This window comes from Paramormyrops kingsleyae, chromosome 23 (genome assembly GCF_048594095.1).
Source record: "Paramormyrops kingsleyae isolate MSU_618 chromosome 23, PKINGS_0.4, whole genome shotgun sequence".
In the NCBI taxonomy this organism is placed as follows: Eukaryota; Metazoa; Chordata; class Actinopteri; order Osteoglossiformes; family Mormyridae; genus Paramormyrops; species Paramormyrops kingsleyae.
Window position 1 is genome coordinate 817,200 of NC_132819.1, and position 72,089 is coordinate 889,288.

At 45.3% G+C, this 72,089-nt stretch overlaps 1 protein-coding gene and 1 long non-coding RNA gene across 3 annotated transcripts in view; one reads left to right on the forward strand and one right to left on the reverse strand.

Moving 5' to 3' along the window:
- The first annotated feature begins 30,260 nt into the window (after positions 1 to 30,260).
- LOC140581881 (uncharacterized) lies at positions 30,261 to 38,031 on the forward strand. The gene is made up of 2 exons (XR_011984930.1): positions 30,261 to 30,473; positions 36,596 to 38,031. It is a non-coding gene; the product is annotated as an uncharacterized lncRNA (long non-coding RNA).
- A 9,994-nt stretch (positions 38,032 to 48,025) lies between these two features.
- The window catches only part of cnot3b (CCR4-NOT transcription complex, subunit 3b), a 26,252-nt gene continuing 2,188 nt past the window's right edge, over positions 48,026 to 72,089 (reverse strand). Inside the window, exons 1-17 of one of the 2 annotated variants that reach the window (XM_072705429.1) lie at positions 71,601 to 71,803; positions 70,998 to 71,065; positions 70,467 to 70,541; positions 70,230 to 70,319; positions 66,449 to 66,577; positions 66,138 to 66,233; positions 65,832 to 66,051; positions 56,309 to 56,442; positions 55,553 to 55,609; positions 54,367 to 55,300; positions 54,098 to 54,200; positions 53,828 to 53,969; positions 50,483 to 50,582; positions 50,148 to 50,346; positions 49,867 to 49,999; positions 49,648 to 49,773; positions 48,026 to 49,395 (exon numbers count right to left, since the gene is read on the reverse strand). In XM_072705429.1, the coding sequence (XP_072561530.1) occupies positions 49,297 to 49,395; positions 49,648 to 49,773; positions 49,867 to 49,999; positions 50,148 to 50,346; positions 50,483 to 50,582; positions 53,828 to 53,969; positions 54,098 to 54,200; positions 54,367 to 55,300; positions 55,553 to 55,609; positions 56,309 to 56,442; positions 65,832 to 66,051; positions 66,138 to 66,233; positions 66,449 to 66,577; positions 70,230 to 70,319; positions 70,467 to 70,541; positions 70,998 to 71,065; positions 71,601 to 71,628 (2,733 nt within the window). In that variant the 5' untranslated portion in view covers positions 71,629 to 71,803 and the 3' untranslated portion in view covers positions 48,026 to 49,296. Of the gene's footprint in view, positions 49,396 to 49,647; positions 49,774 to 49,866; positions 50,000 to 50,147; positions 50,347 to 50,482; positions 50,583 to 53,827; positions 53,970 to 54,097; positions 54,201 to 54,366; positions 55,301 to 55,552; positions 55,610 to 56,308; positions 56,443 to 65,831; positions 66,052 to 66,137; positions 66,234 to 66,448; positions 66,578 to 70,229; positions 70,320 to 70,466; positions 70,542 to 70,997; positions 71,066 to 71,600; positions 71,804 to 72,089 lie in introns of those variants that run through there. The other variant, XM_023806380.2, reaches the window with a different exon arrangement.

Consider the following 72,089-nt stretch of genomic DNA (forward strand, 5'->3'; position numbering starts at 1 on the left):
CTACACCGCCCACCTTGGTGTCATCTGCAAATTTAACCAGTTTACTGTATGTATTTGTGTCAATATCATTAATGTAAATTAGGAACAATAGTGGTCATAAAATTGAACCCTGCGGTACCCCACTATGAACGGAGGCCCACTGTGACATTGTGCCTCTAATAACTACTTGCTGCTTCCTGTCAGTTAGCCAGTTTTCGATCCAAGCTGCCACAGTTCCTAAAATCCCTGCAGCTTTAAGCTTTAGCAAGAGCCGTTTGTGGGGGACAACATCAAAGGCCTTCTGGAAATCTAAGTAAATCACATCATAGGCCTTTTTGTGATCAATTTCACCTGTAGCTTCCTCAAAGAACTCAAGTAGATTCGTTAAGCAGGATCTACCTCTCCTAAATCCATGTTGGCTATCCTTTATAATGTTATTTGCATCTAGGTAATCTACCATTTTCACTTGAATTATAGCTTCCATTATTTTTCCAGTAATGCTAGTTAAACTGATTGGCCTATAGTTTGCTGGATTACTTCTATCCCCTTTTTGGTTGGCTAATAATATCCCTCATCTCTTTTAAGACTATAGGTAAGATACCATCAGGGCCCTGCGATTTTTTTATTTTGAGTTTAGCTAGGCTTAGTATCACATCAACCTCAGTTATACATATATTGGTCATAGACGATGCTGTATTCGTATTAATTGGTGGTAAGTTACTTGTGTTCTCTACTGTGAAAACCCGTGAAAAATAATCATTAAACTCATTTACTATATCAATTTCGTTTTCAATTTTAAGGCCCTTACTATCCTGCAAATTAGTGATTTCAGCTTTTAGAGCTCTCTTGGAGTTAAAATATTGGAAGAAACCTTTACTGTCATCTTTAGCCTCCAATACAATTTTTCTTTCTACATCCCTCTTGGATAGCCTAATGTTATTTTTTAACTCTGCCTGTAGACTTAGATACTCCTGCTTAATTTTGAAATCATTAGTTATTTTCCAATTGTGGAACAGAGCCCTTTTCCTCCTGACTTTATTCTTAATTTCCTTAGTAAACCACCTTGGTTGTCGTTTCCTAGATTTAGTTTTGCTGGAAACAGGTATGAAGTCCTCTTGCACTTGCAACAATGTGCTTTTGAAAAATTCCCATGCCTCTTCAACTGTTTTGCTATTTAACTCTGTCCAGTTTACAGTTTCTAATTTCCATCTCATACCATTAAAGTTAGCCTTCCTAACATTGTATACTTTTAATTTCGACTTTGCTCTTCGGACACTAAAATTAACCTCGAATTTAACCATATTATGATCACTACCGTACAATGGGTCCAAAACCTCTAATTTTCCAATCCTATCCTGGTTATTAGAGAAAAGAAGATCAAGAAGGGCTTCTACCCTGGTAGGAGTATTAACAAACTGAGTAAAAAAACAATCCTGTACTAATTCCACCACCTCAAGTTCATTTACAGAAGAGCCAGAGACTGTGTCCCACTGTATCCCAGGTAAATTAAAATCACCCATAACCACCACATCATTTTTATTACTCATCTTTAGCATCAAGTTTTATCCATACAGCTTCTGAATTTTTATTTTTATCAGTGAGTTCCCTTGCCTGCAAGTTTTCTTTTACGTATACTGCAACACCACCTCCCTTCTTGCCTATCCGGTCTCTACGGAACAACGTATAACCATCCATATTATATTCATCACCATCATTGTAACTCATCCATGTTTCAGTTATTCCTATAATGTCATAATTGTCTGATGAAATTAAAGCCTCTAAGTCATTAATTTTGTTTCTAATACTCCTACCATTCAAATACAGACCACTAATGGTAGGCCTTTCACAGTGTCTACTTTTAATATTTATTTGGGCTTTCCGTCTCTCCCCACATAAATTCTTAACTGACCTCTCTGCCCCCCCAGTCCCTAGTTTAAACATTCCTCAACTATTCTGCACATACGCCTCCCCAATACACTGGTTCCCCTATGGTTCAGATGCAACCCGTCCGGCTTAAACAGGTCCCACCTGTTCCAGAAGGTCTTCCAGTGCCCCATAAACCTGAACCCCTCTTTCCTACACCACCATTTTAGCCATGCATTTAATCTCCTTATCTCAGCTAACTTAGCCTGACTTGCACGTGGCACGGGAAGTATTCCAGAGAATACCACCGTGGATGTTCTGCTTCTAAGCTTATCCGCGACTTCTATAAATTTATCTTGCAGAACAGCCCTCCTGCCCTTTCCTATGTCATTGGTGCCAACATGCACCACGACCACTGGATCCACCCCGGCTGGGGCCAAAAGCCTGTCCACAACATCTGGAAGGTCCCCTACCTGGGCACCAGGCAGGCAAGACACCGTACGGGACCCTCTATCACGGGTGCACACATTACTATCTACACCTCTTATAATTGAATCCCCTACTACAACAACCTCCCTCCTACTGGGGTTAGGCAGCTCCTTGGTGCCCAAGGGCCCACCTGCCTCCCCAGTCTCTTCCGGCTCTAAAGCTGGAAGCACCTGAAAGCGGTTAGACACCGTTACTTCAGGTGATGCCGCCTCTGTGAATTGTGTATGCCCTTTTCTACGTCTACGACCTACGTTCACCCAGCTCGCTCGACCTACCTGTTCATCATTCTCCCCCCTCCCCGCTTGTGACGTACACACAGTCTCCCTAGAAGGCGTATTAACTCTCTCCTTTAACTCATTGTTATGTTGGATGAGAGCCAGTCGCTCCTCTAGGTCACGAACCTGGACCATGAGAGAGTCAACTAACCTACATCGTTCGCAGACGAAGTCCGACTGGACGCAAGCATCCAGAAGGGCAAACATCTTGCAAACACAACACTGAGCTGGCCCCATAATTACCTAACTCACTATGTCCCTGTCCTTTACTCCCAGCCCAGTATATTAATATAGAGTATTTAAACTTTTAGTTAATCTAATTAACGTATAGTTAAAACAAAGTGCCGAGTACACTAAAACACTAAATTAACACTTGCGTTAAATCAGTACTTTATTATAAATTATCCGGCAGCGTCAGCGATAACAACCTTTAAATTAAACTTTTAAAATAACCAAATTAACAATTACTTATCCGAGACTAACTTCCTGCTGAACCACGTTTAGCTAAACTAAAGCGAAGTTGCTCTAGGGAGGCCAAAAAAACACAAAAAAAACCCTCTCAAAGCAGGCTACTGTCGGAGTGGGAAAAAAAGTGGAAAATGTCCTACCAGCCCTGACCGGCGACCGAGCAAAGCTCAGGAGCAACTGTCCTTTTAGAGTTAATGTTACCGATGTTCGATAATATTACCCGCGGGTGGTTTGATGCGAAGGACGCAGACAGAAACGCTGCTCGCGCCCGCAGCTGTCGGTAACACTCACGCTGTCAATTAACAAGGACAGACAAGTACACATGTAAAAATAAAAGTTAAAAACGAAACAACAACAGCCACCCACATAACCGTGCTGGCACACAAACACTCAAATATACTTTACAGATAATTTAAATCAAATCAACCGCTTCAACAGGCGCACAACACAACACAAGTGCACACAGCGACTACACCACTCCTGCACAGTACAGCAATCCCAGCAGTCTCTACAGCAATCCCAGCAGCCTCAGCTCAGACGGCGGAACCAAGCACAGGGGAACCAACCAACACAACACCTGATAGAGAACAGGACATGCAGACAGACAAATCAGAAAGGGAGACACCGGGGGAACACCAACGGGAGGAATGAAAGGGCAAGGAGTGAACATGGGAGGCACAGAGAGATGAGGAGCAGAGACAGGAGGGATGAAGGAAGGAAGCAGATGCCAGAGGGACAGTCAGAGGAGGCGAGGAGGATGTCGGAGGGGGCACCAGGGGAGGCGAGAAGGAAGTCAGAGGGGACCTTGGCAAAGACAAGGAGGGAGGGGAAGCCACAGCAGGTGATGGCGCAGCCACAGCAGGCGAAGGCGCCATCCACCAATGAGCCATAGTGGGGGGACCCACAGGGGACTGACGAGGAATCGGAGGTGGGGCCGAAGGCGGCCGACCAGTCCACGAAGAGGGACCCACAGGCGACCACTGAGCAGCAGCCGGAGGACCCACAGGCGCCCCTGCAGCCACAGCCAAGGTGACCGAAGGCGAGCCAGGGGGTAGGGCGGGTGGGGACCTTTCCAGGACACCGACAGGTGGGGACCTGGCCAGGATCGACCCTGCTGGGGCGATGGCGGAGGAGTCCATTGGGGCTATTAGGGAGGTCCCCAAGGGGTCCCACTCAAGATCCTCCTCTCCCTCCATCAAGGGAGGAGGAGTGGTGATCTGATAGTCCGGGATCTCCTCAGGGATTGGATCTGGAGGCGGAGGGACTGGCGCTGGAGCCTCTATGGGTGGATCTGGCCCATTAGGCGCAGGTGGAGCAGGAGGCACAGCCTCAGGCGAAGCCGGGCGGAGCAGCAGGCACGGGCAGCACACCAACCACTGGGACTTAAACTGGGAAGGTCAGGCACGAGCAGAACAGGCAGGTCAGAAACATAGGAGGGCGGAGCATTGACCGACGGCGCAGCAGGGACCTCAGGCGACGGTGTATGAACCGCTTGCTCAGGACCAGCAGGAGGCGCTGCAGGAACCTTGGCCGCAGCAGAAGCTTCACTGGGCATCGCATCAGCTGCCGAGACTGGAGCCTCTGTTGGCAGCGCATCAGCTGCTGGGACCGGAGCCAGATGAACCGATGTACAAGCCGGAACAGGCAGTGTGGGATTCTCTGGGGCCTGGTAAGGAACCTGAGCGGGTACCTCAAGCACAGGAACATCAGGGGCCAGTGAGACTGGAACAGCAGGTGCTGGTGGGGACAGGAACATTAGATGCCGGTGTGTGAACCGCGGGGGTCTGAACATCCACCGCTCGTGCTGAAACCTCGGGCGTAGTAGAGGGGACTGCCGCCTTAGGAGCCAGTATTGCCCCTTTTATGACCTTGGGGATCCGGGGAATGGCATCCATTACTGACCTGGCCCCATTAAGGGCCAGGCAAGTTCCTGAAAAGGGGTGTGCTGCTATCGGTGGCAGTTTAGTAGAGGCAATGCAGGCTTGGGGTACCTGCATGCATGATGTGGCAGTGATGTCAGGAGTGAAACCCGCCCAAGTTCAGGTTCGAGAGGGGTTCCTCCCGATACATGGTGGGGAGAGAAGCTGTGGCAAGAGAAGTGGCTCCCAGGAAGATCGCCGGTGTTTCTTCTGGGTTCCTCTCTTTTTGCTTCCTCTTTTTTCTCCGGCTGGTAGCTGTCAGCACTTCCAGAACCTCTGCACAATACAGCACGACCAGCTGGGTTCTCCTCTCAGTAACACGCTGCACCAGCCATCGGAGATTTTCGTGCACCTTGCCTATGAAGGGCGCATTCCCGTACGGAGTTCTCTCTTGAAAGAGAGTCCCACTCCGGCTGGCTAGCTCCAGCCTCACGGGGTCCTCCCGGACCTCGGGCTGGCTTAGCCAGTACACCACCTCCTGCAATAAACCGATGTGTTGCCGCACAGCTTGCGGAGGTTCGTCGTCATGGAGGTCTGTCATTCTGTTATGGCGAGTGTAGGCGAGCAGGCAAGCAAGCAATGGAAGCCGTAAATGTGGGGAAACAGGGTTTATTTACCGGACAAAGACTTCACTCACAGGCAACATTAATGACAGACCTGGGGATATGGACTCAGACGTGGACTTAAATACACAGGATCACTACATAAGAACATAAGAAATTTACAAACGAGAGGAGGCCATTCGGCCCATCAAGCTCGTTTGGGGAGAACTTAGCTAATAGCTCAGAGTTGTTAAAATCTTATCTAGCTCTGATTTAAAGGAACCCATGGTTTTAGCTTCCACTACAATAGCAGGAAGACTATTCCATACTCTGACTACACGCTGTGTAAAGAAGTGCTTCCTCAAATTTGTTTTAAAATGTTCTCCCGCTAATTTCCACTTATGGCCACGAGTTCTAGTATTTAGACTAATATTGAAATAGTCATTTGGCTGAACGGCATCCAGACCCGTTAGAATCTTATAGACCTGAATCATATCCCCCCTTAGTCTCCTTTGCTCAAGGCTGAACAGATTCAGTTCCGCTAACCTCTCCTCGTAAGACATTCCTCTAAGACCAGGAATCATTCTCGTAGCTCTTCGTTGCACCTTTTCTAAGGCAGCAATGTCCTTCTTGAGGTATGGTGACCAAACCTGCACACAGTATTCTAACCCCAGGGGGGACCAAATCAACTCCATGGTCAAAACAACCCCATCACAGACTGTAAACTAGCATCCTGTGGCCCACCCGGATCATTCACTGGGGCCCTCACTGCCTGTGGCAAATGGTGAATGTTAGAATGCTGTCCAGCCGTGGCCTGAGTGGTCCTTCGTACGACACCCCCACCCGGCACCCCCCTAGAAGTACTACCTAAAGCTGGAGGAGGAACTCCATCCCCTCCTAATAACCTACCAGTCACAGAGGGCCCTGCAACACCTACCCCTACCGACTCCACTGGTGCTCCCGGGGCCTCAACCACCCGCAGACACCAGTCCCCCATCTCAACTTCCCTCTCCGAGGGGGAAAAAGTCACTTCCCCACATTCCTTCCGCCCAAGCAGAAAGGGATGCGTCCTTCGCATCAAACCACCCGCGGGTAATATTATCGAACAGCGGTAACATTAACTCTAAAAGGACAGTTGCTCCTGAGCTTTGCTCGGTCGCCGGTCGGGGCTGGGAGGACATTTTCCCCCCACTATGGCTCCTGCCCAAACATCAGGAAATGAGGGGCCTCTCCGGTCGCCTGATGAGTGGTGTTATAACAAAAGAGCAACTGAGGCAAATAGGACACCCAATCCCTCTTCTGAGAAGGTGGCAGAGCACGTAACAAGTTGTGCAGGGTGCGGTTAAACCGCTCACACTGACTATTTCCCCCTGGATGGTATGGAGTTGTCTGTGACTTCTCCACCTGATACAACTGGCACAACTGCTGAATTCCACTTTCAAAGCTCCGGCCTTGGTCGGAATGCAACCGACTCGGAACCCCGAACTTGTAAAACCATTCGTTCACTAGTACCTGGGCCACCGTAGAGGCACACTGGTCCCTAGTGGGCACGGCCTGCGTAAATTTACTAAACACGTCGGTCATCACGAGAACACTCTCATACCCACCCTTAGAGGGCTCCAAAGATGTAAAATCCATGGCTAAGATTTTATTAGGCCGCGACGCCACCAAGTGGCCCATAAAACTCTGCGCACCCAGTTGCGTGTCCTTGGCCACCTGACACCGTTCACACTCCTGACACCAACGGGTCACCTCGGAGAACATGCCCGGCCAATAGCAACACTGCCATATCAACTCAAGAGTGCGCTCAATACCCTGATGGCAGTGTGCCTGATGCAACTGGACAAAGACCTGCCAACGCAACACTGTTGGCACTACGAGCTGAAAGACTGGCTCCGTTCCAGCCAGGCGCAACACCCGAAGATGTAACACCCCGTCCCTCATCACCAACCGCTCCCACTGACGCAGTCGCGCAAGGGCAGGCTTGGTGAGCTGCCGGCGCTCCTCCAAACAGGGGCGTTTCTGCCGCGTCCAGAAAGCCATCACGTCCCGCAGTTCCGTGTCCGCTCCCTGCAAAGCGGCCAAATCGACTGGATTAATCGACTGCCATAACCACCTCTTGTGTAGCCACAGACTTTAAGTGCAAAGCAGCCTGCAAGGGCTGTGGAAAAGCCGTACCTGAGGCTGCTAGAACACCTTCATCAGGCTCCACACAATACTGTCGAGACAGTGCGTCTGTATTTTGGTTGATTCAGCCTGACCAGTTCTTGATCTCAAAATCAAAGACCGCCAACTGTGCTGCCCACCGCTGCTCAGTGGCCCCGAGTTTAGCACACGATAGGTAGCTAAGCGGATTATTGTCCGTATACACGACACACTTGTTCCTCAAAAGATATTCCCGGAACTTTTCCACCATCGCCCACCTGAGTGCCACAAACTGCAGCTTCATGGAGCTATATTTGGACATGTGCTCCGGGGGCCGGAGAGTGCGACTAGCATGCTATCGGTCTCACTTTACCGTCCCGCTCCTGAGAGAAGATGGCCCCTAATCCACAGTGACTGGCATCCACCTCTAGAAAAGGAAGAGAAAAATCTGCATAGGCTAGCACTGGCGCCTGGGTGAGCTTAGCCTTGAGAGCCTCAAAACTCTGCTCACACTCCCCAGTCCAAGCAGCCGCAAAATTACCAGCAGGAACCCTCCGATGTTTGGTGCCAGTCACCTCAGCCACCAGTCGATGGAGCGGAGCGGCTAGCTTAGCAAATCCCTCCACAAAGCGCCTATAATAGTTAGCAAACCCCTAGAAAGACCGCAGCTCTGACACTGCAGTGGGTCGGCGCCAATTAGCCACGGCTTCGATCTTACTGGGGTCAGTAGCCACCCCCTGGTTCGAGATGATGTGGCCCAAATACCACACCTCTTGCTGGAAGAAAACACACTTCTCTAACTTAGCCTTGAGTCCGTTCCAGCCAGGTGCAACACCTGAAGATGTAACACCCCGTCCCCCATCACCAACCCACTGACGCAGTAGCGCAAGGGCAGGCTTGGTGAGCTGCCGGCGCTCCTCCAAACAGGGGTGTTTCTGCCGCGTCCAGAAAGTCATCACGTCCCGCAGTTCCGTGTCCGCTCCCTGCAAAGCGGCCAAATCTTAGCCTGAGGTGACTTAGCCTTCCTGCTACAACCGCTCCAATACCAGGTCTAGCCGCTGCAAGTGCTGGGACACACTAGATGAAAACACCACAATGTCATCTAGGTACAAAAGCATGGACTGGCACTGCTGATCACCAAACAACCGTTCCATGAGATGCTGGAAGGTACTGGGGGCATTACATAAGCCAAAAGGCATCCGATTCCATTCGAACAGTCCAAATGGTGTGCAGAAAGCAGTCTTGACCTTATCCCCCTCCGCCACCGGCACCTGATTATATCCACTGGCCAGATCCAAGGTAGAAAACCACTTAGCCCCTGTCATGGCATCCAACGACTCCTCAATGCGAGGAAGGGGAATCGCATCTTTATGAGTCTTACTGTTAAGAAGGCGGTAGTCTACGCATAACCGCAAACTACCATCCTTCTTCACCAGCACAATCGGGGATGCATACAGACTACTTTCCTGAATAATTTGGGCTTCCAGCAGCTGATGAATATGTGTCTTAACTGCCTCGTACTCAGAAGGTGGAATATGACGGTAACGTTGCCATACGGGAACTTCATCCACCAGTGGAATACTGTGCATCAGGAGGCTGCAGATACACCCCAGATCCCTGTCATGACTGGCAAAGACAGACCCATACCAGCACAACAATGACCTCACCTGGGTCTGTTCATTCTCTGTCAACCCTGGCAACTCTAGCTGATTAATCGGATCCAGTCCAGATGTCGAGGCAGTCTGGGTAGCAACTAACGCTGCTTCAATCGGCTCCTCCGTAACACCAGGGGGCAAGATAACCATATGTATTCGACTCAAGTGACCTATAGGTGTCCTTGAAAAGTGCAAAACATCCGACTTCCCCACATTGACTACCGGAATATATGCCATGTCTCCCACTACCCGCACCAAGGAGGCAGACGCCAGTAATCCCACGGGCACACCCAGCTCTGGAGGTTCATAAAGCACCGACTGACCTGCAAAATGATCAGAACAGGTAACCGCAACCAGCTTCATGGTGCCCCCAGGAACACGACAAGCACCCTTCCCTCGCACCCGTACCCTGGTTAACTGTTGGCTCCGCTGAGTCGAGGCCGCTTGACACTGCTGGAGGGCCTGAACAAGGCCACCATCAGACCCGGACACTAAGGGTTGACTGAACAAATCAGCCCCATGCTGCCCGAATAATTCCTGATAACACTTACTAATCACATTCATTCCTAGCACTCCAGGAACTTGAGGAGGTAGGGTACCTGGGGGGTCCTTGACAACCAACACCCCACAACGTGGGATCACAGTACCCCCCAGCTCCACATCCAGTTCCAAATACCCCAAGTATGGAATGGCAAGCCCGTTCGCTGCCCGCAGTTGCAGCCAATGGCAGGACTGGAGGCGAGCCGGGCCCCATGGCTCAAACTGCTCCCTAAAAAAGCTCTCCCGAATGGTAGATACCATGGACCCAGTATCCAATAAACAGGGAACCCGAATCCCCTGTATTAACACCTCTACATTGGGACAATCTAGACGGGAGACTTCCCCTATTCTGTACAACCCCTGAGCCCACATCAACCCCAACCGCACTGAGGCCCGACAGTGCGGCGGGCACTAGTTTTCCAGCTGCTTAGGGGCCTGGGGCCTAGCCTCCCCTAACGGTACTGAATGAGGGGGAACCCTTTCCCCATCACATTCCCTGGCATAGTGGCCCGGTTGCTGACACCTGCGACACCAGTCCCTTACGTGCCACACAGAGGTCACAGCACCTGCAAAAGTCCTCCACATCCCTCCTCAGCCGCCCCCAGTAAAAGCCCTGACGCACACGCTGGACCAGACCCTGCAGAGCCATGCAGAGCCTTCAGCACCTCCTCCTGCATCCCTTTAGGCACCACAACCTGCCATCTCTTCTCCCCTGTTGCAGGCTCCACCCAGGCCCGCTGCAGGACCCCATCCAGCAGGCGTAATGTGCTGAACTTCACCCATAGCCCTTTGACAACCGGGGAGAGGGCTGCCACCTCTTCCCATGATGGCCGCTGCTATGCCCCCACCCATAACATAACAAGTTGCAGGGCCGGCAAGGCAAGGCTACCTAATCGGAACAGATAGGGGGGGCGACAGAGAATATCAGCGGTCCCTACTTATCTTTTAGCCTTCCAGAAGGACAACTACGAGCCGGCTAACGAGGGCAAGTGTCAAACATGTGGTTGTCACGTAGATGGAAGGTACCGAAAAAGGGGGGGGGAGATGCCCGAAGGGCTTTAAAAGGGATACAGCTGATACATATGGCAGAGCCTCCTCCTGTACATGCTGAATGTATGTCAGACGGCCGCTTCCTGATTATAATCAGTCAAGAGAATAAACCGGTGATTTGCAACTTCTCCCCGTGTCAGCTGTGAATCTCTTCTCATCCACGGACCCGGTGGAGACGGCGTGCTCCAACAATTTGGGGGCTCGTCCGGGATCCCCAGGAGATTCGCAAGATTCGGCTAAGTGTTGACGCGGCCTACTTGGACACAGAGAACTGCGAGGCGCCGACTAGAAGAGGTAAGCAGAGCCTGTTATATCAAAATCTGCACATTGGATATGTCAAATTGAGCAGTTTGAAGTGTCCAGGGGCCCGTCGGTAAATTAAGACGGAGGAGAGGTTGCACGCACTGTGTTTATATATTGGGTATGTCTATGTATTGTGTAAGAATTGTGTCCAGGTATCGTGCGCAGAGAAATAGGAGCGGAGGGCACGGGACCCCCGCATTGTCCTTGGTGTGGCAACCCCACTACTTGCTGACGAGTTGTAGAAAAGCTGGGTTAGAGGCCCGGGGAATTCAGGACCCCCGAATGCTAAATTGGTAGAGGGAATAAGGTTCCCCTCTCTAAAACGGGTTGGAGTCCTGAGGTATAGAGCCCTCAAATCCTGGGTTGGAGTCCCTGGGTTAAAATCCCAAAATCCTGGGTTGGAGTCCCTGAGTTAACCCTTTGGGGTCCAGGGGTAGGAAACACACTTTCACTGACTGGGGCATGATCACACATTTCTTCAAATATCATAAACTTAATTCATGGCAAATAAATTATTTCTTATATATTTGTTTTGCCATTACACTCATCTTTATTTAAATATATATTGTAAATATGTCAGATTTTTGTTAAGTTTGAAAATCAAAGTATAGACATTGCAAAATGCAGTTTGGAACACTTGCAGAAACATTATAAAAGTACATAGTAAGCAATGCTGGCAGTTTGTTTTGATCCCAGATATCTGATCACCAAAGTCTTGGCTACATGAAGATGACTAAATGGTGTAGATGCAACATTCATTTTGATAAATAAATAAGAAAAACCTAACTCATGTCACTATTTCTGGCTCCTTTCATTGAATATGTAGCAACTTTCATTTGTATGAATGAGCCATTGTCACCTGGCCACATCCCCAACCCCCTTTTATGGCGCTGAAGGGGATGTATCTGGATCGCGTTTCACCGTTGCGCTGTTAATCAAATTACCAATGCGAATGCGATTTGAATACGCGCTAATGCGGCTATTTAGAATGTGAATAGCGATCTTCAGGTGAGAGCGGCACTACACGCCCCCGATGCAGGTAAAACAAAGTAAGATGACATGGTTTACTTTTCTGCCGATTTAACCTAATTAAAAAAACTTTAATACTTCCGACAATGGACGTTTTGAAAAGAAGACAGATTACGGATTTAGCCAGCATTTTTTTCATGATTCTACATTACGATTTCAGCGAGATATAAACTGAAATAGACGCGAAAAGTACGCGATGTCGCCGACGACATACTCGACCCCAGAGAGTTAAAAACCCAAAAGTACCAGGTTGGAGTCTCGAGACGAGGAGTCTCAAAGCTATTTGTGTGTTGTTGTGCTGAGTTGTGTGTGAGCAGGGTTGTGGGTTCTTCCTGTTCAGGGTGCTTGCCGCTCGCTCTCTGTTGGTTGAACTTGCCCGAGGCTCTGCTGTCACTGCTTGCGGTCTTACAGTTTGTCAGAACCGAAGGGGAGTTCTCAGCAATTGGACGCCCAAAAGCGTGCCAGCCCGGCCGCACCCGCTGTCTCAGTTCGGGCAGGGCCGACAGGTACCTCGGGCGTTCATTACAACTGCCGGGCAGGACCTCGCCTAGGGTGAGTTGTAAGAACACCCCTAGCTTGAACTCTCGGGAGGGTGGTTGACGCCTGAAGGCTATTTTGCCGGCCTTGGTCAGGTCAGAACACCGGTAGTGCGGTCGATAAGCTGACTCCCACCTGGGTTGTCTCAGTTGGACGTACAGAACACCCCCTTCCAAGTTGACATTGCTGGAGATCGGGGGGGGGGGGGTTTCGGCTGGGAGCGGGCCTGTTTGACTGGGATTGAGCTTGTGGGACATGCCCTGTTCAGGGGGGACACAACAGTAAGCTGCTCTGAATATAGTCTTATTATTTTAGAAGCTGTTGATTTATGTATTGGTGGTGTTTGTTGGTAGGACATTCGACTAAGATAAGGAGGTGTACTAAGTGTGTGTGGCTTAACCCACATCCGGAGGCAGAAGGGCTGCTAGACGAGGGATTAAAACAGTCAGGACAGATTAAAAATGGACCGCGAGTTTGATCGGGAGCTAGATGATGGGGGATGGGCGCCCCCGGAAAAGACAGAGTGGAAGCCACTAGTAAAGCAGATCCAGGTGGTGAAGGAAGCCATAGAAGGGGCAAGTGGTGGAGGAGATAAGGAGAAGGAGGTAGCTGATGCCGGGGAACGTATGTGTGGGGCGGTTTGAAGCGCCGGGTGTCGAGTAGAGGATAAGCGCTCACTGGGAGAATTACTGTGGAAAAAGGAGAGAGAGCATGCGAGCCAATGGGACGAAGCAGCAAGGCAGAGGGCAAGAGCCAGTATAGTGCAGAAAGGGAAGTGGAAAAAAGAGGAAGAGAGGCATGAGAGGGAAAGGAGAGTGCGGGCAAGATTAGCCATATTTTGGCAAGGGACAGACCACCTCCATAGTGAGGAAAAGGGGGAGTGTAAGTCACTCCCTCCCGTAAAAGAAAAACAAGTAAAAGGTGGGGATTGTCCCTCAGCGTATAAGGGTAGGGAGGCGCTCCCAACAGTGCCCCTGGCCCATATGTGCCCCATGATCAATGTGACAGGAGGAACCCTCCACATTCGAACACAGGATACTCAGGAAGTCTCAGACTGTGTCCGGTCTGGGAAGGCAGAGGAGGAGTCAGACAGGGACTCAGACGTAGGATCTGAGTCCTCTAGTCAAGTGAAAAGAGACAGGTCAGATGTCCGTGAAAATACATGGGCACAAGAGCAGCCAGCATTTAGCAACAGAGTATTGAGGAAACAAGCAGAGGACCTTGGGGGAGGTGGATGTGTTAAACCCGTCACACCAGGGAGAGAGCTAGGCCTCAGCGGCCAGACGCAGAAGAAAGTAGAGGTACTGGGCCAGTTGTTAGGGTTACTTGAGGAGAAGGAGACAGAAGTGGCCCTACAGATAGAAGGACTCAGCGAGGAATACATAGAGGGACTGCCAGGCCCGTCTGGAAATAGATACGGCCTGCGCTCCAGAGGCAAGCAGCTCCCCCTATTGCGGGGAGCAGGCAGTGGAAGGGAAAGGTATAAACCTTTCTCTATAGGAGATGTGCAGGCCTTGGCAGATAAAATGCCCCCCCGGCAAAGGGGGGAGGACAGTGGATGGAGAAGTTAGACCAACTCACTCAGGGCATGACGCTTGCACTGGGAGATTTCTGGGCGGTGGCAGCCCGCTGCTTGACTAAACAGTCCCTACAGGGCATAGAAGACAGAGCAGGGACTATTACATATGCAGACAATATGTGTCTGAAGATGGTGGTGATGTGCTTGGGTGACGCCATGTGGGAGATGTTCCCCGCCCCTAGTGGAGCAGCCGTCCCAAAGTTTACATGGGACCCTAAGGATCACCCTAGAGAATATCTGGATAAATGTAGAGAGGATTGGACCCGTTGAACCGGGTGCCACCCGGGGCAGGAAGGGGTGCAACGGGAGTGGTTTAGGCGGGCAGTAATGGAGGGGGTCCTAGAGGCAGTTAGGTCAGCTATACTGGGCAACCCGGACCTCCCTGGAGCAGACTCCCATGTGTGGGACCGGCATGTAGTACACCATTTGCAGAGGGCACGAGAGGAAGCAGATAATGAAAAGAGCGACCTTAAGGAACTACAGACACAGTTGCTGAAGCTGCAGGTGGGCGAAGCGAGGCAAAAGGCTAATGAAGCTAAAAGGAAAGAGCAGGGAAAGCAGATGGTGGCGGGGGTGTCTTCAGGGGGACCACACATATACACATATCCCTTGGAATGGGCCACCCACCTCCCAACAGGGAGGGTGGGGCCAGCAATGGGGAAGGGGCCAAGGCGGTTGGCGCCGGGGATACATGGGCCGGGGCTGGGGAAGGGGTGCTCCGCAAAGGGGACCGCTGTCAGGTGTCTCTTACAGGTGCGGGGTGGAGGGACACTGGGCCAGGACTTGCCCAGCAGCGGTCACAGCCAATGTGCATGGCAGGGGAGGCCCTCTTGGGAACCAGGTGATGGCCCCCAACCCCCAAGCGGCTCCCACGGCAGGACAATATCCGGCAGTGGAAGGAGGGGAGTGGGACTGGTACCCCTCCTCACCGTGACGGTTCCCGCGAGCGGCCCGGGACACAGGGGAGGCAGACCCTATGCTGTCCCTTATGGTCATGGACAAAGAACTGCCATTTCTGGTAGACACGGGAGCCACATATTCCACTCTTAACGTGGTTCCACAACAACATCATCTGTCTACCTCAACAGTGACCGTTGTCTTCTCGGGGGAAGAACAGAGACTGCCAGTGACTAAACCGGTGAAGGTTGCGGTGGGAAAACAGACCTTTCTCCACCCGTTCGTGGTGTCTTCTTCCGTTCCAGTGAACCTCCAGGGACGGGACATGCTGGTGAAGCTGGGGGCCTCGATCCTGTGTAGTGCAGACGGACTGGTGGTCACCTTGCCGGAGGGCACTCGCCTGCGGTGGGACGCCCACACCGCGGGCTCGGGACAGTGACTGGTACAGCCGGTCCAGAGTCAGGCCCTGGCAGACATCTATTGGGGCCTACTGGAACCCAACCTGACTGGCATCCTGGCGGCCTACTCAACGTGGCGGCCCTGGATCTCGCTCCTAGAGCCCTATGTGCCCCCACCTGACCCTCCTCATGTGACCCTTTCCTACGATAGGAATAGTACTGATTGGTATGAGGAACTGTTTGTTGAGCAACTAGAAGGCCGGCAGTGGCAAGTTGCCTCTGAGAACTTATATGTGGGTCCCGAAGGGGTAGCCTCAGCCACACTGCTTACCCCAGAACAGCTGCCCTGGTACATGATGGGACAGGAAGCTGTCCCACGTCTCTTTGGCCCTCCATCCCAAACACCAGGCCAAGGATTTGGGCCCGATGGTGAAACGGGCCAAAGAAACTGAGGACTGGGTACAGACCCAGATCCTACAGGTCTCCTTCTCACCCTCCTGCAGTACCTATTGCATACAGGTCACAACACAGGACACAGCCCTCCTGCAACATGAGCAGATAGCTAGAGATCACGGGTGTGAAAAGATGGACCACCCAAAGGCGGCGGCCCTTCTGGCGTCTCTGCCAGATTCGCTGTGGTCCACCAGCCCCACAGATGTAGGTCTAATATCCTGCACGCCAGTGCAGTTCCAACTTCAATCAGGGGAGGGTCCCCTCTGGCTCAGACAGTACCCGCACAAGCCGGCGACGGAGGAAGGTTTAGCTGAGACTATAGAGGGCCTCTTGCGGGCCAGGGTGTTAGAGCCCTCCATGTCTCAGTGGAACACCCCCATCCTCCCAGTGGCAAAACCCGGCACAGGCAAATATCGGATGGCCCATAACTTATGCGCCATAAACAACCTCCTGCTGACCCCTACTGTTCCAGTTCCAAACCCATATGTTGCCCTAACTAATCTGACCACACGACAAAAATGGTTCACATGCATTGATCTAGCAAATGCTTTTTTCTGTTTGCCCCTAGCAGAGGAGTGTAGGGACATATTCTCATTCACTTACAGGGGCTGCCAGCTACGGTACACCCGCCGGCCTCAAGGGTTTGCCCTTTCTCCAGGTATCTTTAACCAGGTCCTGAAGCAGGCTTTGCAGGGGTGTCCTCTCCCGGACGTTGTCACCCTCGTCCAATACGTGGATGATCTTTTGATCGCGGCCCCAACAGCGGAGGCTGCCCTACAGGCCACCCAGTCAGTGCTGCGCCTCCTGTCAGAAAAAGGCTTTAAGGTCAGTAAAGACAAATTGCAGATTGCTAGGACAGCAGTGACCTTCCTAGGCAGGCCTCTCCCCAGCTCATCGGTCGGCTATCTTGCATTACCCAAAGCCCATCACAGTAAAAGACATGTTATCTTTCCTAGGGCTCACAGGTTACAGTCGCACCTACATTCCAGATTACACGGGCTTACACAGCCCCTGAGGGCGCTTGTCCGAGAACACGGCCTACGTAACCTCAGGGCGCCCCTTAACTGGGACCAAGCATCTGAGGAGGCGTTTATCACCTTAAAGCAGAGGCTAGCACAGGCCGCGGACCTAGCCCTCCCAGATTACTCTCTCCCGTTTCACTTGGATGTTTCTGAAACAGGAGAGGTCGTCAATGGCATCCTGTTTCAGAAAAAAGGGGGAGAGAGGAGAGTGCTGATGTACGTCAGCGTAAAACTCGATACTACAGAAAAAAAGACACCCCGCATGCACAAGGCATGTGGCGGGAGTGACCAAAATTATTCAGAAAACAGCACACATAGTGATGGGACATCCGCTGCACATTCTGATCTCGCACAGTGTGGTGGCTTATGTGAATTCACAGACGTTTACCATGACGTCACTCAGGCAACAGAGACTTAGTAAAATACTAGAGGCACCTAATCTGAATTTTTCTCACGAATGGATCAACATGGCAGACCACATGAGCGGGGGAGAACCACACGAGTGTGAGTACCGAGTTCAGAAGGAGGAGAAAGTCAGACCAGACTTAGGGGCAGAAAAAATAGAGAAAACAGAGGATTGGTTCACAGATGGGTGTTGTTTTAGAACAGACACAGGAGGTTTGCAGGCAGGGTATGCAGTGGTGGCCAGACAAGGCCAGGATTATGTAACCTTGAAGGCAGACAGACTGGGGGGAGCCCAGTCAGCCCAGAGAGCCAAGGTGATAGCGGTTATCGAGGCCCTGAAATTAGCAGAAGGGAAAGAAGTTACCATATACTCAGACTCAGCATATGCTGTAGGCGCAGTGCATGTGGAACTCAGCCAATCGCTGAGGGCAGGATTCTTGACCGCGGGAAACAAGCCAATAAAACACGAAGCAGAAATGAGGGGATTGGCAAAGGCCTTGATGCTTCCCAAAAAAGTGGCAGTGGTCAAGTGCAAGGGACATGAAGGGTCAGGAACAATGGTAGCGAAAGGAAATCAGGCCGCAGATGAGGAAGCAAAGAGGGTTGCAGGGTACGTGGTGTCCAAACAGATGATCACGGTAGAGGAGGAAGTTCACCCGAATTACCGACTGACCCTAGAGAAAGTTAAGCACGAACAGGACAAGGCCTCCCCAGAGGAAAAAAAGAAGGAGGGGCTATGGCAGAGTAAGGAAGGGAAGCCAGCCCTTCCCCCAGGCCTTCGCCAGACAATCTTGGCAGAAGCCCACGGGGTGGGTCATGCAGGGGTGAGACAAATGTTAGAGAATCTGACAAGCTGGTGGCATCCATTTATGAAAGAGACGGTGGGGAGATATGTACGGAGTTGCGCTACCTGTACCTTGTATAACTCGCGACCCACAGTCAAGCCTGAGAATGGGCAGTTTCCAATGTGTACCAGGGCAGGGGAAGAAATCATTATAGATTATACAGACATGGTGATTCCAGTGAGAGGGTTCAGATATGTGTTGATGTGTGTGGACGCATTCTCAGGGTGGCCAGAAGCGTGATAAAGTTTCTGATTAATCAGTATATACCACGACATGGGTTTCCCAACAGGATTCGGTCAGACAATGGGTCCCACTTTAAGAACGAGGACCTCCGGATGGTGGAGAAAGCGTTGGGATTGAGACATGCGTTTGGAACTGTGTATCATCCGCAGTCCCAGGGAAAAGTGGAGCGAATGAACCAAACAATAAAACAAAAATTGGCAAAAATCTGCGCGCAGACCAAAATGAATTTTTTACCACTGGCAATGATGTCAGTGAGGTGTTCCATAAACAGGGGGACCGGGTTCACCCCCTTTGAGCTCCAGACAGGCAGGCAGGCAGTTCCCAGGACCCCAGAAAGGGTTAACCTGGACCCCCGACGAGAAGGGGGAGCAAAATCCTAGGGTATATTATGATTGTTTGCAAGGTCTCGTTGCAGATTTCTCTAAACAGATCCAGGAGGCGAGACCAGAGAACCAGCCAGCCAAACCACACATGGCAGAGTGGGTCCTCCTGAAAGTCATCAAACGGAAGTGGTCAGAGCCCAGGTGGACAGGCCCCTTCCAGGTCACTGAGAGGATGTCACACGCGGCTCGCCTGAAAGGCGAAGGCGACACGTGGTTTCACTGGAGCCAGTGCGCGGCTGCGGAGGACCCAGGGAGAACCACAGCAGAGATCCAGGAGGCCCTGAGGGAAGGAATCCAGAGCGTCAGTTCGGCTGAACTAGACGCAACTCAGGTCTAAACAGAAGGGGCAGAATAATCCCCTGACCTGAGCAACCAGAGCAGGGTAGTCCACCCCTGCTCCAACGACCAGAAAGAACAAAAGCACCTCATCCACTGCCAGACAACACTAGGACCAGGATGAAGAACAAGATAAACAGGGGAATGTTGGGGGAAACAAGTGTGTTATGTGTGATGCTTAAAATGCTTAAAGTGTTAATGATTAGTGGTTTGTGAGCCATGCCAGCCATGAACCCCGAAGGGGGGCCGCGCCTGTGGCGGGCTGGGAGTGGAATTTCCCTGAAGCTCAGGGTTTTTGCCCTCCTTCCTAGGCTGGATGGACAGGATTGTGTGTGGAACTCTTTGGAGTCCTAAAGGGGGGAGTGTGCGCTATGTTTGGGTAAGTATGCTGTACTTACATTCCCAATAACACAGCACCAGACGGCTCAGTGACCAGGGCACTCAAGGGTCTCCAGACCCTCTCCAAAACGATGCATGCACACTCTGGGATCAATAACATCTGGGATCAGCGGCCCCTACTTATCTTTTAGCCTTCCAGAAGGGCAACTACGAGCCGGCTAACGAGGGCAAGTGTCAAACATGTGGTTGTCACGTAGACGGAAGGTACCGAGAAAGGGGGGGGAGATGCCCAAAGGGCTTTAAAAGGGATACAGCTGATACATATGGCAGAGCCTCCTCCTGTACATGCTGAATGTATGTCAGACGGCGGCTCCCTGATTATAATCAGTCAAGAGAATAAACCGGTGATTTGCAACTTCTCCCCGTGTCAGCTGTGAATCTCTTCTCATCCACAGACCCGGTGGAGACGGCGTGCTCCAACACACCCCCTGCAGTTCACTGTATGCCTGCGGGGCCACCCCACGTACCAGCTCATCTGTCCCAGAGCTAAGCTCACCTTCCCTGGTGTCCCTCCGCTCACAATACTTGCACTCGTGTACACTGCATGGGCACCGAGACAGTGCGTCAGCGTTGCCATGTTGAATCCCTGCACGGTGGACCACTGTGAACTCGTAGCTCTGAAGTTCCTCCATCCAACGAGCCACCTGCCCTTCTGGCTCTTTAAAGGACATTAGCCACTGCAGGGAGGCATGGTCAGAGCGCAGGGTGAAGTGCTGACCACTCAGGTAATACCTGAAATGTCTGATGGCACAGACTGCAGCCAACAGTTCCTGGCGGGTGACACAATACCTCTGCTCTGCTTTGCTCAGTGCCTTGCTATAAAAGGCCACCACCCGTTCCCCTTCCGGCTACCTCTGGGACAGAACTGCCCCCACCCCCTTCCCACTCGCATCGGTGTCCAGTACGAAAGGCAAGTCGGGGTCAGGGGGTGCCAGAATGGGTGAGCTAGTCAGGGCTTCCTGTAGAGCTCGAAAAGCTGCCTGGCAATCCTCCGACCAGACAAAATGACGGTCCTTTTGCAGCAGCTTGTACAAGGGGGCTGCAATGCAGGAAAACCCTCGTACAAACTTCCTATAGTAGGAAGCTAAGCCTAAAAAACTTTTCAGGCCTCTCTGATCTACAGGTGTGGGCGACTTGCGTATGGCGCGCACCTTGTCCTCCACAGTGCCCACCCCCTGACAGCCTATCCTATGCCCCAAGAAGGTCAGTTCCCTGCTCAGGAGCTTGCACTTGTCAGAATGTAGCTTCAGCCCTGCTGCCCTGATCCTCTCCAGCACCTGCCGCAAAGTGGTGACTGCCGAGGAGAAGGAGTTCCCATGCACCAGTATGTCATCCAGGAAAACGAGACATGCATGACACAGGGCCCCTTCCAACACCCGTTCCATCAAACGCTCAAAGGTGGCCGGTGCATTACACAGGCTAAAGCAAAGAACCCTGAACTGCCATAACCCCTTGCCAGTGCAGAATGCAGTCTTAGGTCTAGCTTCAGGGGACAGAGGAACCTGCCAGTAACCGCTCTTAAGGTCCAGGGACGAAAACCAAGAAGAGCCAGCCACCAGGTCAAGGCACTCATCCACACGTGGGAGGGGGTAAGAGTCTTTTTTAGTTACCTCGTTAAGCTTCCTGTAATCAACACAGAAGCGCCACTCTCCCCCCTTCTTAGGGACCACGACCACTGGAGATGCCCAGGGGCTCTCAGAAGGCTCTATTATGCCAGCACGTAACATTTTCACTAGAGCCTGCTCTGCAGCTTCTTGTCGGCCCAGCGGGAGACGACGTGGACGCTGCCGTATGGGTGCAGCATCCCCCGTGTCAATACTGTGTTGCACCAGGGAAGTCTGTCCCAACTCGTTGTCATCCAATGCAAAACAGTCCTGAAATTCTAGCAACAACTGCCACAGTTGTTCCTGCTGCTGCTCATCCAGATCGCTGGCACTCCTGTGCTGGATCTCCCGCAGAGCCGCCATTTTCCTATCCTCCCTGTCTAGCAACGCATCTGGTCTGCCTTGCCCCACCAGTACCCGGCTTGGAATGCATACTTGAGTAGCAGGAGCCTCAGTAGCAGATGTGGGCCCCTTAATATGGCTATGCCGGGTCCCTCCCGGGTTCCTTGCCTCCTCACAACAGGTAGGTTGTGTGGGGCATGCCAGGGGGTCATGCTGAGGTGTACCATGGGGGCTAGTTTGACGTGATTCCTCACATGCCCTTGGCCTGCCTGCCTGGGGTCCCCCTGCCACTTCAACAGCTCGCTGGCCACCTGGTGGCCTCATCTTTACCACATGGCCACTGTTGAAACTCAATGTGGCATTCACCAGGTCCAACAGACAGCCATGATCCCTCAAAAAGTCTAGACCCAGAATGCATGCGTCCTGCACATCAGCTACCCAAACCAGGTGCTGCACACTCAGGCCCCCAACTGCTAACCTCAGCAGTCCCCGCCCCCTCATCGGCGCCAGCTCCCCAGTTACTGTGCGGAGCTGGACTGTTGTGCCCTCTAGCTGCATCCGTTCTGGTACCACCTCAGGCCAGACCACCGTGACTGTAGACCCCGTGTCCACCAGGGCTGTGCACGGAACCCCTTCGACAGAGACTGGAATGTGGCAGAAGTCTGACACAAAGGTCCGCCCCACCACAACCACTCCATGCTCGCCTACCCAGTTGGTACACGTGGGCAGTACAGCCTGTGTGGGTGATGAGCGGGACACGGGTGTGGGGCATCCCGCCTGCAGCATCCCGCCTACTGCGACCCCGCACCATTTCCCGCCGATTTAGCTCATGCTGGGCAAGATCTGACTAAGTGGCCTTGCTGCCCACATCCCCAACAAAGACGGACCGGTGCCTGCTGGTGCCTGGCTGGAGGCAAGGTTAAACCCCGTATCATCTCTGTGATCTCCTCCACCCAAGCAGGCTTCTGCACCACCCCTCCACAATCCCCAGCTGCCCTAACTGCGGGTGGCGGATCAGCACACTGCAGTGCCGCCCCCACTGCCATCTCCCTCTCCATTGCTAACTCCAGGGTATCAGACAGGGTCCGTGTGCGTGTGCACACGAAGATTCACCGGGGAAAGAGCCCTTAGGGACTGGTCGCGGGCTAGCTCACTCTGCACAACTGGTGGCATGTGTGCGTAAGCTCATCTGGCTAAACTTTCGACGTCATTAGCCAGGGATCGCAGAGATTCCCCAGCGAGTCTCTGATGGTTAAGCAGTTCAGACCGAAGGAGCTCCGAGCGGTAGCACTGCCCGAAACGTCGCCTCAGCGCGCCAACCAACGCGTCATAATTAGCCCTCTCACTCGGCTCCAGCAACAGCAAGCAGGACAGCGCATCGTCGCTTAAACAAAGGGCAAGCTGGAGAGCTTTCTGTTTCAGTGTCCAGCCGCTCACCAGAGCTAACAGTTCAAACTGCGCATGGAAAGTTTCCCAATCCGATTTACCGGAATACTTCGGCGTTTTCACTCCAGCTAACTTACGCACTCCATGGGCGCAGCCATCATTATTTATGTCTTCGCTGGCGCGCTGAACCGCAACTCCGGCCGGTGTGGTGACAAGATGGTGGCGAACTTCAGGCCCAGGGACAGTGCACAAACACGGCTCACGCTTCACCGCTGTGGACGGGTACGCCACGGCAGCGTAGGCATACCCGTGGTCGTCCTCCTCGATCTTTACATGGACTGCAGGATCCATCTCCTTACAGCAGCGAAACCCGGCTTGTTCGCGATAGCAGTTTTACTTCTGACACCACTGTAATGTTCCCGTTATGGGAATAAGGAGGCAAGTGGCCGGAAACTTGTTTAACTTTATTTGGCTGTTGTACAAAGCCGTACACACACTTTTTTCTAAATTCCTACGGAACCGTCATGGAAAACTCGATGCACTACACCCTCTGCCTTAATAATAGAAGGGTTCCCTCTTGTATGAATGTATGAATCGATAAAAACAGAATTTACTTAATTTTTTAGTGCTGAAAATCATGTCGTGACTTCTCTATGCAGACTACATTTTATCTCAAGACACATTATATTGGAACACACATGAATCCTTTCTGTTACCATTTCTGAAAATATCAGTTTTCTGAAGAATCATGGGTTATAAGAGTTTTATATTTTTTCTTTTACAAGTATGTGCTGCTTTGTATAACATTATAAAATTTCCTCTGTTTTCAGGTGCTGTGTAACTAATGAAGCTAGTGGGGACATTGTGATTGGACAAAAAAAAAAACATTATTCCAGTTAATTAAATAACAACTTAATTAGTAAAACCTGTGTGATCCATTTATTGCTGTTCTTTTCTAAGGATATTTTTATATATATTTATTTATTTATATGCAGTGTATTCTATACTCTACACCAGGGGCCTGTACTACGAAGCGGGGTTACTGGCTTATCGGGGTAACTTGTCGGATTTAAGGTAGTCTTGGCAAAATGTAAGTCAGCGAATACGAAGTCCATTTAAACTGTGGTACCTTAAATCCTACAAGTTACCCCGATAAGCCAGTAACCTCGCTTTGTAGTACAGGCCACAGGGCTCTTCAAATCTGTACCTTGATTCCAAATCCAGGCCTTGTTTTCAGTTCTCCCAGGTAATTTAATAATGACTGATTCTGATTGGTCAGAAGCTTCACATATGGCTCACAGGTAAAGGAAGGCTGGAAAACCAGCAGTGCTCGGACCTCGAGGACCATGATTTGAATAATAGGGCTCTACACAGTGGTCATCTTATATGAAATATTCACATTCCCAAATGTTTTAAATAAGAAATGGACCTGCTGGTCTAATGAGTAAGGATGGGTTAAGATACTCAGAGATACATTCACTAAAGGGAAGAACATGGACATTTAAAGATTAACTATGACAATATGAAAGATAACTATATCAATATTTCTGTATCTTTAATAATGTCCTACCACCCTAAACATGGAGGGGAGCAGATATTTATGGAGTGTTTATGTCTATAATAATGTCCTACCACCATAAACAGAGAGGGGAGCAGATATTTATGAAGTGTTTACGTCTATAATAATGTCCTACTACGCTTAACATAGAGGGGAACAGATATTTATGAAGTGTTTACATCTATAATAATGTCCTACCAACCATAACAGTGAGGGGAGCAGATATTTATGAAGTGTTTACATCTATAATAATGTCCTACCACCGTTAACAGAGAGGGGAGCAGATATTTATGAAGTGTTTACATCTATAATAATGTCCTACCACCGTTAACAGAGAGGGGAGCAGATATTTATGGAGTGTTTACATAAGAACATAAGAACATAAGAAATTTACAAACGAGAGGAGGCCATTCGGCCCATCAAGCTCGTTTGGGGAGAACTTAGCTAATAGCTCAGAGTTGTTAAAATCTTATCCAGCTCTGATTTAAAGGAACCCATGGTTTTAGCTTCCACTACAATAGCAGGAAGACTATTCCATACTCTGACTACACGCTGTGTAAAGAAGTGCTTCCTCAAATTTGTTTTAAAATGTTCTCCCGCTAATTTGAACTTATGGCCACGAGTTCTAGTATTTAGACTAATATTGAAATAGTCATTTGGCTGAACAGCATCCAGACCCGTTAGAATCTTATAGACCTGAATCATATCCCCCCTTAGTCTCCTTTGCTCAAGGCTGAACAGATTCAGTTCCGCTAACCTCTCCTCGTAAGACATTCCTCTAAGACCAGGAATCATTCTCGTAGCTCTTCGTTGCACCTTTTCTAAGGCAGCAATGTCCTTCTTGAGGTGTGGTGACCAAACCTGCACACAGTATTCTAGGTGGGGTCTTACCAAGGAATTATATAAGTGTAACATCACCTCCCTTGACTTAAACTCCACACATCTAGAGATATAACCCAACATTCTGTTCGCCTTTTTTATTGCTTCCCCACATTGGCGAGAGTGGGACATGGAAGCATCAACATACATACCGAGATCTTTCTCGTAATCAGCTACCTTTATTTCAGTGGAACCCATAAAATATCTGTACTGTATATTTCTGCTCCCTGCATGGATTACCTTACATTTATCTGTGTTAAATTTCATCTGCCAAGTATCAGCCCATTCGCTAATTAAATCCAGATCCCGTTGAAGCCTCTCTGCTGCTAGATTAGTATCTGCTACCCCGCCCACCTTAGTGTCGTCTGCAAATTTAACCAGTTTACTGTATGTATTCGTGTCAATATCATTAATGTAAATTAGGAACAATAGTGGTCCTAAAATTGAACCCTGCGGTACCCCACTATAAACGGAGGCCCACTGTGACATAGTGCCTCTAATAACTACTCGCTGCTTCCTATCAGTTAGCCAGTTTTTGATCCAAGCTGCCACAGTTCCTAAAATTCCTGCAGCTTTAAGCTTTAACAAGAGCCGTTTGTGGGGGACAACATCAAAGGCTTTCTGGAAATCTAAGTAAATCACATCATAGGCCTTTTTGTGATCAATTTCACTTGTAGCTTCCTCAAAGAATTCAAGCAGATTCGTTAAGCAGGATCTACCTCTCCTAAATCCATGTTGGCTATCCTTTATAATGTTATTTGCATCTAGGTAATCTACCATTTTCACTTGAATTATAGCTTCCATTATTTTTCCAGTAATGCTAGTTAAACTGATTGGCCTATAGTTTGCTGGATTACTTCTATCCCCTTTTTTGAATATGGGTGTTATATTAGCATGCTTCCAATCTGATGGTACCACACCGGCAGATAACGATTTCTGGAATATTAAAGTCAAAGGTTGGCTAATAATATCCCTCATCTCTTTCAAGACTATAGGTAAGATGCCATCAGGCCCCTGCGATTTATTTATTTTGAGTTTAGCTAGGCTTAGTATCACATCAACCTCAGTTATACATATATTGGTCATAGACGATGCTGTATTTGTATTAATTGGTGGCAAGTTACTTGTGTTCTCTATTGTGAACACCCTTGAAAAATAATCATTAAACTCGTTTACCATATCAATTTCGTTATCAATTATAAGGCCCTTACTATCCTGCAAATTAGTGATTTCAGCTTTTAGTGCTCTCTTGGAGTTAAAATATTGGAAGAAACCTTTACTGTCATGCTTAGCCTCCAATGCAATTTTTCTTTCTACATCCCTCTTTGATAGCCTAATGTCATTTTTTAACTCTGCCTGTAGACTTAGATACTCCTGCTTGATTTTGAAATCATTAGTTATTTTCCAGTTGTGGAACAGAGCCCTTTTCCTCCTGACTTTATTCTTAATTTCCTTAGTAAACCACCTTGGTTGTCGTTTCCTAGATTTAGTTTTGCTGGAAACAGGTATGAAGTCCTCTTGCACTTGCAACAATGTGCTTTTGAAAAATTCCCATGCCTCTTCAACTGTTTTGCTATTTAACTCTGTCCAGTTTACAGTTTCTAATTCCCATCTCATACCATTAAAGTTAGCCTTCCTAACATTGTATACTTTTAATTTAGACTTTGCTCTTCGTACACTAAAATTAACCTCGAATTTAACCATGTTATGATCACTACCGTACAATGGGTCTAAAACCTCTAATTTTCCAATCCTATCCTGGTTATTACAAAAAACGAGATCAAGAAGGGCTTCTCCCCTGGTAGGAGTATTAACAAACTGAGTAAAAAAACAATCCTGTACTAATTCCACCATCTCAAGTTCATTTACAGAAGAGCCAGAGACTGTGTCCCACTGTATCCCAGGTAAATTAAAATCACCCATAACCACCACATCATTTTTATTACTCATAATCCTGATATCATCATATAATATTCTGCTTTCCTCTACAGCTACATTAGGTGCCCTATAACAAACCCCGACAATTAGGCCATTTGAATCTTTAGCATCAAGTTTGATCCATACAGCTTCTGAATTTTTATTTTTATCAGTGAGATCCCTTGCCTGCAAGTTTTCTTTTACGTATACTGCAACACCACCTCCCTTCTTGCCTATCCGGTCTCTACGGAACAACGTATAACCATCCATATTATATTCATCACCATCATTGTCACTCATCCATGTTTCAGTTATTCCTATAATGTCGTAATTGTCTGAAGAAATTAAAGCCTCTAAGTTATTAATTTTGTTTCTAATACTCCTAGCATTCAAATACAGTCCACTAATGGTAGGCCTTTTACAGTGTCTACTTTTAATATTTATTTGGGCTTTCCGTCTCTCCCCACATAAATTCTTAACTGACCTCCCTGCCCCCCCAGTCCCTAGTTTAAACATTCCTCAACTATTCTGCACATACGCCTCCCCAATACACTGGTTCCCCTATGGTTCAGATGCAACCCGTCCGGCTTGAACAGGTCCCACCTGTTCCAGAAGGTCTTCCAGTGCCCCATAAACCTGAACCCCTCTTTCCTACACCACCATTTTAGCCACGCATTTAATCCCCTTATCTCAGCTAATTTTGCCTGACTTGCACGTGGCACGGGAAGTATTCCAGAGAATACCACCGTGGATGTTCTGCTTCTAAGCTTATCCGCGACTTCTATAAATTTATCTTGCAGAACAGCCCTTCTGCCCTTTCCTATGTCATTGGTGCCAACATGCACCACGACCACTGGATCCACCCCGGCTGGGGCCAAAAGCCTGTCCACTCGATCTGGAAGGTCCCCTACCTGGGCACCAGGCAGGCAAGACACCGTACGGGACCCTCTATCACGGGTGCACACATAACTATCTACACCTCTTATAATTGAATCCCCTACTACCACAACCTCCCTCCTACTGGGGTTAGGTGGCTCCTTGGTGCCCAAGGGCCCACCTGCCTCCCCAGTCTCTTCCGGCTCTAAAGCTGGAAGCACCTGAAAGCGGTTAGAAACCGTTACTTCAGGTGATGCCGCCTCTGTGAACTGTGTACGCCCTTTTCTACGTCTAGGACCTACGTTCACCCAGCTCTCTCGACCTACCTGTTCATCATTCTCCCCCCTCCCCGCTTGTGACGTACACATAGTCTCCCTAGAAGGCGTATTAACTCTCTCCTTTAACTCATTGCTATGCTGGATGAGAGCCAGTCGCTCCTCTAGGTCACGAACCTGGACCATGAGTGAGTCAACTAACCCACATCGCTCGCAGACGAAGTCCGACTGGACGCAAGCATCCAGAAGGGCAAACATCTTGCAAACACAACACTGAGCTGGCCCCATAATTACCTAACTCACTATGTCCCCGTCCTTTACTCCCAGCCCAGTATATTAAGAGAATATTTAAACTTTTAGTTGATCTAATTAACGTATAGTTAAAACAAAGTGCCGAGTACACTAAAACACTAAATTAACACTTGCGTTAAATCGGTACTTTATTATAAATTATCCGGCAGCGTCAGCGATAACAACCTTTAAATTTAACTTTTAAAATAACCAAATTTACAATTACTTACCCGAGATTAACTTCCTGCTGAACCACGTTTAGCTTAAACTAAAGCGAAGTTGCTCTAGGGAGGCCAAAAAACCACAAAAACCCTCTCAAATCAGGCTACTGCCGGAGCGGGAAAAAAAGTGGAAAATGTCCTCCCGGCCCCGACCGGCGACCAATGCAAAATCTATAATAATGTCCTACCACCCTTAACAGAGAGGGGAGCAGATATTTATGAAGTGTTTGCATCTATAATAATGTCCTACTGTACCACCCTTAGAGAGGGGAGCAGATATTTAAGCTGGCAAAATATTATCACAAGGTAGGACAAAATAACAGATATGGTTATAAATTTCCGCTACGGGTAGGAAAATATTTTAGGTAGGAAAAAATTTCAGAACACCTGTCAAAAAATCTAACCATATCATGAAAAATGAGGTTTAAAATTTTCTACATGAAGTGCAGGGAGACTATCAATTAATGGGTATGATTTAGTGTTGTTTTGTGCTATAGTATAGGCTGAAACCTGCGGTTATAATTAAAAACAAAAAGCGGTAATCGTAATACAAACTTTAATTTGTGTACGCCAATGAATATTAACAGCAATGTTAAATCTGCATTAGCATAATTTCAAACTTATGCTGGACTTTTATTTTTAAATGATTGCTCTTTTTTCTCCCACAGTGGTGAAATTGCACCACTTGGTATTTTGTAATTGCATTTGTTTAGCTCAATTAGAAAAGGGAGTTGTATTTCAAATAAAGTTTGAATCTGAACCTGTGTAGTTTGAATGGGGGGGCTCAATAATGTTCCTATCTAGAAAAGAGGGGCCCTGCAGAGAAAGTCTGGGGACCACTGCCCTAGAAGGAAGAAACCTTGGGAGGGACCAGACTCAAAGGGGGAGCCCATCCTTCAGGGGCCGACAGGAAGAGTCTACGACGAGAGTACGTCTCCGGTCAAATTATATGCTTTCCGGAGTTTTCTTCAGTGTCCGAGATTAGATGTAGGCTTATTAAATTTATTTGGGATTCGTAATGCTTTTATATACTTTTTGTAGTAAATCGTCACCACGCCTTCCCATATCTTCGTAAAATTATATTTTCTCCGATTTACATATTATAGCCAGCTGAGTTCGGAGTGGTGAGGACATTTTGCACTGCTTGGTGAGGGAATAATTAATAAAATAAAGGGAATGATTCTATAAGGCTGTAACTAGGCAAAACAAGAACTGACTGGCACGCCGGCAAGCCAAGGCTACCTAATCGGAACAGATAGGGGGGGCGACAGAGAACATCAGCGGCCCCTACTTATCTTTTAGCCTTCCAGAAGGCCAAGAACAGTACGAGCCGGCTGGAACCACACATGTGGTTGTCACGTACACGGAAGGTACCGAGAAAGGGGGGGGGGATGCCCAAAGGGCTTTAAAAGGGATACAATTGATACATATGGCAGAGCCTCCTCCTGTACATGCTGAATGTATGTCAGACGGCCGCTCCCGGATTGCAATCTGTCAGACAATAAACCGGTGATTTGCAACTTCTCCCCGTGTCAGCTGTGAATCTCTTCTCATCCACGGACCCGGTGGAGACGCCGTGCTCCAACAATTTGGGGGCTCGTCCGGGATCCCCAGGAGATTCGCAGGATTCGGCTAAGGGGTGACGCAGCCTACTTGGACACAGAGAACTGCGAGGCGCCGACTAGAAGAGGTAAGCAGAGCCTGTTACATCAAAATCTGCACATTGGATATGTCAAATTGAGCAGTTTGAAGTGTCCAGTGGCCCGTCGGTAAAGTAAGACGGAGGAGAGGTTGCACGCACTGTGTTTATACAGTATATTGTGTGGTCTATGTGTTGTGTATGCATTGTGTCTAGGTATCGTGCGCAGAGAGATAGAACCTTAAGGAGCGGAGGGTACGGGACCCCCACAGAGAAATAGAATTTTAGGGAGCAGAGGGTACGGGACCCCGCAGGGAAATAGAATTTTAGGGAGCAGAGGGTACGGGACCCACGCAGGGAAATAGAATTTTAGGGAGCAGAGGGTACGGGACCCACGCAGGGAAATAGAATTTTACGAGCGGTAGAAAAGCTGGGTGGGAGACCCAGGGAATTCAGGACCCCAAACTAAAAATTTAAAAAAAAAAAAAAAAAAAAAAAAAAAAAAGAGAGAGAGAGGGTGAATCAAAGCACCAGCTTGGGTGCAGTTGTACTGGTTTGTGTGTGAGCAGGGTTGTGGGTTCTTCCTGTTCAGGGTGCTCGCCGCTTGCTCTGTGTTGGTTGAACTTGCCCGTGGCTCTGCTGTCACTGCTTGCGGTCTTACAGTTTGTCAGAACCGAAGGGGAGTTCTCAGCAATTGGACGCCCAAAAGCGGGCCAGCCCGGCCGCACCCGCTGACTCAGTACGGGCAGGGCCGACGGGTACCTTGGGCGTTCATTACAACTGCCGAGCAGGACCTCGCCTAGGGTGAGTTCTAAGAACACCCCTAGCTTGGACTCTCGGGAGGGTGGGTGACGCCTGAGGGTTATTTTGCCGGCCTTGGTCGAGTCAGAACACCGGTAGTGCGGTCGATAAGCTGACTCCCACCTGGGTTGTCTCAGTTGTGCGTACAGAACACCCCCTTCCAAGTTGACATTGCTGGAGATCGGGGGGGTTTCGGCTGGGAGCGGGCCTGTTTGACTGGGATTGAGCTTGTGGGACGTGCCCTGTTCAGGGGGGACACAACAGTAAGCTGCTTTGAATATAGTCTTATTATTTTAGAAGTTGTTGATTTATGTATTGGTGGTGTTTGTTAGTAGGACATTCGACTAGGATAAGGAGGTGTACTGAGTGTGGGTGGCTGAACCCACATCCGGAGGCAGAAGGGCTGCTAGACAAGGGATCTAAACAGTTAGGACAGATTAAAAATGGACCGCGAGTTTGATCGAGAGCTAGATGACGGGGGATGGGCGTCCCCGGAAAATGCAGTGTGGAAGCCACTAGTAAAGCAGATCCAGGTGGTGAAGGAAGCTATAGAAGGGGCAAGTGGTGAAGGAGATAAGGATAAGGAGGTAGCTGACGCCTGGAAGCGTATGTGTGCAGTGGTCCGGGGTGCTGGACAACAGATAGGAGACAGGCGCTCATTGGGAGAGCTATTGTGGAAAACGGAGAGAGAGCATGCTAGGCAGAGGGACGAAGCAGCACGCCAGAGAGCGAGCGCTAAGTTGATGCAGAAGTGGGGAAAATAATTACGTACGCAGTTTTGGGCTAAATCGGGGGAAGCCCACGTATATGTTCAACAGATAAGTTGCAAGTAAAGATGTATAAAGCAGAAATAAGTACAAAGTAGAAGAGATCAAGTTAGCAGGGGTCAGGATAGAGCATTTGTGCATTTCCATAAAACGTCATTGACAGTAGTGGAAGTGCGGGTTGGTAAATTTAGAACTTTGATAAATCTTAAAATAATGTATTTGAATAAAATATTGTGATTAATAGATTTTATGGATTATAGAGACTAAGTTTAGAGATAAAGGGTATTAAAGCACATCTTTGTGAGAAAAATAAAAGTTTATAGACAAGAGGTTTTAGTATATGTGTGCCCGTAGATAATTGGGTGCAGTGTTAGGGATTTTAGTTAGGAGAGGAAATAAGTAGAAAATAAATAATAATAAAAAATAACAACAAATAATTTAGAGCCACACATCAAGGTGAAGTAGCTACAGTCAGGGAGAGAATTCGAAAAAAAAAAAAAAAGAATAGAGCAAGGGTTGACTGTGAGGAACTCTGTTCATTTTTAGACAGGAAAACAGTTCAAGTGACAGTAGAGTGCAGAAAAGCATTAAAATGCAGGCCCCGGTAAAGGCAGCAGAAACACCAGTACAGCAGTTGGGGAGAGAGCACCCCCTGCTTAAAGCGAGGATAGAAAAGATGTCTAAAAAGTGGGGGAATAGAACAAAGGCCCTGGTAAGTAAGTGGCCTAAAGGGGGCACATGGGATGTGGCAGTGTGTGAGGAGATGGAGACTCTGATAAAGTATCATAAGGCTAATAAGAACACAGAAAGGCGTAAAAAGAAAAGGAGTGAGGAACTAGAGGTACTGAGGTTATTTAAAGCAAAGCGAGAGGCCTGGAGAAGGGAGCAGAAAGCCATGAGAAAGGCACTAAATGAGAAGAAGGGGGGTGAGAAAGAAGAGATGAGGCAGGAAGAAATATGGCCACTGTCATATCAAAGTCAGTGTCCGTTAGTGGAAGCCCCCCCTCCTTCATACAAGGGTCAGTTTCCAGTAATAGAGGGGAAGGTAGAATTCAGTGGTGAGGTGACACAGAAGGATGAAGGAAGTAGGGAGCAGAACGGAACGGCAAGTTGTTTAGATGGATACAGGGAAGTGAGTGCATTGCTGCGGCAGGCAGTGCAGGAAGGACTGCGAGGGAGTGAGAGAAGAACAGAAGGCCAGGCATGTGGGCCTGAGAAACAAGGGAGTGAGATAAAGGTGGGGTACGGAGCAAGTGGTAGTAATGCAGAAGGGCTGGTGCATCTGCTGGACACCCCTAACCCTCCATCTAAAGGATGGAGTCAGTTTCAGGAGAAGGAGACAGAAACAGAGAGTGAGGAAGGAGTAGAGGAGGATAATGCAGATCATAGAATAGTGAGAAGCAGGAGGGCTGTGAAGCCCCCCACCAGGGACACTCCAATGCTTCCGCTGAGGGTGAACGGAGCACAGACACAGTATGTGCCGTGGGCAGGACAGGATCTGGAGGGCCTGATTCTCAGACTCCCAGTTCTGGCAGAAGGGGCCAGAAAATGGATAAAAGCATTTGAGGAGGAAACTATGGGTCGGCTCCTGGCGATAGGGGACATAAAGGTGGTTCTGGCTTGCGTTTTTGGGGTAGACGGAATGGAGAGACTGCTGCGAAGCAGTGGCCTGGCAGCGGCGACAGGGACTCCTGTGAATGAGGCATGTCACTTTGATGGTTACCGTGCTAACTGCTGGCATCAGCTGCGACTAATGTTTCCTCCACGGCTGAGTGTGGTTGAAATGAAGGTGGAGCCCATCAAGGAGGGGGAGAGCCCAGCTGCCTATCTGCAAGCTCAAGAAAAGCGGTGGCGCACTGAGAAGGAGCAGGACCTGCAGAGTCCGGCATTCAGAGAGAGGAGAAGGACTTTGCTAAAGAGTGTGAGAGGGAACTGACAAAGAAATGGAATCAGATGCAGCTGGAGGAGCTGACCGCTAAAAAGAAAAAAGTCCAGGCACCAGTGGTCTCTCCGGACCCAAGCCCCGGGGGCAGCCTGTGGACAGCCGACAGTCTCCTGTCGCTGGGACCCCCCAGGACACTAATTGGCCTCAGGTCCCTAATTGGAACAGAGTGAGTAGATACAATGGATGGGGGTTTCCTCAAAGGGCACCCATTTACCCACAAATTTGATGATCCCAGACTCTGGAGAGACTGGGGAACAGGGTGGTTCAGCTGGTGTGCTGGAGCTGTGATCAGCCAGGACACACCTGCATGTTCCAAAATCTTGTTTAGTGGAAGTTCAGATAGGTTACAAACATGTAAATATGCCCATACTAATATTAGAGCATATCCCAGTGAATTTGTCAGGCAGAGATGCTTTGTGTCAGCTGCAGATAGACATACAATGTACAGAGGGGGGCGTAGAGGTGCTCAGTGGACAGTACAGCGTTCTGCGACAAAATTTGTTGTTCAATAGGGGACAGCATAGTTCATACGGGATTGAAGATGTTACTGATAAAGTTTGGGAAATTCTAGAACAGTGGGGCCCATTTATACAGGAACAATATAGCAATAGGCTGAATTGAACAAACATACTTGTTTGTTGCGATGGAGAGATTTCAGTGTGATGGAATGCAGGCTGCTACCGAAGGTGAGTTGGTGAGAGTCAGTGGAGTGCAGAGTATGTAGGAGACTTAAGAGGTTTGTGGCTGTGGAGCATGATAGGAGTGCAGTGTGAAGGGAAATAAAGTGTAGAGGAATGTTGGCAGGAGACAAAATGTGGAGGTTAGTTTATGATTTGTGTGCAGCGAAATAGTTAGTGGAGGATCAATCAGTGGGAGATCCCAGTCCTCACACCCTGCTAACAGATGTGCCACCCAGTGCAGAGTGGCTCACAGTTGTGGATTTGTAGATGGCATTTTTCAGTGTGTCCCTAACACAACAGTCACAGTTTTTGTTTGCGATCATCTATAGGGGTCAGCAGTTCATCCACGTGAGGATACTGCAAGGATGTGAACACATGCTTAGGGCAGATTTGGATGGATTGAATCACAGTGCTACAGTATGTGGGTGATCTGCTCTGTGTTATATGCACAGGCACTGAAGCCGCCGTTGCTGAAGGTCTTAGCGAAAGGGGGGCTTGAGGTGCACAAAGCTAAGCTGCAATACTGATGAGAACAGGCTGCATGCTTGGGGTGTGAGTTCAGCCACGGGAGGGGCCTTATGAGGCCTCTGTGTGGAAACAAAGGGGATGCTAAGGACTCTGATGGTCTGTTTTACGACCGTGATGGATTTTTGGTTGTGCCTTTGTCGTGTGGTTGACACCTTAATAATGCATGCGCATGGTCTTGACCATTGCGCAAGGGGGGAGTGCTATGAAAAAAAAAAAAAAAAACAAGGTTTATGAGTTGAAGTTGTACATGGGGTGTCTAACTCAAATATGCAAAGTTATTTTCAAGCAGGAAGAGGGGAAAGCAAGACGGCAAGAGAAGAACAGACACAGGAGGTTTGCAGGCAGGGTATGCAGTGGTGGCCAGACAAGGCCAGGATTATGTAACCTTGAAGGCAGACAGGCTGGGGGGAGCCCAGTCAGCCCAGAGAGCCGAGGTGATAGCGGTTATCGAGGCCCTGAAATTAGCAGAAGGGAAAGAAGTTACCATAGACTTAGACTCAGCATATGCTGTAGGCGCAGTGCATGTGGAACTCAGCCAATGGCTGAGGGCAGGATTCTTGACCGCGGGAAACAAGCCAATAAAACACGAAGCAGAAATGAGGGAATTTGCAAAGGCCTTGATGCTTCCCAAAAAAGGGGCAGTGGTCAAGTGCAAGGGACATGAAGGGTCAGGAACAATGGTAGCGAAAGGAAATCAGGCCGCAGATGAGGAAGCAAAGAGGGTCGCAGGATACGTGGTGTCCAAACAGATGATCACGGTAGAGGAGGAGGTTCACTCGAATTACCGACTGACCCTGGAGAAAGCGTTGGGATTGAGACATGCGTTCGGAACTGTGTATCATCCGCAGTCCCAGGGAAAAGTGGAGCGAATGAACCAAACAATAAAACAAAAATTGGCAAAAATCTGCGCGCAGACCAAAATGAATTGGGTTGACGCTTTATCACTGGCAATGATGTCAGTGAGGTGTTCCATAAACAGGGGGACCGGGTTCACCCCCTTTGAGCTCCAGACAGGCAGGCAGTTCCCAGGACCCCAGAAAGGGTTAACCTGGACCCCCGACGAGAGGGGGAGCAAAATCCTTGGGCATATTATGATTGTTTGCAAGGTCTCGTTGCAGATTTCTCTAAACAGATCCAGGAGGCGAGACCAGAGAACCAGCCAGCCAAACCACACACGGCGGAGTGGGTCCTACTGAAAGTCATCAAACGGAAGTGGTCAGAGCCCAGGTGGACGGGCCCCTTCCAGGTTACGGAGAGGACGTCACATGCGGTTCGTCTGAAAGGCAAACGCGACACGTGGTTTCACTGGAGCCAGTGCGCGGCTGCAGAGGACCCAGGGAGAACCACAGCAGAGATCCAGGAGGCCCTGAGGGAAGGAATCCAGAACGTCAGTTCGGCTGAACTAGACGCAACTCAGGTCTCAACAGAAGGGGCAGAATAATCCTCTGACCTGAGCAACCAGAGCAGGGTAGTCCACCCCTGCTCCAACGACCAGAAAGAACAAAAGCACCTCATCCACCGCCAGACAACACTAGGACCAGGATGGAGATCAAGATAAAAAGGGGAATGTTGGGGGAAACAAGTGTGTTATGTGTGATGCTTAAAATGTTAATGATTAGTGGTTTGTGAGCCATGCCAGCCATGGACCCCGAAGGGGGGCCGCGCCTGTGGCGGGCTGGGAGTGGAATTTCCCTGAAGCTCAGGGTTTTTGCCCTCCTTCCTAGGCTGGATGGACAGGATTGTGTGTGGAACTCTTTGGAGTCCTAAAGGGGGGAGTGTGCGCTATGTTTGGGGAAGTATGCTGTACTTACATTCCCAACAACACAGCACCAGACGGCTCAGTGACCAGGGCACTCGAGGGTCTCCGGACCCTCTCCAAAACAATGCATACACACTCCGGGATCAATAACATCTGGGATGCTTGGCTGACCTCAGCGTTCGGACAGTGGAAAGGCTTAATGGGCTCGCTTTTATTATCCATTGCTACTTTTGCTGCAATTTTAGTTACTTGCGGGTGTTGTTGTATTCCCTGCCTGCGCGCACTATCAGTTCGTCTCATCACTACCGTGATAGAGAAGCAGGATGGCATCCAAGCGCAGATGATGCCTCTCCTGCCTGTCGGGCCGGAGAGGGGCAAAGGTAATTTGGACAGCTTTGAACTACAACTCCCCCGCCAATAGGGTGATCTCCTAGTGGAGATCAAAAGGGGGAATTGAGGGAATAATTAATAAAATAAAGGGAATGATTCTATAAGGCTGTAACTAGGCAAAACAAGAACTGACTGGCGCGCCGGCAAGCCAAGGCTACCTAATCGGAACAGATAGGGGGGGCGACAGAGAACATCAGCGGCCCCTACTTATCTTTTAGCCTTCCAGAAGGCCAAGAACACATGTGGTTGTCACGTACACGGAAGGTACCGAGAAAGGGGGGGGGGGATGCCCAAAGGGCTTTAAAAGGGATACAATTGATACATATGGCAGAGCCTCCTCCTGTACATGCTGAATGTATGTCAGACGGCCGCTCCCGGATTGCAATCTGTCAGACAATAAACCGGTGATTTGCAACTTCTCCCCGTGTCAGCTGTGAATCTCTTCTCATCCACGGACCCGGTGGAGACGCAGTGCTCCAACATTGGTCAGTACAGTTAGAAGTAGTGAAGTGGAGTCGAGTGAAGGGCAGACAAATGCAGTGTCAAACGAACTTGGGTGAGGGTGAAGACTATCGCTACATAACTGAACAATACAGTGATCCCCCGCCTATCGTGGAAGATGCGTTCCAGACCCATCAGCGATAGGTTAAAATCCGCGATATAGAAAGACCATATAAATACATTTTTTTTTATAGTTTAAACCTTAAAGTACCCCTCCCACACGCTTTAAACACATGTAAACTTATTAAAATAACACATATGGTATGTGGATGTCGGGCTAAGGATATAATTAAGTAACATAATAATAATAGTAATAATGTCTAATGCATTTGTATGTGATTCCATTTTAACGATGGCTTTATTCCGAGGACGTGCCACCCTCTTTCCTGTTTGACTAAAGGAAAGTGATGCGGTGGCTCTTATATTCTTTTCATCCTTCTTGATGTAGCATCCCGTCCATTCATTCAACCCATAATGACGAGTGACGTCCGCGTAACGCTTTCCTTCCCGAAGCATATCCAGGAGTTTTACCTTCTCCCGAATGGCGCTGGTGCTTAGGTTCACTACTACCAGAAGCAGGGGCGTCGTAGTGGGGGAAAAAGGGGACTGAGTTACCAGGGCCCCATGTGGGGGGAGGGCCCCTAAGGAATCTGGAATTTTATTTTCCTTTAAATATTAATATTATTCAAAGATCACAATAAATGTTGCTAACTAATGTAAATGTAATTTTTGTGGGAAAATAAATCTGTTGACGGATTGAATTGTGTCCTAGCTTACAGTGCCCGAGGACAAGCACCCTCACCCCTTGCAATGGTTTAGTCTTCACCGGGCTTTTTAACTAGGCGCATTTAATTTAGCGGTCATTCTGATGAAACAGCTAAATCCGTGCTGGAAGATGATGCCAAAGAAAGCTAAATCCGATTTTCAAAAAAGAAAAGAGAGGCAGGAAAGAAACAAAAAAATAAATGAGGGAAAGCAACTGCTTACAAACTTTTTTCCTAGGAAAGGTTTGAAGTTTGAAGTTTATTGTCATATGTACAAAGTACAGCGTACAGAACACAATGAAATTCTTACTTGAAAACCCCTCCCTCACAGACAAAACATAAGACATAATACACAGAAGACATAGAAGACAAAGTAGTGCAGCAGCAATAAATAATAATTAGTGTCAGTGCATAGTGTGGAGTAAGTGGCTTTTACTGTGTGTTGAATAGCCTGATGGCACTGGGGTAAAAACTGTTCCTGAATCGGGTTGTGCGTGAGTGAATTGTCCTGAGTCTCTTGCCTGATAGCCGGAAAGCAAAAAGTGCCAGTGCAGGGTGGCTGGGGTCTTTCAGGATGCTCTTAGTTTTCCAGATACAGCGCGTGTTATAAATGTCTCTGAGCTGTTTTCACCACCCTCTGTAGAGCTTTCTTGTCCTGAGCAGTGCAGCTGCCATACCAAGACGCAACACTCCCTGTGAGGATGGACTCCACAGCGCACCTGTAGAAGCTGGTGAGGACAGAGGTGGAAACCCCAGCCTTCTTTAGGCGTCTGAGGAAGTGAAGTCGTTGGTGGGCTTTTTTGGTTCACTGAGGACTTGCGGTTGGCACTGAGGGTGACCCCAAGGAGCCTGAAGCTGCTGACCCTTTCCACAGCACCTCCTCCGATGTAGATAGGGGGATGAGCTGCATCCTGCCTCCTAAAATCCAAAACCATCTCCTTGGTTTTGCTGACGTTGAGAGAGAGGTTGTTCTCCTGATACCACTCTGCCAAGAGTCTCACCTCCTCTCTGTAGGCTGTCTTGTCGTTCTTGCTGATCAGGCCCACAACGGTGGTATCATCAGCAAACTTGATGATTGTGTTGGAGCTGTGCCTGGACACAGAGTTGTGTGTAAACAGGGAGTACAGCATTGGGCTCAGAATGCTTCCCTGTGGCGTGCCAGTGTTGAGGATCATTGTGGTGGAGGTGTTTTTACCGATCCTCACATGCTGTGGTCTGATGGTGAGGAAGTCCAGAACCCAGTTGCACAGAGTAGCACTGAGTCCCAGCGCCCGCAGCTTCTGGATCAGCTTTGAGGGGATAACTGTGTTGAATGCAGAGCTGAAATCCACAAACAGCAGTCTGGCATAGCAGTTCTTGTTGTCCAGGTGAGCCAGGGTGGTGTGGATGGTGTGTGAAATGGCGTCATCAGTGCATCTATTGTGACGATATACAAATTGAAGGGGTTCCAGACTGGTCGGAATGGAGCTCAATATGTGCCCCATTACCAGCCTTTCAAAGCACTTCATTGTAATGGAGGTTAGTGCAATAGGCCGAAAGTCATTAAGGCAGCTGGCTTTGTTCTTCTTGGGAACTGGGACAATGGTGGTGTTTTTGAAGCAGATGGGGACGGTTGAGCTCTGTAGGGAGGTGTTAAAAATGTCTGTAAAAACGGCAGACAGCTGCTCACTGCACACCTTCAATACACGACCTGAAATTCCATCTGGACCGGCAGCTTTGCGGATGCTCACTCTGTTAAAGCTGTTCTTCACGTCCGCAACGGACACGGTGGGAGTGACGTCATGCAGATCTGCCGGAGCCCGCTCTGGAGGGTGAGTGTTAGCGAGCTCAAAGCGTGCATGGAATGCATTCAGTTCGTTTGGAAGTGATGGGCTGGCGAAAACGAGTGTGTGAGCTTGTGGTTTATAATCCGTCAGCGTCTGAATCCCCCTCCACATCTGACGCGCGTCACGTGTGCATTTAAACTGGGAGTCCACTTTGCTGCTGTAGTCCCGTTTCGCGCTCCTGATGGCTTTCCGGAGATCGTATCTGCATTTTTTGTACAGGTCCGCATCTCCGGACAGGAAAGCACGCGTGCGCTCGCGGAGCTTTCGGTGAGCCCAAATGTGAAAGCAAATAGCCTACATTAAATGAACTGTGATTATTAAAAACTTCAAAACCACCGCGAAATTACACATAGCTTAACATGATGTACTCTAGATAAGTCTAAATAATTTTTCTTTGTTTGCTTAACCCCCTGCGTTCCACGGCATCGTCGGCGATGCCGCGTATCTTTTTTGTCTATTTCAGTTTATATCTCGCTGAAATGTTTTTGTATAATCATGGAAAAAACGCTGGCTAAATCTGTAATCTGTCTTCTTTTGAAAACGTCCATTGTCGAAGGTATTTAAAGTTTTAAAAATTAGATTAAATCGGCAAAAAGTAAATCATGTCACCTTTCTTTGTTTTACCGGCATGGGGGGCGTGTAGTACCGCCTTCGCGTACAGATCGCTATTCACATTCTAAACAACCGCACTTCCGCGTATCCCAGTGGGCACTAACTGGGATATAAGTTTGCGTTTAGCTTTTTGCCCATTGCCATTTTTCAGTGTTTTCTTTTTGCCCCTTTTTTTTTTAATGAAAAACAAAACTTGACTTCACTAGTCATTTATCTTTCATTATAAATAGTTTGTCAATGTGGAAATCTGAAATGGCATTTTTCTTTTATGTAATAATAAAAAATAGGCTACTTGATAAAAAGCTGTTCTCTATAGCCAAATGCAAAATTGTTCAATTCTCATGCAGGCCTATGATGTTAGGCTACCTTTGGTGACATTTCCTGACATTTTTAACCATCCTACAAATAAAACCAAATTCCAGTGGTCGTGTGATTTAGGCTGTTTTTCACAATCTGCCGAGTTACTGGGATTTTCACGCACAACCATTTCTAGGGTTTACAAAGAATGGTGTACAAAGGGAAAAACATCCAGTATGCGGCAGTCCTGTGGGCGAAAATGCCTTGTTGATGCTAGAGGTCAGAGGAGAATAGGCCGACTGATTCAAGCTGATAGAAGAGCAACTTTGACTGAAATAACCACTCGTTACAACCGAGGTATGCAGCAAAGCATTTGTGAAGCCACAACACGCACAACCTTGAGGCGGATGGGCTACAACAGCAGAGGACCCCACCGGGTACCACTCATCTCCACTACAAATAGGAAAAAGAGGCTACAATTTGCACGAGCTCACCAAAATTCGACAGTTGAAGACTGGAAAAATGTTGCCTGGTCTGATGAGTCTCGATTTCTGTTGAGACATTCAAATGGTAGAGTGAGAATTTGGCGTAAACAGAATGAGAACATGGATCCATCATGCCTTGTTACCACTGTGCAGGCTGGTGGTGGTGGTGTAATGGTGTGGGGGATGTTTTCTTGGCACACTTTAGGCCCCTTAGTGCCAATTGTGCATCGTTTAAATGCCACGGCCTACCTGAGCATTGTTTCTGACCATGTCCATCCTTTTATGACCACCATGTACCCATCCTCTGATGGCTACTTCCAGCAGGATAATGCACCATGTCACAAAGCTCGAATCATTTCAAATTGGTTTCTTGAACATGACAATGAGTTCACTGTACTAAAATGGCCCCCACAGTCACCAGATCTCAACCCAATAGAGCATCTTTGGGATGTGGTGGAACAGGAGCTTCGTGCCCTGGATGTGCATCCCACAAATCTCCATCAACTGCAAGATGCTATCCTATCAATATGGGCCAACATTTCTAAAGAATGCTTTCAGCACCTTGTTGAATCAATGCCACATAGAATTAAGGCAGTTCTGAAGGCGACAGGGGGTCAAACACCGTATTAGTATGGTGTTCCTAATAATCCTTTAGGTGAGTGTAAACTAATACACCTTACTCAGTACTTATAAACTATTAACTGTTACGCAGTAGAAGTGATTTAATTTAAATTCTGTATACAGTATGTATGTGTAATGTAATGTATAGCTTGAATCACAGCAGTACTTCATGCATTTGTGCCAGTGATGGAGTCAGAAAATTTTCAGTGGGGGGGCCAAGGTGGGACCAGAGGTCGTTTTGGGGTGGCACATAAATCTAAATAAAAATAATGCATCTAGAAAATAAGGAAATATTTACGGTACCTAAATGCTATAACTACATTGTTTATGATTCAGGTGCATTATCAATTATCAATTTAATGTATCAATTTCTCACAGCTATCATATCTAGCTTACACCAAGTACAAGATCCCCAAACTTTTGCATTACTACTGTGCTAAGAGCACATGTTTACCTCGGCAGCACAATGACCTCATTCTTTATCAGTATATCATCAGGGACACAGAGAAACAGTTATGTAATAAAAGGACTTTTTTTTAAATAAAAGTGATTTAACGAAAATGCAGATATGACGGGGGTGGCCAATGGGGTGACCACAACCATCCCTTGCCACCCCGAGATCTGCATATGATATGTGCTGGTTAAGTTTTACAATAATGATGACTATTCAAGCTAGGAATAATTGAAATGGGGGGAAAAAAGTTTTTCATATTTTTTGGCATTTTTCAGTCTATATCAGACATTTTATGGCGAGTCCAAAATAAATGTTCTAATTTGTTTAAGAAACAAAGTATGAGACTAGAATTTTGATGTGTAAGGTACACATAAACTATAATGTGAAAAAGAGTTGGGTCCTCAAGAATTATACAATTTTGAAGGAAGATAGCTCTGTGGATTGCCCTAAATCTGCAGGGCTGGGGCAGTGAATTGCATCTCCACTGTGGTACCTTGGGCTCCTCTCGCAGTCTAAAGACATGCAATGAAACCAATGTCTCTGACTTGCACATGGAGTGTAAGTGCCCTACAATGCACCAGTCCATGTCCTTCACTAGGATAAGCAAGTGGAAGACGGATGCAGTATTGAATGAACATTATTTTTATTTTTTAACTAAGTTTAACATAAAGCAACTGATACACCAAATTACCTTGATTATTATCGTCAACGCAGTAGACTAATGTTTAGGTTTAAAACAGGTGTCAGAAACAGATTCAGTTTGTTGCAACTGTCCCATTAACACTGTCCCAGTTAACTTGGTGTCCTACTTTACCTGCCTCTTATTATGATATTTTAATGGAATAGCTTATATACTTAAAAATAAGTGGAACATGACCTGAGTACTTTTCATATATATATATTTTAAATGATTATAAACCTTTGTTCCTATTGGCTGACCAGGTAATGTACTGCTTTTTTGGTATATAGCGGACAGTACCGGCAATTAGGACAGTCTGCCTACACAGCCAAACTCAGCAGCACTAGACAAAATACTTTTAACGTGAGACCAAAATAATGAAAGTCCTATTCATTTAAGACAAAGTGGGTGCAGGATAAATGCATTCTGCAGCTCGTATTGTCCTCCTTTGACTTCTAAATTTGTTCTGAGTATGCGCTGCATAGGTTGTAACATTGTGACCATTATGTTTTTTTATCCTAGAATAAACTTTAAATGTGTGATATTAGCTGGATAACTCAGCAGCTTTAAGATCAACTACTGGTGGGCCTTAGGACCCAGGTTTGACTTTCAAGTTGACCAAATCCATGGGGTTTGTGTCTCATTGGGCTGGGTTGATGTGCTTGCAATCGGTAATTTGAAATCCCAGGTTCAGCAGCATATCACCACTGGACCCTTGACTAAAATCCATCCATATATTTTCTATACCTGCATGTTCTGTGCAGACTTGCTTGGGGTTTGGAGCCTATCCCAGAAGTGGATGCAAGGCAGGGAATAACCCAGGAGCAGTTCACAGGGCACACACACCAGTGTTCACACTTATGGGCAATTTAGTAACTCCAATTCAACTCAGCATGTTTTTCGACTGTTGGGGGAACCTGGAGAAAACTTGAACAAAACCCTTAACCCAAATTGCTCCAGGGATTATATGATCCTAGATGGATGGATGGATGGATAGATATAGTCACTTTGAATAAGTATCTGATAAAATGAAAATGTCAAAACACACATGAAAATTTAGTGAGTTATGAGTCTGTGATGCAGCTATGAGATAACACTATGTTGATAAATGTGCACCCTTCTGCAACATCTAGCTGAAATGCATCTCTGATAAACAGTGGTATTGTAACCTGGACTTTTATTTTAGAAAATTTGTGAAGAGTGGTTACAAAATGCTAGGTGAGAACTTAACATAGTTGTGATTCTAAGCAGAGACCTCTTAACTGTATGAGCCTGAATAACTGTGTATTTGGTTTCTATGTAAGTCACCAAACTGGAAAATTGTGGCTTACAGAGAATTAGCTTAAGAACATAATCATATATACAGTATGTTGACTTCAAAAGCATTTGGCTTCTTGTATGCATTATACATTATTTCATTAAAGCTTGCAGTTAAAGCATTTTCGATTAGTTATTAATTTTTGTTATATACATAAATTTCAATAAAAAAAATTAAGCAATAAATATGTCTTCATATCTGTATTTTGATCATTAATGGGGTCATACTTTGTGTCATATTTTCAACTGTAATTGTGACGATTGTGGTTGTGCCTCAGTCATGTCTTGTTAATATTTTAAGGTACAGTCACCCAGACACTGCCTTGACAAGGCCCCTCTTTCTCCAACAACCCTAGAGCAAAACCCAAAGGTACAAACAGCATTAATGTATCATCAATGTACGTCAGAGACCATTTCTGTACCTTAAAAGGAACAATTACCAACAGCCAAGATCCTTGAAATCAGATCCTTGAGTGTACAGCCCCAGTAACAAGCAAAGGTACAATTTTTGTACCCTTTTTTTCGGAGAGTGCAGATGAACGAAGCTTACAGCAATCTCACTATGAGACTCTAAAAAGCCACTGCAAACATATGGTACGTGGTGCTGCGTGATCAGATGAGAGCAATTGGCAAATGTTGGCAGAAATGTCAGCCCTTTGCTAAATACTGCGTGCAGAGCATCACCCAGACAGCATCTTCCATGCTGACAATCATGGAGAGGACCTTGGACCTCATCACACTGCCTCTGCAAGTTTGCAGAGGCAGTGTGATGGGGAAGAGATGTCACCAGTGCATCCTGGTGACATCTCTTCCCCAGGTAAATGACGCATACATATCCAGCCATCCACATGATTTAACAGAAAACATGACTCTTTAGACTAGGCCACCTTCTTTCATTGCTCCATGATCCAGTGTTGACGCTCACATGCCCATTGTAGGCAATTCAGCATGGACACACTGACCAGTCTGCAGCCCCATACACAGTAAGCTGCGATGCACTGTGTGTTCTGACACCTTTCTGTCATAAGCAGCATTAACTTTTTTTTAGCAATTTGTGCTACAGTAGCTCACCTTTGTGATCGGACCAGACAGGTTAGCCTTCGCTCCCCACACGCATCAATGAGTCTTGGGTGCCTAAGACCCAGTTGCTGGTCCACTGATTGGCCTTCCTCTGATCATTTTTGGTAGGTACTAACCACTGTATACCACCGTATTCTGGGAGCACTGCACAAGATCTGCCATGTTGCAGATGCACTGATCCAGTCGTCCAGCCATCACAAACTGGCATTTGTCAGACGCTCAGACCATTCTGGTCAGGAAGCATGCACTGGTACAGAATGATGGTGTGCCCACCACACGACGAAACACCTCAGGATCCTGGTTGGTGACTCCCCAGGCCAACATGTAGTCTAGTCTCACCCTCTGGGTGGTTCATAACTAGTTGGAGAATCAGCCTCAAGAACCGTGGACCCACAGATATCAACATCCTAGTTGGAGGATCAGCCTTAAACAGCTGCTCAAAGTAGCCAACCCACTGGATCACAACTTCAGAGTCATCTGTAAGGATTGTTCCATGATCCGCAACTCTGCAAGGAACAGATTCAAATATGTGAAGAACTGATTCCTCTGCAAGCGGTTTGTGGGCCGTTAGACCACAGATGCACTGCCACTTGCTCACAGATTCCCCTAATAAATGCCTCATCTGCTCTCAGAGCCTACACAGCCGTACTTCTCAGTTCCCATTACAGCCAGAGCTGCCACTGAACCACACACTGCAACTCGTCTCAATAATAATCAGGATGCCCTGCAAGATGAAGTGCCTTCTTCTGGAAACAGCAGCAACATCAACTCAACCCTAAAATACCTTCAGACCGTTATCACAGAAGGTATTCCATATTATATTAGAATCAGCAGTTGCACCCAAGTCTGCAAGATCCTCACACACACTGCAAACAATCTCATTAAGAATCAGCCCTATTTTTCTAGTGAGTGGTAGCATAAGAACATAAGAATACTGGAACTAAGCAGAATTTTCAGAGCAGCAACAAGTCTGTGGTCAGAATTCAAAAACTGGGCACTTCTGTAGACCCTGCAGTTCTGTAGGAACCTCTTGCACCTGCTCACAAGGATGTAATTTCTCTCCTTCACCGCACTACCAGTATTGGAGTACCAAGGCCAATGATGCAACTCAGGGTGCTGAAACCAGGACCTAGCCACAGCAATGACTCCGAGTATAGAAGCCATTAGAGCAACTAGACAAATAGGTGTACCCATCAACAGAGATCTGGCCACTGGTCCGGTCTCAGTACCTCAAGGAGTGCCACCAATGAAAATCCAGGACAAAAAATATTTGCCTTGTGGGATAGCAAAATTTAATATGACGTGTGAGGTGGATGAACTTCTGTAGCCAGACAGATCAGAGCCAACGTACATTCACTGAGGTGGAGTTAATTTGCTATTTTTTTGTTCTCTACATCCTAATATATTTCAAGGTTATATTTTCTATACTGTAATGCCAGGTTTTTTTTGTATTTTCTGTTTTGCATTTTGTTGAGATTGGTGTTTGTGTGGCATGAGTAACATTGTAAGTTATGGCCTTTTACAAGAGAAATATGTTTAGCTGTAAAGTAACTCATACAGTAACAGATTTAAAGCATAAAAACTTACAAACGTCCATTTAGCATGGCAAAGTGAAGTGGAGACAGTGACAACTAAAAGACTTCCATTGTGCACATTCTCCACTTACACAGCAGCACACGTTCTAAGCCCAGACTCATTTTAATGTATACGCATCCCATGCAAGTAAAACCAGAACCCTGTAAATTAAGCATAAATGCATTAAGGCATACTATGTGCAGACATTTCTGAAAAGTAATTTTATTAATATTTTACAATTCTTTTCATGGATATTTTTCAGCTTCGCTTGAAGTGTTAATTACCATGCTGTCTAGATGACAACAAATAAGCATGTAAAGTCTATACAACATTATTAGAGAATTTCACATTTCATCTCTGAATTCTTAAATTCCCTTCTCTCACCAAAAGTAAACATAATAATGAAACTGGGCGTTCAATTTATGGGGCATAAAGTCTGGGTTTTATTCCGCTCCATCCCTCAGATAATGTAATACTTTTACTTCATTTAAGATTGCACTCCCACATTAAAAAAATTAAAGCATGACTAAACAGCCAAGAAAAAAAGGACCTCAAATAGAAGAATGAGTGTTCACCAAATTTTGCAACCTTGCAAAGCCACAAAGTATTCATATAAAATTTTTTGGCTAATACCCATTATTTTTATGGGGGGGAACCAAAGTGTTAATTCATAAGGGGGCCTGGTTTTAGTGTCTTATTGAAGTGCTACTCTGAATGTATTACTCAGAATGCAGTTTTACACTTGCCAAAATGGGAAACGCTGTCAACTCCTGAGCTTAACAGAATCCTGTCTCACTTAAGCCTCAGCACTGCTCAAATTTCACAGTAACTCCCATGGTTTAGATTTGGTAACAGCGATGAAGCTGGGCTTTGTTGCATAGTTGTTGGCTCTGTGCAGGTTTGACAGAGATATGAGATGTCTTATGGGCTGTGATAGAGCAGGTCTACAAATGTTCTTTTGGCAAGAGTGGTAATCTAGACTTGCTTTTAGGCTGCATCTTCGGAAACTGAAAAGGGGGGGGGGGGGGGGGCGGGGGGAGAAACGCTGTCAAATGTCATGGTCCTGGAGGTCTCCCCAATTTTGTCTTGACTTTTCTCCTGACACTTTATCAACTGCCACACTTCCAAATGGAAGCGATGTCCAATGATCTTTGGTTCTCAACAGAACTGCGAGCTACACCAAAATACATAGAGAGACAGTCATTTCCAATACAGACCTCTAGCTCATTTCGATCCCAAAGAGCTTCAAACTAATGATAGAGGTTGTGAGAGGGTGGGGGCACAGAACTAGGAAGGAGGTTCAAATGCGTTCACATGGTGGGTATGTGGTGGTGAGGGGGCCTCAGGCCAGGAAGAAGGTTCAGATGCATTCTTATGAAGCATTAAATTCCATTCAGCACCTGTCTCTCCTTGCTGTACTCAGCTCAGTCCAGGAATGTCAACAGTATCAAACCCTTTTCCATCATTAGTCTCTCACTGTAGATCCCGGTCTTCAAGGTACCTATACTCAAATGTGAACCCTTCTTTCTTTCTTTGGCCCCATTTCTCATAGTCAAAGTAGATGTACGTCCCCTAAAAAAAATATATATATATATTATTCCTGCTGCAACTCAAACTGCAGAAAAACCCAAGAGTAAAGCTGAATAATAAGTCTGCTATCTTACACTAAATGTACCCCTGAGGAACTTAATTATAAATTTAACATAGGCCCACAGGCTGGGCAATGAGCAGAATATTTTTCACATCATACCAAAGGACCTGTGAATGGGAATTAATAGTAACAGGTCTGCTTTGGTCTGTAATCCTCATGATTACCATGTGTACCTGTTCAAACTCATCTGTGATAGTCTTTGGTTCCTCATGCCTCTGGAACCACATCATATACTTCGTATGGAATCGCCATGACTGCTTCTTCAATGCTTTGGCTGCAAGATATTGAGCCTTGGTTCCCTGACGGAGGGTGAAATGCAAATGTCAGTACAACCACAGCTCCCTCAAACACACCCACATGCTCTCTGGATGCGCACATATAGCTAGTGTTACCTCAAGGTAGTAGAATATGAAAAACAGTGTCTCAGTGGAGAGCCTCTGGTAGAACTCCACAGAGTCTGAATGTGGAGGGGGCACCTGGTGGTGGAAAGGCAGGGTGGGACTTGGATTCCTCATTAGATACTGCCTGGTGGAAGAAGGAAACCAAGAAGAACTTTCATCAAAAAACACATGAAGACGAAGCCAGACAGAAGCCAAAAGCTCAAAAAACAAAGGCTGAAAGATTTAATGTGAACAAAACAGAGAAGCATAGAGAATCTGTGGAGCCACAATACCTGATCCTCTCCGAGTCAGATGGGTGAGGCATGTGAGCCCAGGCAGACTCCTGCATGGCTTGTTGGTACAGCTGGTCTTTGGACAGGGGAACAGGCCCCAGAGGGCAGACACCCAATGAAGGAGGGATGCTGACCTCAGATAAAGAAGGCTGGGGGGCTGCAGGGGGGCCAGATGAGGTGGTAGAACCAGGGAAGATATCTATCAAGAACAGGGAAGGTAGGTATGACAGGACATTTAAGAATAACTGTTCATTCTCTCCAATTCCCTACAGTACCATACTAACATGATGTCTAACAGTCAATACCATTCTTAACAACCCATTGCCTACTCTTACCTCTGTCTGTAAGATGCAGGTTGGGCACCTCCCCATCCAGTCCCGATGTCAAGGCTGCACGCTCTGCCATGGACTTCAGAGAGCTGAGTGGCTCTGGAGCCTGGGGGAGAGGGGATGACAGACAGACAGCAAAAATTGCATCAGCAGGTCGACACTGTTACTCAAGTTCAGTATAGGGTCCAAAAGTGAATGAAGGAGCTATTGCGAAAAGTACAAAAAAGTCCATTTCACAACCAACCATGTTCAACAACTATCCCGAGCCTGCCCCTCAAGGGCCTAATGGTGGTATGACTGATCTACTGGAAGCAGAATCAAACCAGCAGTTTCATACATAGGAGTCTTATGGTACGATCACACTAGCATGCCTTTCATTCAGTTCCATTCTAGCCACTCAATGTGACCACCAGAAAATTTGCTTCCTGAAGTGAAGTGAATTTGCAGAGCGTTTTCACTTGGAGTTCATTTCTCATTAGTTAAACTAATTTGGTGTGGCATGGGCAGGGTTGACACCTCAGTTCCCTCATTATTGTAGCTTTATCTGGGCACCCTGTTCTTTTCGATTGCAAGTGCCTACATATAAAATAATTTTAAAAAATGGCCTGGCTGGCAGTAATTCAGACGGGACTCGAAACATAATTCCAATACATTTTACTTTTTTTTTTTTTGACCTAATCAGTATTCAAGTACAGTTGAGGACAAAATTATTAGCCCCCCTATGAAAATATCAATGTTTTAAAAGTATTTCCCAAGTGCTGTTAAATAGAGAAAAATAATATTTAACATGGCTTTTTTTTTTGACATCTGGGTTTTATTTTGCATGCCTATTTTACTTTTCACACAGAAATGAAAGTATTCCACAGAAACCAAAAACTACCATGGTCAAAATTATTAGCCCTCCGGATAGTAATAGTCAATTGTGTATCCTTTTTGTTGGATAACAGCTTGCAGTCGTTTGTTGTAGTTTTCAACAAGTCTCTGACAGCTCATCTGAGGAATCCCAGCCCATTCTTCTTTGGCAAATCTCTCAAGCTCCTCCAGATTTGATGGCCTTCTGGCATGGACCATCTTCTTTAATTCACCCCACAGATTTTCTATTGGATATAAGTCAGGGCTTTGTGCATGCCACTCCATTACATTCACTTTGGTCTTCTGGAAATAGTTCTTCACCAGGAGAGACATATGTTTGGGATCGTTGTCGTGTTGGAAGACGAAGCGACGACCCAGGCCTAGTTTTGCTGCTGACTGCTTAAGGTTTTCTTTTAAGATCTCCACCTATATTTCTTTGTTCATAATTCCCTTCCACCTTGACAAGATTTCCAGTTCCTGATGCACTGATGCATCCCCACAGCATAATGCTCCCACCACCGTGTTTCACTGTGGGGGTGGTGTTCTTTGGGTTATACTCCTCTCTCTTCCTTCTCCAAACATAAGCAGTGTCTCTATGGCCAAAGAGCTCTAGTTTAGTCTCATCTGACCATAGGACATGCTTCCAGTATGCGTCATCTTTCTCCAGGTTGTCCTGAGAATACTTTACTCTAGCTTGAAGGTGTCTCTTCTGCAAAAGTGGAGTCCTTCTTCGTCTGCAACCTCGAAGTCCATTCCTATGCAGAGCTCTAGTGATTGTCTTCTTTGAGACCACCATTCCCAACTTGGCCAAGTCATTCTTTAGTGTCTTGGCAGTTGTTCTGGGGTCTTTAGACACATCTCTCACTAGTTTCCTTTCCAGAGTCTTTGAAATCTTTCGCTTCCTACCTCTGCCAGGCTTGTTCTGTACTGTGTGGCTCTCTTTGAATTTCTGGATTATACTTCTCACTCCAGTTCTTGACAATTGGAAACGCTGTGATAACTTTGTATATGCTTCTCCTGCATTGTGTGCATCGAAAATTCGTTTTCTAAAGTCCAAGCTGATTTCTTTTGTTTTTGGCATGGTGCTTTCTCAAATGACAGCTGAATGACCCTTACTGAGGATTTTACACTCAGTTTAATACCTTCAGTTTTAACAAGTTAAATCACCTGTGAAGTTAAAGCACATCGTTATACATAAGTGGCTTGTACAAGGGCTCAATAAATTGTAATTTCTTTAAGGGGGCTAATAATATTGTCCCTGCTCATTTTTGTTTTTTTTTCCCTGAAACAATTCTGCTATTGTGTGCAAATATAAATAAATTTATTCCTTGTAAAGAAAACTAATATGTTCAGAAATGCTATGTTGAAAATTCCTTGCTCTGTTAAAAATGCACTTTGGAAAGTCTTGAAGAAACTTAAAAATTTCATAGGGGGGCTAATAATTTAGTCCTCAACTGTATGTATTGGCTGTAATTTGTGTTAACAGTGCAGAAGAATAATTATTTTAGGCACATTTACATAGTTATGACAAAGTTTTTCTAATAATACTGTGGAAGAAAAACGTATGCCAGTTATGTCTCTAGCACATCGCTAGCTAGTATGCTTCTCATGCATGTTGCCTTACAGTATTTTCAAAACCACAGTTATTGCAGTATATTAGTGGGGGTGGGTTACACTCAATATAAAATTCACTCAATTCTTGCAAAGACACTGGAAACTTTTCTCTCCAGTGTGACCGTACCTTTAACCCGCTGAATGTGTTCAGTCGGGAGGTGGTGTGTCAAACTGGGCAGCTACATATTGTCAAATACATGCTTAAATTAAGTTACTGGAGCAGATTTAAAATTAAATGTTATGCTTGCTGATGGTAGGTACTAGGCTAGACAGCTGTAAAAATGTGACCCCATTATCAGGAAACCCCATATTGTATGTTTAAGGCATAAAATGGTCACAACACTTGTTTTTCTGAGAAGTATGAATGAATGAATGGACATATTACCGATCCCTGTAGGGGAAACTGTCTTTTCACCTATCCCATCTTGTACTCCATGACACACATGTAAGAGAGAGCAAGCTTGGCAACCACCTGCAGTGGTGCCACCCATGAAGCTGGGGGATTTATGCATAGTATTTGGTTACAGAAACAACTGTAAATTGTAATCAACTTTAAATGTGTTCAGCAGGATACACAGTCATAGTGACATCGATAATTACTCAATTTCAAATTTATATATAAATTAATTTGGTAATGACGTCTCATGTCAGGCTCACCCCCTTGGATTCAGACTTGTCTAAGGTGGACTTAAGAAGGAAGGTCACTAAGGAAGCTAGCCTGTTACATCTCTTTATGGTATTAAATGCTATTACTCAAGACATGACCAGAAAACATGACAACTTACTAGCCCATCCCCAAGCTCAACGTGGCAGTGTGACAGTGAATATGCAGATGTGTAATTACATGCCAAAGAACTGACTGTATTAACTTGTACTACAACTGACCTTCAAGCCTTCTGAGCTTGGTGTATAGGAATGAGGTCCATTCAGAAGATTTCCACTGTTTGACTTGTTTTCATTATAGGAGGGCGAAGGGGAACTGGGTGGCAGAGTCATCGACCCCAGCAGACTTGAGCCACTGTCCTTACTGAAGAGAAGAGTGAACTTCCTCAACATGCAAGCAGTCAGTTACCAGATCCACCAAGAACTACACTGCGAAGAGAACCAGAATGATTCATTTACAACAAAACAAAATCCAGCTGCAACAGAACTTACGGAGGATTTGCAGTGGAATTGACAGACGAAGGCTGACCACTTTGCGATTGGCTGGCTGCACTATGTGAATCTGTACTGCTGTCAGCCACTACAGAACTGTAACCTGAGGAAGACATGGAATTGGTTTCCAACCTCCAAGAACTAAAACCATACATTCAGTCAAGACTGAAGCCCACATTTCAGTTACACTGCAGACACAAAGGAAATGGTTAAACAGCAAGTAAGAATGCAAACATAACACAACACGTCAAATGTCAATATAAACTCACTAGTGGTCCCATTCTGCTTCTGCCCACTGGGAGGTCTGGCAGTAATCCCATTTCCTGTTCCGACTCCGCTACTTCCAGAAGTACTTGAGGTTCCACCATTGCCACCGATCACCCCCAAGCCACTCCCAGGTGCCAACCCACCTGCTGGACTCGAACCTCCCTGTGGAGGGCCTGGGGCTGCAGTGTGATTTGCACCTAAGCCCAGGATCCCACTGCTGACACCAGCGACTGCAGGACTGGAGCCCAGCAAACTTGCAGATGACCCACTTCCATTGTTACTGCTCCCCGATCCAACTCCACTAGTACTAGTGCTACTGGTGCTACTTCCACCAGAACCCCCCAGACCACTTCCGACTGCCCCTGAAGCAGCAGCCTGTGCATATGGGGCAGGGGTGGAAGCTGAGAGCATCCCAGCCATGCTGTTGAGGGCAGATGGCATTCCAGACAGCCCCAGGCCAGAGACTTGGCTGCTTCCACTAACCCCTGTCACTCCTTTTCCTAAGCCCAGACCAAGCCCAAGCCCCAGGCCAGAAACAGAGGTAGGCCCTGATGGAGCCTGGGACTGTGAATTTGGTGTTAGGGGAATAGGTGCACTAGAACTGGGAGGCGAAGTGGCAGAAGACGTAGGAAGCAGGAGGTTCGATGGACTGGGGTTGCTGTTGGAAGAAGCAGAACTGACAGAGTTCTTGGCCTGGGATTGATTCTGCTGCTGGGCCTGCTGTGCTGACTGCTGCTGCTGAGTCACTGTGCTGTAGCTGCCAGAGCTAGGCAGGAGGCCTCCCATGCTGCCCAAGAGAGTGTTTCCCCCAGCCATGCTACTGCTGCCTGCTGCAGTGCTGGCCATGGAGACAAGACAGGAGGAAGAGGTTCCAGAAGAAGAGGATGATGAGGAGGAGGACAAGGAAGATGAAGGGTTTCCATTCTTTACAGGTGACTGTAAGAGGAAGTAGAGTTAATATGGTTAATATCATGTAGACTGAAGATGGACGCAATCAGGCAATGATTTGTTTTCTCTACTCTTAGAAAGTTAAGACTATTCAAAAGCATCTACTGGTTGTGTCTTACTTTAAGATCACATACCTAGTTACTCACAGCCATGAAAATGGTTCATGGAAATTTCCTTGCAGTACGTCAGTCAAACCCAGCTGGTCAGTCAAAACAGGTGCCTGGGGGATTCTGAACTTACCTGGCTGACCTCACTGTCTGTAGACCTTCCACGTTTCTTATCATCCTCTGAAGTCTCCTATAAAGACCAAGACAATTTAAAAATATATTACTTTTGTGAGTTATATTCATGCAATATATTCATGCACTTTTAAGCTAAGCTGTAGAGGGAAACAACTCTAATTCTTCTGTGCTGCAGGCATGACAGCAGGCCGGCATTGCAGTCCTCGAGGGTCAAAAGTTAGTTTGAAGGCTTAACACAGAACAGACTCCCCCTGATTGAATGCAGCTATGGGCCCCTCCCATCCTCATGCTCTGCTGGAGAGCTAATGACAAACTGCGGGTGAGTGGCTCCCATTAAGCTGCAGGCACACAGGGGGCCGTCAGATGGAAAGGATGAAACCTGCATGACTTTCCCACAGTTACTCTAATGCTTCGAAAGGAAACAGGCACGACTCAGCCCTGAATCAGGACGTCAACCATCCATAGACGAAATAACCCAACAATGTTGCATTTGATTTAGCACAAAAATGGATTATGCTGAAGAAATGGACACCATCAAGCACCTCCATAGGGTTTGGGTAAACTCAGAACGCACATGGAAATCATGGGTTTGCCATTGATGCCACACGTATTACAGTAAAGGGGAACAGAATTGGAGATAATCATGTCGCTAATGGCAAATCTGTGCAGAATTATTTTGTGTTTATGTATCTGTTCTATAATAAGAGCAACTTGAAAATGCCATTCATGGACGAAGTGAGATAGAGCCGTTTACCGTGGTGCCAGTGGCAGGAGAAGGAGGGATAGGGGAAGATGAGGTGGTAGATGTGGGAGTGCTGCTGGAGTGGTGGAAGATCTCATCCTCCATGTGGGAGTGACCAGGTGGAGAGGTGGCCACTAACGATGGGGCTATAGGAACACAGAGAGAGAGGTGAGCACTTCTGCAATGAAGCTCAGATGGTGCCATAAAGACCTCAAAGTCCTGTTCCTATTTTTATACCAACTGGGAAATTCACCTGATTACAAATCAATTGTGCCACAACCAATGTAAGAAATATGTCGTATGATCTGGTGGTCCCGCTGAATTGTGGGGGTGTGCAGCAGATCATATGATTTTTGTGATTAAAGAAAATATGAAATTTAATACATTCATGAAGTACTGAATCAGGTGTCAACCATTGAAGGGCTACACAGTTGACCGGTTTACATCAAAACCTTTAAAATATCTGATGGAGCTCACATGTCAGAATTCTCTTATTGCTAATCAAGCATTTTTAAACCATAACTTTTATTTAGGAGCTGAGTTCTGTTAAAATCTACAACAACCAAAAATAGGAGAATCATGTTTGAAATGTTATGGAAATTTCGCGATGTAGGACTCAGGACAGCGTGAAGTCTTTTCAACCTTCAGTTTATTGTGGTATCTTACAGCACGAGCCCAGGAAGATACCTCAGGAGTTCTCCCCCGATCCACTTCTTACAATTCTTTTTATCCCTGCGTTCTACTGTGTGTTTCCATATATGGTTTGTTCCGGTATTTCAGTGCTCGCTATTTCTTGACTAAGGCCTGATGCTATCATCTGACCTTGAATACATGGTTCCTACTGGCCTAGTGCATTCCTCTATTGCTAGGAGATTATACATATACATAACATTCACTACTTTTGTATTACATTTGGGTATTACATTTGGATTTTTCTCTCACAGAAATTATATCCTGTAACCTTGTGTTGTTTTTTTCATTATCAAGATACTTTATTGATCTTCGTGGGGAAATTCTCTTTACGCCTCCAACTTGCTCTCGGTAGGTGAGAGCAAGCTGGCCGTGAAGTGTAGCCAGCTGTTTCAGTGCCCAGGGAGCTGGAGGCTAAAAGGCCTTGCTCAAGGACCCGCAGATATGGCAAGGCTGAGCTCGAACCGGCAACCTTCTGATCAACTCCATAACTGAGAAGTCACCTCCATCAGATGGATTCTCTGTTATATTTATTAAAGTACCTTCAGAATGATTTTAAAAAGTCTGCCAATAAAAAAAAATAAAATATTGTTAGGTCTGGGTGATAATTGTGAAATTGATTGAGGTTTTAATTGAACATTTTACCTCGATTACAATTAATGAACAATTATTTTGTTTTTTGCCCTTATATTTCATGGTTAAAGTTTGTACTATAAATATTATTATTAAAGCTGCAAATTTTTTATAATGAGACTGTATATTTTATTTTTATGATTTTAAAATAATTGAAGGAAACACACCTATGAATCATTTATGGTTATTCATTGAATATTTCAAACAGTTAAAATCAAAGCACAAATGACTTGAAATGAAAATGTCTTACGAAAAAGGGCACATTTTAGTTTTGATGAAAAAAAAAAAACAGGAGCTTCCATTTCTTGCACACAAAATAAACCATTTGTACTGGAGTGATCAGGGGTATCATTTATAAAACTTTGCGTAGAACTCATACTAAAAGCGTATGTGCGCTCAAAAGACGAAAATGACGTAAGCAAAGAAAAAGTCAGATTTATAAAAACATGAGCACGCACACCTCCAAGCAATATACGCTTTATAAATCACACACTACCTGGGATTGTACGCAAGTGGATTTGCCGCATATTCCGCCTTCTACACGCCCCCCGTTCAACCATACATGGTCAATGCAAATCACCTCATGCATATTTAAGCATCCGATGTAAACTTGAAAAACTCATGGCATCATGGCAACCGAGGGGAAAAGTAAGAAGAGAAATTTTTCTGAAATCGAGATAGATGTGCTTGTCTGTATGGAATCCCGTTTCCTCCACCGTGGAAAAAACATATATATAAATTTATGTCGAAATTTCGCCTATTATACATATTTTTTTCCACGGTGGCGGAAACGGGCTTCCAATACAACCGGCCACCTGATGAGTCTAAACATCGCCATCTGCATTTCAGCAGGCTGATCGCACGCTCCACAACAGTGTGTGCACAAGCGTGAGCATCGTTATAGCAATTTTCCTGTGCGCTCTGGGTGTTCGAAAGGGAGGTGAGGAGCCAGTGCTTGAGAGCGTAGCCGCTGTCACCTGCATTTCATAACAGAATTATTCAATACATGAACAATGAATAGTTATAAACAACACAATGTTTTTATCACCTTACCAAGAAGCCAGCCATCGCGCACAGCGCCAGCCTGCAGTCTCCTCCCTACACTGCTGTGTTCCAGGATAAACGAGTCATGTGTTGAACCACGCCATCGTGCAAACACGTTTGTCAGGACCATATCAGCGTCACGAATAACTTGCACATTTCTATTCATGTAAATAAATTCATTTTCATATGGAGCCCTCATTGCAATGTGAGTGCAGTCAATTGCGCTGATGACATTTGGGAAACCGGACATTGCTGCAAATTGCCTGTTGATGTTAGCCTACAGCAGGGGTCGGGAACCTATGGCTCGCGAGCCAGATGTGGCTCTTTTGATGGCTGCATCTGGCTCGCAGACAAATCTTTAATGAAAAAAAAAATAACGTTAAAAATATAAAACATTCTCATGTATTTCAATCCATTCATTTCCTACCGCTCATGTTCATGGTTGCGGGTGGCTGGAGCCAATCACAGCTGTCCTCCGGGACAACACTAAATTTTTATTGGATAATGCGTAACGTAGACGGGTCGTTGTGAGGTCAGGAAGTAAACTTCCCTCCTTTTAATCAAGTAGTCAGCTAGCTAATTGCAGAAACCCTTTTATCGAAGAAGATGGCTAAAGGAAAAAAAAATGGAGGAGTATCATACTTTTCAGCAGGAATGGACAAAGGAATTCGCCTTTGTGGAGAGAGCAGGTTCTGCAGTGTGTCTAATATGCAATGATAAAATTGCATCGATGAAACGGTCAAATATAAAAGCGGCACTTCGACACATGCCATACTACATTTGCATCGAAATATCCTGTGGAGGACAGCAGGAAGAAAGCATGTCAAGAGCTACTGTGCAGAGTGCAAGCTAGTCAGCAGCAATTCCGTGTTTGGACCCAACAAGATGACTGGAATTCGGCTAGCTTTGCTGGTACTTTAGCAATTGTGAGAAACGGAAAGCCATTCACAGATGGGGAGTATGCCAAAACATTCATGCTTGATGTTGCCAATGAATGACAACTTTTCAGATAGACACCAGCTGATTGTCAAAACTTGGAACGCGCTTCCCGTCACATACCACACACTGCAGCGTGTGAGTATTGCTGTACTGACAATGTTTGGTTCTACGTATGCATGTGAGCACCCTTTCTCACATCTAAAAGGACATTAAGACCAACCTACGATCACATTTAACGGATGGAAGTCTCAACGCCTGCATGAAGCTTAACCTCACCACGTATCAACCAGACTACAAAGCTATCAGCAAAACCATGCAGCACCAGAAGTCGCATTAATGGTAAGAAGTACTTTATTCATCATTGGTTAGCAACAGCATAATAACGTTATTAAAAAGAATTCAGAGACTTATTGTACTTTAAAAGTGTTGGTCTTACATAAAATGCACACATTTACTTGTATTTAGTTTTAAACATATTGTATGGCTCTCATGGAATTACATTTTAAAATATGTGGCATTCATGGCTCTCAGCCAAAAAGTTTCCCGACCCCTGGCCTACAGTGTAAAGGAACTTAATGCATCTACTAGTCATTTTAATAATCCAATCCAAAACGACAGATATTATTGAGCTTAGTGACTGTTATATCCCAGACCTAGAATACAATTAAACACAAGGATAAGTGGTTTGGAAAATGGATGGATGGATGTATCGATAGATTATTATTGTGTTTCCTAAACAAGCTTTAGAAATTCACACTTTTATTGTTGTTAATTATGACATATACCAGTTGGCTAATTCCTGCTGGTAACAGCCAGTTGCAAGGAACCCCAGGGTCGTCAGTACCTGTATTTGTACTGGGATTGCACGGTTCCTTTGGGTTGGTCTCTCTAACATTGGACCCAGTTCAGCACATAGCTCCAAAAGCACACATCTAGGTAATCTAAATCGGCCTATGAGCCAGTCATCATCATCATGGGCCAAAAAATCTTCATGGTCCCTGAACACCAGTTCCCTTCTAATTTTACCATTGGCATAATCTTCTAACAATGCCAGAACATCCATTATGTTATGCTACGCACAAATGTGATCAAATGTGTTTTAAGCAATTTGTTCACTATAATAAATATGTGACTGAATAAGCTAAATTAAATGTACAGTGTATGACTCACTAGCACAAGGGATTATTTTTGTACTGATGCCACTCACATTATTGCTCACCCTCTTCACCTGCAGGCGTATTTTTTTCTCCAAAATGTTCACACGCATGGGTCAGAGTTGGTGTACATATGCACTAGGGCTGCACGATATTGGGAATAAATCACATTGCAATATTTATTCTTTCTGTGATATATATTGAGATATTGGGATTTAAAAAATTCTAATTAGTTCAATAGCTCTATTGCAGGGGTATTCAACTAAAATTTAAAGAGGTCCAGTTAGAGAAAATTTCTTGAAGCAAAGGTCCGGAAGATCATAATGTCTAACTATTTAGTGTGATGTATATTTAAGTAGCATATCAGTTGTATCAACATTGGATGTAATCAGTACCTGACTGTCAAATCAAATTAATTCAGTGCAATTCAATTTGAGATGTCTGCACACACATGTAACAGTTCTTACCTTGTAAATAGTATGCTTTTGTATTTAACTATGTAAACACTTTTGACATAGCTCATTTTAGGTTTATAATGGAATAATATAGATTTGCCGTAAGATTTCCTGCGCAAATCTGAAATCATGAGTGGCGTGCCAGATGCTGAAAACGTACAATTTTTATTTCACCTGAGTTGATCTATATAACAGATAATATTACTTTATACATATGTTAAAAAGCGGAAACTTCCACGAACATGAAATCACCAGTAAACTATGTCTATTTATCCAACATGTTATATAATATATACTGTATTTGAAAACTTTTCAGCTATATGATTTCAGGACAGACCAGCCACTCTCTAAGGAACATTACGGATTTTTGGTTGTGTGTGTTCGCTTCACTGCTGTTATTAAGCAGTCACCCTGTTAGGAACATTACAGCTTTTTGGTCGCTTTGCTGCTGTTATTAACACTAATGGAACATTAACGCAGACAAAGGGCTATCGGTCCAGGTCCGTATGGGACAGCTTCTGGGTCCGGGTCCGGCGCAGTCCACCTGTTAATGACCGCTGCTGTATTGGTATAATTAATCATTCTAGAAAGATTGACCCGATTTAGCCCAAATATAATGGTAATGATAACTTAATCAGTACTAAACAGAGCATGAGCATTAAACTATGGAAGCTTATCGCATATGAGAGTTAACATGAGTAACAAAATAATGCTGTGTTAAATGGTTAGAATGTTTGTGCTTGGTGGTTCGTTCTGTGATCGACATGTTTGTCAGCTGCCCGTGCAAAGCTGCGTGTTGGCTCCGTATCCAAAAACCTTTAAATTGATCTAAATTATATTAGACAGACTTTTGTGGATTGTTTAAGAATAAGAACAGTGTGACATTTGTTAATTCAGCAAAAACACCAAAAGCGTTGTCCACGCCGCTTAATTTAATTTGCGTTACTTAACATCGCACATCCTGCGATGTGACTATTGCACGTGCGTACATCGCAATGACGATGCTGAAACGATATACTGTATCGTGCAGCCCTAATATGCGCACATTCTGAAGTCAAGTTTGTTTCTATAGATCGCAACGTTTGCACAGAAAGAGGCGTACGCATCTTTTAGGTCCCGTTTTGTGTGTACACAACGGTTATAAATGAGACCCCAGGTAAGCAGATGATCATTATAACAGTTTTTTTTTTTCCTTTACGTCTCAGGCAGATTACCATCTAATTGCCATTTGTATATATTTATTACACAAATATAAGGTGATAAAACAGACAGTATTGCTATTTAGTGAATTGACTCAAAATACAGTACAGCTGTTGTAAACGCTTTTCAAATTTAAGTATTGCACATATTACTGAAGTGTATAATTCAAATACACTATAACAGTACAGTACTGTACATAAAATATGTTATTTGCAGAGAGAGAAAATTACTTTTTCAGCGTCATGTTTCCTGTGCATGCAGCTTTAGCCTCAGGTAGCTAGCCAGAAACATACGGGTTAGCAAAGGCAAAATAGGCAAGTTATAAAATTAAAAAATAATAATAATTTGATAGTTAATATTTTGCATATTTTATGTATAAAAAGACTACTTGATTACCATAGGTGAATTATCTAAACTGTATTTTTATACAGGAATGATTCTGTCCTAAGCTTTTTGATCCATATAAGCGGTTTCCACTGTATTTTAAATATTGCTAGCGGTAAAACCGATTGGTATTACCTTTGGCAGCTGAAACAGTTTTTTTTTGCAGGGCTTACATTTGAAATCTTTTTGTTTGGTGTCGTCTTCGCTAAAGCCACAATGTGTCCAAACGACGGACACAGCATTTTTCTTTGGTACAAGCTGCTCAGTCGGCTTGGGGTTGGAGTTCTCCATGTTGCTTCCATGTCACAGACTGGATGGAATGGAGTCACATGACAACTGGTAGTATGTTTTTAAGGGTATATGTTTTTAAGAGGGAGTATTAAATTTTTAAGTATTAAAAATATATATTAAAAAAAAGCAACCTATATGGGCAAGGTTACAACGATTAAAAGTTCTGAATGTCAGTTTTGATTAATTTTCAAGTAATACTATCTATAGTACACCTACTGAGTGTTATGAATGTGTTTTATAATGTGAGTTTTTGTGTGACTGACAGAGTTGACAAAAGTCCTCAGCTGCCAAAAAACACTGCTTAAGATAAAAATTAAAATCACTGGGAGGTTGCCCCATTACAGAGTTTAACAGCCAAGACTTAGATCTTTTAAAATTTTGTCCCTGTTCTCAGGAATTAGTGACACACTTGCAGTGATATCTTTGCAAGCAAATGGTAACAGATGCTGTTTTAGTGGGCATGCCAGGCTGTCCTCATTTGCAACTTAACATACTGCCCAGGGGGTTCCAGCTGTAGAGGCAGACTTGCCCCTATGTGGCTGACGTAAAGTGTAGTTTGACTCCTCTTACCCTATGTCACCCTTAGTGTAACATATGCGGCAGAAAAGGCATCTGCACCTAAAACTAAACCATTCCGAAGTACGTTTTATTCAGCAGTGACTATACAAAAACAGCAATTAATGCATTATTATACAATGCACAAGGGGGTGGGGTGTTCATTTAAAAAAATATATATTATACACACACACACACACACACACACACACACACATATATATACATATACACACACACATATATATACATATTAGGGGTGGCACGGTTCACAAAACCCACGGTTCGGTTTGTATCACGGTTTTAGGGTCACGGTTTTCGGTTCTGTACGGTTCTTATTTTTTCTTTTAATCTTTAACACTCCAGAAATGTACTTCAGCATATGATATATAGCTTAATTATCCACAATTTAGGATACAGTATTAAAAAAGTTATATCATGAAATCATGCATAAACTGAATTTGACTTGACTTAAAGCACATTATTAAAATTATTAAACATTATTAATCCCAGAACAGTAATAAAATAAAAGTCTTGCCTTAACATAAATGCTAAAAGAATAGATCGCTTTAATCGCTATTACAGTTGGATATGGGCACGCGGTCTTATTTAGAAAACATACAAAAAGAGACGCATATAATATTTAATCATTCGTTTTGTATTTGTCCGGTCCACGGGTTAATTTAATTGGGGATCGTTAAAATGATAGATCACCTATATATATATATAACGTGAAAAAAAATGGTATTAATTATATTGAATGTTCTTGAGTAATCGATAAAATCAGTTTCTGTGTATGTACAAGACATCAATCTGTAATAGTGCAAAATATGTCCAGTTGATATGTCTAGTATGATCATCTGGCAATAGCCTGTAGGTCTGTGTGGTCAGACACTGTGCAATAAACAGAATTTTTAGGAACATGGCAAATGTTCACATTGCAGCATGGAAGCAGGCTCACTGATACAACGCTGACCGGGGAAGCAGAGGCGAGGAGACCTAGGATCGGGGGAATGCGGGGTTTAATGAGCAAAAGGAACACAGACGAGCGGTAAAGCAGAATTACAATATAATGACCGGACTGGAGAAAGAAACGGAAACGCGGACTAAATACAATGGAGTAATGACAAATTTGACAACAATCAGGAACAGCTGGTAAACACGGGGAATCCACACAGGGTTAACGAGGGGGCGTGGCACACGGAAAGAGCAGACGATCGAGGCATGACACTCACTGGAGTGCTTTGTCACAGATAACTTAATTTTCTTTAACAAAGTGCCTAACCGCACATTAAATAAAGTCACACAACAAAGGCGCACAACAGTGTTCAGATGTTGTGCTATCGGTTGGCTGAAATTTAAACGTTTTCTTCAGAGACAGGGTGGTAACGCCGAAAACACTAGCTAAACGCAGCAAACAAAAGGCTACTGGAAATTACTTAGCTGGCTGAACTTTTACCGGAACTACGTCACACCGCTCTGTGCATATAGCCTATTCTTTCGCGCGAAAGGGAAACACACTGACGTCACATACGGGGCACGAGGCTACATTGCGCATGTCGTGAACCGTCGAACCGTGCGACGCATGCATGCTCCGAACCGAGACAAGCGAACCGAACGGTTCGGTTTTTTTTCATGAACCGTGCCATCCCTAATACATATATACACACACACACATATATATATACACATATACACACACACACACACACACACACATATATACACACACACACATATACACACACACACATATACACACACACACACACATATATATATACATATATTTTTTATATATATATATAAAATGAGCATGGTCCACCTTCTGTGCTAGTCCCAAACCCTCCTTGGAGTAGGCCTTTGTCTTTGTCTCTCGCTCAACAATCTTTAATCGCTCCATTTGCTGCAATATATACATACATATACACATACATCCCCCCCACCCATTCAAAAGCACTCACTGACCACTGACTTATGAACAGACCCTAGGCAGCACAACGTAATCATAAACAAGCCAAAGATTTTGTTATGACTGCGCTTGCATATCATACATGCTGTCCATGTGAAGTCCTGGAGGACCAATGTGACAGCAGGCAGTGATTTAAAACACACACACACAGCCCCATAAAATACCAGCGTACAACCCAGAGGCCAACAACTTTCTTGGACAAGCAGTACTCTACTTACGGATATCTTCTAGGTCCAGATCGTCATAGAGGAACTCATTCTCCTCAAAATCGGGATCCTGTGAGGAGTCGAGGTAGTACTCCACATCATCCTTGATCTTGCGTATTGAATCCACCTGCACCGAATCATTGTCCAGCATTCGCAGGATGGTCTCCAACATGCGTATGTGGTACCTGTGCTTCTCAATAAAACGCTTCAGCTCTTCAATGCGGTCCTGCTTCTGTGGAGCAGAGAAAAAGACACTACATTACTGCCAGTACTGTGAGAGCTCTCTGCAAAGCAACAGGGCCAACTGCACTGACTCACCTCTTTGTCTCCTTTCTTCTTTCGAGTCTGGACTGATAGACTCTCCACCTCACTCTCGAACTGGTCCACCTGCATGTTTAGTGTGTCTATTGTGTTCTTTTTAGGGGCACAGAAGAATGAGTGAGAAAAGGGTTTAAGGATTTACAACACCACCTTTTAATAGGTCCATCTAAAACACCTTAAGCCACATGAGGAGAATCTAGGTAAAAAAAAAAAACCACACTGTTACCAAATTACACCTCTCAATAAAACTGTATATGGTGAACCTATACAGGATCTGACAGAAGTGATGCAAGGCTGGACACACTTACCGTAAGCCACTGTCCCACCTCCTCCTTCTCCTTCTGAGCAGGGTCCACCTTCTGTGCTAGTCCCAAACCCTCCTTGGAGTAGGCCTTTGTCTTTGTCTCTCGCTCAACAATCTTAAATCGCTCCATTTGCTGCAAGTTAAAATAAAAACATTTAAAACAGATAATCCACCATCAATTTGATGGTGACAAAAGAAACCCAATAAAATGTTAATACAGCATATATGCTGTGCTGTAGCAATGCATATGCCTTTTCCCAGCTTGTTAGGGGCACCTAATTAGTAAATATGACGACTTAAAAATCAACTCTGAAAACCACAAAATAAAGCCTACAGTTGGCATTTTCATTAAGGCACTTCATTTAGGACAAGATTCCCCCTTACAACACCACACACCACTCCTCACAAGTAACATTACAAAGAACATCCCTAAAAATTTTGGAAGGCTTACATTAACAGGGAGAACGCTATTTTAGAATAACACAGAGGGAACAAATTTCCTTCACAACAAGCCGCTACAACCCTCCACCACATCACTCAAAGATCCTTAACTTTTGCAGATACACTGAGGTTTAAGCCTGGTTCATACTTCACACAGAATTTTCATTATAGGGGCCAGCCTCAGAGACCACATAGGGGGCTGTGAGCAAGAGCATGTACCACTCACAAACTGAAACCACGCGGATGGCCTATGCACTTTGATAATTCTTTGGCCAGGAGGAAAGTAGAAATTCAGAGAGAAGATTGAACCAAACATTGTATATAATAACCTTTTCTACCCCCTCTGATCAGAGTGAAAAATACAGCCAGCAGATTTGAAGAAAGATTGGATGAGGTAGTCCGGAAATATGGGGATTTATATGATTCCTCACAATGGGATTATAAAGATCCTCAGATGACTGCAAACCAAAAATAAATTACATTTGTAACTGCAATGACATATACCAATGAATGTGCTTGCGTCAGTGTTATAATTTTTATGTAGTTTTTTTGTGTCAAATTTTCGTTTGAAATCCAGTTTAGTTTTAGGTGTGGTTGTATTAGTTTTCATTATTAAGATTAGATAGATAAGATAATACCTATAATATAGTAATCTAACAGACATACATTTTAGTAAGTTAAATTCTAGGGATAGACAAATTTGCAGGACTTTGCTAGCTACTACAAAATTTCTTAATGTAGTGCCGCTTGTTATTGGTTCAAGTGCATTGCACGAAAAAGTATAGTATAAAGTAGGGGTGCACCGATTGCAGTTTTCTGGCCGATCAACGATCACCGATCCTTAGGCAACCTTACCTGCCGATCTCGATTTTTTTTTGCCGATCTTGTTTCTTTCATAACTAAAAGACAGTTACTTCAATGTTTCCATTTTTATTGAGTAATTTGATATGAATACTCACAAAACATGAGGTAGTGTCCTCAAATATAAATGAACATATAAATGAGCATTGCTGTTTGAACTACAAAATCATATTTTTTCTTCCAGACTTTAATTTCTCTAATTTTGTAAAAAATATATATATATATATATAGCTGTTATGACACACTTGTCCAAAAAATAGGGAGGGAGGCAGCCTGCACTGCACCTCTCTCGGGAATGGGAGAAAAGGCTGATTTAACCCTCTGGGGCCTAGGGGTAGGAAACACACTTTCACTGACTGGGGCATGATCACACATTTCATCACACTTAATTCATGGCAAATAAATTATTTCTTATATATTTGTTTTGCCATTACACTCATCTTTATTTTAATATATATTGTAAATATGTCAGATTTTTGTTAAGTTTGAAATTTGACATCAAAGTATAGACATTGCAAAATGCAGTTTGGAACACTTGCAGAAACATTATAAAAGTACATAGTAAGCAATGCTGGCAGTTTGTTTTGATCCCAGATATCTGATCACCAAAGTCTTGGCTACATGAAGATGACTAAATGGTGTAGATGCAACATTAATTTGGATAAATAAATAAGAAAAACCTAACTCATGTAACTATTTCTGGCTCCTTTCATTGAATATGTAGCAACTTTCATGTGTATGAATGAGCCATTGTCACCTGGCCACGTCCCCAACCCCCTTTTATGGCGCTGAAGGGGATGTATCTGGATCGCGTTTCACCGTTGCGCTGTTAATCAAATTACCATGCGAATGCGATTTGAATACGCGCTAATGCGGCTATTTAGAATGTGAATAGCGATCTTCGGGTGAGAGCGGTACTACACGCCCCCGATGCAGGTAAAACAAAGTAAGATGACATGGTTTACTTTTTTGCCGATTTAACCTAATTAAAAAAACTTTAATACTTCCGACAATGGACGTTTTGAAAAGAAGACAGATTACGGATTTAGCCAGTGTTTTTTTCATGATTATACATTAAGATTTCAGCGAGATATTTATAAACTGAAATAGACGCGAAAAGTACGCGATGTCGTCGACGACATACTCGATCCCAAAGAGTTAAAAGCATATAACTAAGATCGGTGGATCTCATGGGAATATGGTCGATTTCTGATCCCCTCAAATTAACGTGATCGAGGCCGATCGATCGGTGCGCCGATCGATCGGTGCACCCCTAGTATAAAGTATAGTATAAAAACAGTCTGAAAATGATTTGACGTTTGCCTTAAATTTTTTTTCCCCAGTTTTCAATATTAGGTGGTTAGTTTTCAATATTTCTAGATTTAGTTATAGTTGATTTTCATATCTTATTTCAGCTTACAGAAATGTTTCCACTGTGGAATACCCTGCCTTCCGTACTGTAAGTACACAGTACATGGTTAGTTTTAGGAACATTCTTATTTTTAAATGTAACCTTCATACCACACTTCATAATCACAGCTTTGCACTACAGCGCTACCATAGACTGGCATCAAAATACATGGTTGCCTGACGCATTGACACAAGTAGCAGGAAAATTCAGGACTGCAGACAGTCCAGAACTATGGCACATGTCTGCAGGAAGTATGAACCAGGTCTTATTCTGCATTCCATTTACCTTAGGGGTCGGTACTTGGATCTTGGAATGATGTCACACACCAGTTAACCATATTCCAGTGAAGCAAGTCAGAAAGTCATTTAGCAATACCAGGGACCCAAATCAATAAGCAAGATTTCCTGCTCTGCCAGATAACTTGTCGGATTTAATTTACGCCAGTTTAAATGGCCTTTATCTTCGTTCACTTAGCCAAGACTCCCTTAAATCAGACAAATTAGCCAATTAAGAAATCCTGCTTTCTGAAACAGGTCCCAGATCTAGCAATATCAGTTGATAATGCATTATGCTGTATTTTATGCACAAAATCATCATAGCGACAAGTCCACAATTAGGGATTGGGCAGTACTGTACGTACGACCAATTTAATGAGCCACAAATAAAAAGCAAATGCTAATAAACAGTATAAAACTAAAGCTTTAACATCTGTTAATAAAGGGTGCAGCTATCTTGAATTCTGAGATCAGGGTTGTGTAGATTCCTCAGTGTTTAAATCGGAATTCCAACTTCAGTGGGCATTCCAGTTGAAATTTCCAACTAGGAAGTCCGAGTTACGAGTTCAAATGGAATGCAGCATTAGGTTAACTCTGCCTAGCCACATCTACATTATTAAAATACTCAACAACTTGACTAAGAGAGCATGGTATGCGTTTCAAAGTATACATTTATCAAGTTTGTCAGCCTTGCTCAAGATTAAGGTACAAATTCTGCTTACACTGACTGATGCAAATACAGTTAATGACCAGTTATCCTAAGCATTGAATTTAAAAGATGCTCCATACATCCTTACCGTCTCAATGAGTTTCCTATTCTCAACCAACTGCCTTTTGTCTTTGATTTCATTGGAGGCAACCCATGTCTTTATTTGGTCACGAAGACGCTGGTAGAGAAGGAGAGTCAGTCACTTTATATGTATGTGAAAACCCAAAAGTAACAGATTTCATTCATGAACCTGAACACACATGGAGTTTTGTGCAGAGCATTAGTGGCTTGCAAGGCGAAATGACACAAAAGAACAGCTTCTCACCTGCAACTTTTTTATCTCTTTCTTGAGGTCCGCTTCATATTTTTCTTTCTGATTTGCATTAGCTGCATTATGAAGCTAGAGACAACAAAAAGAAACAACTGCCAGGTAAGAACTTAACTTGGGGAGGGACAAATAAATTTGTTTATACAAATGCATGCATCTCAAAAGCTTGACCAAAGCATTGAGAATCTGTCGACTGTACTGAAGGCTGAGCTGGAAACAATTGCTTGACAAAACCACTGCACAAAATCTAACAGTGACATAATGTTTTCAAATTGTAAAACGAAATGCACTGGCCACTGAATTATCTGCAAATACTACCAAAACAAAATAAGACATTGCCTGAGTTAAAGGTTCCAAAAAAATATAACCCTATTTTAAGCCAAAAAGGATCTTCTAACTAAAGACTAAAAATAATTTAGGAATGTCTCCACACAACAGGTCTCCACACAATGCTGTTATGATACATGTATTAACTGTCAGTTTTGGGTGTGCATACACATGAATAACAATGTAAAACATTTTACTCACCTTCTGCCAGATGTCTTCAAACTGCTCAACACCCTCCCCCACTTTTTTCAAACATCGATCTATTTCACCTGGCAGGGCAGAAAAGAGGAGAGGGGGGTGTCACAATTTCATATAGGCCCCAAAACCAATTAATAATAGCAGAAGCATTATTCGCTAGTCATATCTGTTCATTACTACCTTAACAAAGCAAGTCATACAATAAAGCAAAGAAGTATTACAAGACGATTTGGTCAAATATTTGCTCTCCAAATCCTGATCACATATACCATGATTAAACTGAATATCTTCAAATATATTGTTTGCAGGTGTTTGCCCTTAAGGTCCAATCTAAATGAGACTTGGCTCATTACTATGGAATAAGGAGTCAAGTGTCTTGTAAGATTCGCAACGTTAATTTCAGCATTTTGGATGCTCTAGGACCATTAAGAATAAAACTGTGTGCAAGTCATTACTAAATAACTTTAAACATATTCCTGATAACATTATGGGACATCAATACAACTATGATGCATTTCTACATTTTTTCCATACACTGGGTAACAACTACCAAGTTCCAGAACATATTTGAAATATCCAACCTGCAAAAAAAGCATACTGACTTACTGTGGTAAAATAAAGCTAAAACCATCATACCTCACAGCCCCAAAGTGCTGTACCTATCAAATATTTTCTGGTTGTTTATTTTTTATACAGTAGTCCCCTTGTGTGTCATGAATCTCACTCTCCTACTGATTTTTTATCCATGATCCTCAAACTGAGTTTGTTCTGGAAAAGGCTTTTGTTGCATTTCCAGATTAATTTCCTTAACATTACTACTCTCATTCAAGACTCAAGGTTTCCCTCAACAGCCAATCAAAACCAGGCACATGATCTAATGATGGCTACATACAGCTGCATCAACTTGACTCAATTCTGAATATCTTCAATTTAACCATGTTTTACTTGCAAAGTATGTTCTTTCTTGCTGGAAGGAATATGTAGTGCTGCTTGACCTACATAACGCTAACTGGTTATGCAACTCATACAGTTTTGCTTATTACTTTCATATTAGGTTGTTGCTATGATGCTTGACTGAATAAGTGGAATAGAAAA